The sequence below is a fragment of the Chamaea fasciata genome, unplaced genomic scaffold (genome assembly GCF_029207755.1).
Source record: "Chamaea fasciata isolate MVZ Bird 193981 ecotype frontalis unplaced genomic scaffold, bChaFas1.0.hap1 SCAF_33, whole genome shotgun sequence".
Taxonomy (NCBI): Eukaryota; Metazoa; Chordata; class Aves; order Passeriformes; family Sylviidae; genus Chamaea; species Chamaea fasciata.
Window position 1 is genome coordinate 2,592,913 of NW_027094118.1, and position 69,675 is coordinate 2,662,587.

Here is a 69,675-nt window from a genome sequence, read left to right on the forward strand (position 1 = left end):
CTGTTCAGACTAAACTGTTGGCAGCTACAGCCACAGAGGCACATTTACAGAGAAAATGACACCATCTCAGAGAAATCAGGTGCCTGGAAGCAAATCCTCAAACCAAGTGGGCACTCTCCATCCCACACAAGGGACGCATCAGCACGTGCAGCAGGAGCCCCTGTGCTGGCATTCTCACTGTTTCTCAGGTCTACCTGTTCCCTGCCTCAAACAGGGGCACAAATGAGGAGCCAGTCTGCAAAGCCTTGGGCTTTCATCTCACACTGCTACACTGAAGCAAATGGACAGGAAAATAGAAGAAGCCTGAATACACCTCTGCTGATAAAGATCTCTATGTTAATACCATTAACATTGACTACATCGAATTTAAAGCTGATATCTGCCTGCATATCACATCCAAGTCTCTTTTCAGGTGTACAAAAAGTGTGTCTATTTCACAGCATTTCTTCCTTTACTTCTCCACCTGGATCATACAGAAAATACATTTCTTGGACACCAGCAAATCATTACCCCTTATGGGGACTGTTCCCTAAAGAGTTTCAGTACCAGAACAATGGACTACTGCACAGCACCAAATTTCAATTGTGACTTAACTATTCCACAAAGGGGATTTACTGTAGTGACACCTCTCAGGAATACACAATTATTTGAAATTTCACTGACATTTTCCACTAACAAAACAGCACTTCTACTTTAGCAGTGATTCTAAGATGGAAACTTTCCATTAAGCCTTTTCTTTCCTCTGGGTGTCAGAGTTGTCCTCAAAGTCCTTCTGTGTTAAAAATTAATTGTCTGGTTTGGTCTAACACACCCAATGTATTCGTTAGGGAGTACACGCACAGTAATACCTCAGAAAGGTTACAACCCTCCTCCCCAAGATCTTGGATGGCAATTTTGGGTTACTCTGAACCTCTCTCCAGCTTTGGCTTCTGAACTTTTCCTTTAATCTACTTTTTCATTCACTTCGTGTATACCGATACAGTAGTTTTCCTCTTTTTGTAACCTGGTGTCCAAATACCAGAACGACCGCTTGATCATTTCCATAAGCAAACCATCCTCTGCAAAACTCTTCAGTCAGAATCTTATTATTAAAGCAAGCTTTTCCAAACAGTTTCTGCCGCAGAGCCAAAGGGCCCTCTGCTCAGAATCCTTTTCCTTAAAAGCACGGGGATATGGATGATTTCTGTGCCCCGTAAAGGTCCAGCGCCATTCACCTCTGGATACCAACCTGTTCTTCCATCTGACTGGGGATGGAGTCGCGGAAGATGAGAGGATTTCTCTCCAGCAATGATATCCTGCCCCTTGGCAGATATCAGGCAGTTCAAATCAAATTTCAGGTTTAGCTCACAACACTCAGGATGCTGACAGATGATGGAAGCACTGTCACAGCAGCTCTAGCTTGACTTTCTGCCTACACTACTGTACATTTTAAACCACTTCTGAACAGGATCACTAGAAATGGGCAGCCATCCCTAAATCATCCCTGAAAACACAATGGCATCCAACAGGTGTTTGCTTGAGTTATCCCCCTAAGGGAAGGCAGTACTTAAACAGGCATAGAGAGGATAAAAGGAATAATTCTGTTCCTAAGAGCTGCCTCCTTCCCCTGTCTCCTCATTTCACATCAACATCTAAGAGGTCAACATTCAAGAGCTTTTCCTACAGTCTCTTCTTGAACCCCTCGGACTTGTTCTCATCTCAGGATATCCAGGTAACTCCATTTAGAATTATTGGGGATTTGTTCATCACCTTTATTATCTTCCAAGCTACTAGGCAAACCAAGTGGGCTATCCTGTCTTATAAATTCCAGGTCTGCCTGACCAATACATGACAGACATTCACTCCAGGAAATACTGCCAAAAAGAAGACATTTCCCTGATCTTCTGGCTATAGTGGACACCACATAAAGGTACTAGAGCAGAGCCATGAAAACCAGAGCAAGGCAAACAATGCCTGGCCCAGAACTGTCTCTCTCACACAGAAAAAAAAGTCAGAACGAATTGGAGGAAGTCCAAGATTATTTAGATGATAACCATGCATCCACCAAAACACTGCACGGGGGAAATGGATGGAGTCTAGAGAATTAGAGCAGCTGCCAACATGAGACTGAAGTTTGTAAACACACTTTTCATTGCAACTCTCCACAAAAAACCTTGGGGCCTTTCACTACTCTCCCCAGAGGTTTTGGCCTTGTTATTAGTTTGCTTGGTGCCAGTTTGAGTGCCACTGAACCCACCTTCTAATTTATCCTAAGAATATTTAATTAGATCAATTTTGTGCTATATTATCATGCTTGGGTTTAACTTTTTGCCTTATTTAACATTATTAAGTAGAGAAAGGATAGGGCCTATAATTGTTGACTTCACATTAGGCACAATTTCTGCATTCTGTGAATGCTTCCTCATGAGTTTTTCTCTGCTTGCTTAATTTATCCACTCCAAAAGACTGACTTCATAAACTACAATTACCATGGTGATTATCATTGGAATATTTTCATATAATTAATGTATTTTAAACACACAGTCAAAGGTTATACATTTGAAATCATGTGTAACCTTCTGTATTGATATCAAGATTGAGTTCAAGAATATGATTGATAATTTAAATATTTTCCTTTCTCAAGTCATGGAGCATAATTAAATAATTATCAAAAAAAGATACACTGCCATATCATCCTATCGTCATGCCTATTCTATTATTCCTGTGGATTATTGGAGTAATCCATAATAATAAAGATCTAAAGAACAACAGTTAAGCGAAAAGATACAGGATAGTTCCTCCCAGTTTTGATACCATGAGACCTGTAAGGTTTACTCTGAAGGCCTCCGACGGGGGTTCAGAATAATTCATTCTGTGTGTGATATTCCTTACTTATAGCCAAAGCAGGGAATACGCTTCAGCTTCTAAACATTTACAATCTCTAATCCATTTTTTTCCAACATGAGTAATTTTCGTATCCAAGTCCAAACTGAATGAAAACTACGTTTTGATTTACTAAAATCTCATTATTCTTCTAATAGCAATAGGCACGAGAATGAACAGTAGTAAATCCTCCAATTCCCACCAACTTCACTGAATACCACACCTTAACTTTATAGGGGATAAAGATATTGAAGGAATTCTATACTGTTTGACAGTTCTAAGACCACAGTTCTGCCTTTGCAAACTGTATTCCAACTGCTGTTTTCAACATCACCTCATGCTACACAGAAATCACAATGCAACCTGCACAATGCCGATCGGCTCTGCTCCGACGGGCGGGAATTCCTCTCCTTCCAGCCGGGATCCGGGGGATTCGTGGTGGCCGACGGCGCTGCCCAGGTCACCAAGAGGCACTGGGAACATGATGAGATCCAGACTGAGGAATTAACAAATCCCCTGGGACACACCTGCCTGGAATGTCTCCAGAAATGTGCCAGATATGGGCGGGAGGCACTGGAGTAAAGGCGGAGAGGGCACATTTTCCGTGGGAATATGAGATTTGGAAATGCGGGATTTGCGAGGGCTAAATCTGGGAACATGGGAACTCCCATGGAAATTCCATCCATGGATCTCAGTCATCCCATTCCCATGGGACTTCCACGGATGGATCCTGCTGCTCTACCATGCTGATGGGAATTCTGTAGGTGGACCTCACTGCCATCCCATTGCCGTGGAATTCCATAGATGCATCTCACTGTTATCCCATTCCAGAACCCCCTGATGTCCATGTGTCCGGAAAAGTGGAACACAGAATCCCGATGTTGTCCTGCCACATGTACAGATGTTACCCCAGCACCACGGGGATCAGCTGGATGAAGGGGGATGAAATCCGGGATCATTCCCAACAGTGACGGCGCCTTCCTCCCCCGGGCCAGGATCGAGGCGCTGCCGGAGGAGCGGGAGCAGCACCAGTGCCGGGTGGAGCATCCCGGAATGCCGGAGCCCGGCATCTTCTCCTGGGCTGAGGCGGGGAATGTGGAATGTGGTAACTGGGAGTTTGGGAATGTGGCGCAGTGGGATGGAGGTTCCCCTGCCCCTCCTCACCATCCCGTGCTTCCCAGAGCTGGAATCCAGCAGGAATCTCACCCTGGTGGTCGCTGTGTCCGTCATCACTGCCATCGTGGTCATTCTCCTCATCGGATTCAGCGTCTGGAAGCTCCAATCCGGTTCTGCCCAAACCCATCCTGGGGGCTCACCCTGTTCTTCCCCCCCTCCCAAGACTCCTGGAAATCCCCCCATGACCCCACCAGTCCGCCCCCAAATCCTCCTGGGTCCCCCCTAAGCCCCTCACGGGGATTCCTGGGATTGTCCCCATGTCCCCTCCTCCAGGACTCTGGGGTTCCACCCTGACCTGTCTGTGCCCCCCTGGTTTCTTCCACAGCCCCCCCATGATAGTGGGGGCAGGGGCCGAGTGCTGGTGTCCCCCTGCCTGCAGCAGATCCAGGGGTGAGGGAGTTCAGGGGAGCCCTTCGTATTTTGGGTCCCCTGGGAATTGGGGTGACCCTCGGGGTCCCCCAGGATCTCCCTGAACACGCTGACGCTGCCCAGTGAGAAGGTTCGGACCCGGCACGGGGTCCCAGCTCTGTCACCTGCCCTGCCCAGGTACCCCCCAGCCCCTCCCTGGGAACCTCCAATCTCCCCGTGACACCCCAACCTCCCCTGGAACCCCAAAAACATCCCTGGGACCCTCCAAAAACTCCCCAAGATTGCAAACGCCCCGTACGAACCCCCTAAACCCTCTCAGGACATCAAAATTCCCATGGGACCTCCCAACATGCCACCAAGCCCCCTTGAGAAGGTTTATACCTGGCACGGGGTCCTCATCACCACCATCGGCATCACCCAGGTAGCCCCAGACCCCCCCGGGACCCCCAAACCCTCCCGGGACCCCCAAGCCCCCCATGGGGGCTCCACTACCGGAATCAACGGGAGTGGTGTCGCCCTGTCAAGGGGAGTTAAAGCGGCGCCTGACTGTCGGGGGTTCTTAAAGCCGTGATGGTGGGGAGACCCCCAAAACTCCACCCTGGGGGGCACTCTCCCATTTGCTGCACTCGAGGGAGCCCCAGACAATGACGGGTCCTGGGCTGAGCCCCCCACTCAGCCGGGGCTGTGGAGGGAACTGTGGGCGCTGGGACAGGGCTTGGGAGTCCTGGGGTTTACTGGGGGACCCCGACTGGGAACTCCCTTCCCGCTGTCCCACCTCCCCCTATCCCCCCCTCTCACCCCTTTCCCATTGTTCCCCCAAACCTCCGCTGCCCCCAGCTCGGTTTGGGGGTGACCCCCCCCTTTCCCATCGTGTCCCGGCCCGGCCCCGCTCACCCGAGAGCTCCCGGCCCGCGGCCGCACGGACGGAGGAGGAGGAGGAGGAGGAGGAGGGACAGAGGAGGAGGAAGAGGAGGGATGGAGGAGCTGGAGCCGGCAGAGGAGGCACTGCGTGACTTCACTGCTCTCTGGATCTGCAGCTCCTTCGCCCCGGGACCATCGCCCCCGTATCCTGCGGGTGACCGGGGAGGGGGAGCGCGCCCCAAATATCCTGGGCGGTTTTTTTGAAGCGGGGAGGGATGTTTGGAGCTCACAGAAAATATATTTATGGCTCCCGGGGCTTTTTTCTGTCGGGGCCGGGCAGCTTGATGTTTGGATCTCGCAGGGCTCCAGAGCTGAGGCGCAGATGCCCCTCAAGGGGACATGGGGGGTCCCCGGGAGGTGTTTTTGGGGGGTCCCGGTGGCGGTGCCGGCAGAGCCCCGGCGGGAGGCGGGTCCCCCCGCGGTGGGCTTGGGCTTCCTTAAGTTGGTGCGTGTCTCTTTGGTGCTGACCCTGCCCGCCAGCTAAACCCTGCGGGCCCCATAGAACCAAAGGTGCCCTGGGAGCCTGCAGGGCCTTGTGGAGCCAGGGGACCGCAGTGACACTGTGGATCTCCTCTCTTCACAACTGTTTTTCAAACTGCAATATCAGTAATTGCTGCCACGCCATAGGCTTAAATAATCCACTCTGTTCACTATTGTTTCAAAGGATGACTTTGATTTCTCCTTGACAATCTGCATCAATTCCTTCTCCCATGACATCAACGCTTTTCAAGGCCAAGCTCCAGTGAGCAGTTCTCAAACCTCCAGTGTCCCGGAGAAATCTGAGTTCCTATTCCGGTATTGATAACTCTCATTTGCTTCTGATTTGTCCTAATTAATTCTAATGCATGAAGGTCCAGCCCTGCAGCCTCTGGGGTGGCCCTGTCAGGGGCCATCACACCCAGAACAATTTCCCCAGAAGTCAAAGTCTCACTGTGCACGGTTGTATTCGCAAACTGGGCGCAGCTGTGCACATCCAGGGGTTTCCATTTCCCCACTGGGTCCATTGTTAAGGGTATGGAGAACATCTGTGGGATGGGTTCTCCATCAGGACAGGTTCCCATCTCCTCATTTTTTCACCTGCTCCTTCAACTGCCCCTTTGTCTGTTTGATGATCCTGCAGCTTGTGAATAGTCTGGTACATGAAAACACCAGCAGTCCAAATCACTGTATTTTCACAGTAACAGACAAAGCATTCCACACCACAGTATCAGCAAACCCCATAAAAATCGCCAATTTCATCCCTTCCTCCTTTATTCCTTGCAAGCAGTCTCACAAAGTTTAGCACTGACATTTGAGTCGTGGCCAATGCTTTTCTGTAGGGTATTTAGTGTCACATCCCTGAGCAGCCAAAGGTGGCAAATCAGTATTGTCAGCATTACTGCACATTATCATTACTGTTTCACATATAAAGACAGAGATATAGATAGAAACACAGATTTAGACATAGTGGAACACGAGGCTGGTGGGTTGGAGACAGACACACCACACAGTATCTTCTTGAGTTCTGACCAACAGCCACAATTTATTGTTCCAAGCTCCCTTTTATGGTGAGTTTGAATTTCCCGGGCTTGGAAAGCCAACTGGTTGGGAATCTCTGCACTGCCCACATCTCTGGCCAGGGGTGTGTCTGCAGCCAGGGCTTGGCTGGGCTTGGCTGAGCTCTTTGTTCCCCCGGGGACTTCTAGAACAAGCCAGGTCAGCCCAGTTGGGTCTGTTATGATCAGACTCATTATGCCCAGCTGTGAACCAGCTGGACCCTGCTACATCTCCTGCCTTTGCTTTTATTAAAATGCAGATTGTTTTCCGTTATCCCATTTGCAAGGGCCCTTTTGCAGACAGGGTAACACAAGACAGCATGGGTTTAATTGGAAGGAGGTTTTGACAAACTTAATTCTGCTCAGCCAGTGATGTGTCCCATGTACCACTGGAGCTGCAGCACTCACTCCCAGGAGCTGTCAGGCGAGATCACAATCTTCCGGGCTGGCATGTTACAGGTTAACTGCTTATGGTTCCAAACTACAACTTAACACTAAAACAAGAAAACGTTCAGCTTTTAAAACCCTGAGAAAAACCAATTAACAGAATTAACAAGATTAACAATTAACAGAAAAACAATTTGTAAACAGAAAAAACCACTCTGTAAACAGAAAACCATTTTGTAAACAAACAGAATCCTTAAATGCACCGTCACTCTAAGAGTCCCAGCTCTCCCCGAGGTCGGTGAACAAGCTGTTTCCAGCACTGTTCCACACACGGCTCCACACCGTCTGTGGAGGGGCCACCAGGAGAATGCTGCTGGTGGTCTTGGACAGGACGTAAGGTAGGACAGACACGTCGGGCAGGTGCCCAAAGCGTTCCAGTGTCCTTGCAAAGCACTTTGCAAGGCTGTACTGTTAGCAAAACACCATTAGAATTGCTCTTGTGTCACGGAGACAAGACAACTTTTGAAGCATCCGTAGCATTCAACTGAAAACACCTGCGACAACATTTGATAATTAACTGTGCAGTTAGTTCAAAGACGGTGGGTGCCGTCTTTTTTGCTTGATGAGGTGGAAGCATTCATTCTGGAATGTGCAAAGGATCAGGCCAGCGTGGATTCCACTGCCCAAGAACACCAGTAGGATGAAAACTAACAATGAGAATAAACACAGTGATCCACACCTCTGGGCATATCCGGTGGACTTGTCTGTTGGTGATAGCTTGCTCTGCTGTTTCAACAGCAGCTTTTGCCTCTAGGATTAATTTTCTGGGGGAAGTTAATTCAGTCACCCTTTAGGAGGTCAAATAAAGGTGCTAGTTGAGAGTCAGTCAGTCCTAGGTAAGGTCTGACCCAGTTGATGGTACCCAAGAGTTTTTGTGCATCGTTTAGAGTCAGAATTTTGGTTGGAAACGGAATTGTTTGTGGCTGTATGGTCTGGTTCATTATTTTGAGTCCCCAATATTTCCAGGGTGGTTGCTGCTGCACTTTCTCTGGTGCTACTTGCAGCCCAAGTGGTTTGAACGCTTGCAACAGGCTTGGCTGAATCAGTGAGAGTTCTTTTCTGGTTTGGGGTGCAATCAAAATGTCATCCAGGCCATGGTAACAGTATGCCCCTGGAAACTGTTCTCTCACTGATCAGAGTACCTGAGCAACACCCCACTGACACATCGTGGGGCTGTTTCCCACGCCCTGGGAAAGTTCTTTCCATCGGTAACGTTGCACTGGTGCAGTGTTATTAATAGAAGGCACGGTCAAGGCAAACTTTGGGGTATCATCTGGGGGTAATGGAAGAGTGAAAAAACAGCCCTTTAAGTCCACAGTCAGGATGTCCCAGGAGGCAGGCAGCATTGTGGGACATGGATGGCACACCAGGCTGCAATGTGCCCATTCTCTCCATCGTGGAATTGGTTTTTCTCAGGTCATGGAGTAACCTCCACTTAGCAGATTTCTTTTTTATAACAAATACTGGGGTGTTCCAAGGGCTCATAGATGGCTCTATGTGTCCTTGAGCCAGTTGTTCCTGTACCAGGGTTTTTAGGGCATCTAAGTCTCTCCTTTCCAAGAGACCACTGTGGTACCCACTCAGGCTGAGTAGTGAGCCATTTCAGAGCCAGTGTGGGGTACTTTACACCCTCTAATACAGTGGCCCCTGTCAAAAATCTGTTCCCACCTCAGCCCACTCCAGAGCCAGAGAACTCTAGGGAAGGGCTTCCCATCCGGGAATTTCGGATAGGACTGATTCCTCACCTTTAGATTTAAAAAGTGTCATTTTGTGCTGATCCGGCCAAGCTATGCCAATTTTGTTTTCGCAGTGGGCAGGCTCAGCACCAAGGACACAGACACCACCTGAAGGAATCAGTGAAATTTACTACAGTTCAAAGCAGCAAAGGAGCACAGAAGGAGCAGCTCAGCAATGCAGCCAGCCGTCACTACCACGGATTGCCCGCAGTGATTGAGAAAGATCCATCACCAGTTACCCTCAGCCTTTCCCATCACCCACACCCACACAGCAGCTGGGGAAGCTGTCACAGCCAAGGACTGCAGAGCCTCTCCCGGACACTGGGAATTCCTGCAGCTGCCTCCAGCCACAGCTGAGGCTCCAGCCTGGCTGGGAGAGGGCCCAGCTTTGATAGTGCTGAATAAACACACTGCCAGCAGCACTCCTAGTGCAGGAACATCTGGTTGCATCCTCCTCTTGGGTTTCTCCCAAAGCCTGGCCAGGGCCCAAGGAGGAACCAGGGGAGTTGCCTTTGACCCTACAGCCCCGAACAAGGCCAGATGTCAGACTTCATGGCCTTGTCTGGCTTCTAAATACAGAAAGGTCAATACATGTTTCACGGAGGAGAGGATGCATCTATTACAACGCTAATGACGGTGCCTATTTTGTTAACGAGCAGATACAAAGATAACCTTTGGCTGGAAGGTTCATCGAGAGGTCACCTTTGGCTCAGGGCCGCTTGTTCAGGCCTCAGTCAGGCCTCTTGTCCAGGCCTTGGCACTTCAGGCTTTAGTGCTGGGCTTGACACTGCTGGCTTAACACTGGGACTTGATGAGCTCCCAGGTCTTTCCCAACAGAAAGGATTCTGTATTTCCATGATTTTATCTGCTGGATTCAGTCAGGTCCATGTTAGCAGCATTACTTTGGTCAAAAAGTTCCCTCTTGGTCAGCTCTTGTGGCCTAAGGCTTCAGCTCCTTCAGCTCCTGGTGCTAAGCTGCTCACGCTGAACGAGACGACTCAGAGAGAAGAATACAGTTCATCCAATTCCTTCTGGGACACTGAGAGGGGAGGGTGTGCAAACAGGAGCATTGTCTGGTGTCCCCTCCTCTCTGCCCTTCACGCCTTTCAGCGCTTAGAAACAGCCGAGAGCTTTCTCCAAGAGTGCGATGAAGCAGCTGCTCCTGCTCCCAGGTCTGGCTCTCTCCAGTCTCTGACCTTGCCTGCTTTTGTCCCTCTTGCTGTGCCCTCTGTTCCCCCGGGGCTCGGTGGCTGCTGCCCAGGACTGTGGAAGTGGCACAGATCCAGGGGTCGAGACCCTCCTTTCTCTGCCCTTGCAGCTGCCTGCTCACAGCAGCCTTTTCCATCTGGAAGCTCCACGTGGAGAGGGAGTCCTCACCTCTGTTCCTTGCACAACCCCCAGGAGCCCAGGGCTGCCATCTCAAGTCCCTGCGGGCCCTGAGGGCTCCCGGGTGCCTCAGGCTGCTGTGACACCACTGCCCACGGGAGGGAACAGTGGCGGGGGCTGTGCTCAAAGTCAGCTCCATGTGCTGCTGCTGCTGCTGCTGCTGCTGCGGGGGTCGTTTGTCCAGCCCTGCCCCAGACTGAGGGATCGGATCCAGGCCCTGCTGCTGCTCCCTGGGGATCAGGCACAGTTTGGTTGTCGCCGTCAGGGCCAGCAGAAGCCGTGGCCGGAGCAGCGGGTGCTGACAGTGCCCCGAGGCGCGGGGCCGGAGGTGTTCCTGTGCTGGGGGCTGGCCGGAGCTGCCCCTTGTTCTCCCTCTGCCTCCCGCAGAGCTGGGCCGGGCACAAGTGGGGCAGCACAGCAAACAGGGAGCCTGCCAGTCTCTTCCAGCCCTGTCTGCTCAGAGTTTGGGCCTTGGAGCTGCAGCTGGACACAGGCAGCTGCTCCTGCTCCCTCTGCGTGTCCCCGTGTTCAGCAGTGCTGCTCCATCAGTCTGTGCCCAGCAACGGGGAAAAGCCTCAGCCCTGCAGGGCCAGGAGCTGCCGGGCTCTGCCTGGGGAGCTGCTCCACACGGGAACCAGCAGCAAAGGACATTCCTTCCCTAGGACAAGTTTTCTATTAGGAAAAAAAAAAAAAAAGAAAATTAAAAACAACACAGAAAAAAAGTGGAAGATAAAAACAAAACCCAAGTGCAGCGTAGTAAAAATACTTTATAGCTTTGGATAAAGAGATAACTGAACTTTTTCAAATGAGATCTCCGTTATTTACTCCATAGATGTGCTGATGGCATGGATCCATCCTGCTGACCTCAGCAGCCTTTTAAAAAAGATTTTGTGGTTTGTTTCCAGTATTATTTTAAATTGTGATTGAAGCAATAGGAAATTGCTTTGTGCCCCGCCAGCTCCAAGCAGGACTGGGAATCTAAACTTTGCCAAACCCCAAATCCTTTACAAGACGACCTTCCTTCTCACCCTGTGAATGAGCTGCACATTCCCTTTGAAATTGTCAGGGGTTTCTTAAAGACGCAAAGTCCCACTTACAGCTTTTTGCTCTGCTTGGGAAGTGCAGAAGGGCAATTCTTCATCCATCCGCTCCAGACTGCACTGCCTTAGGAACGCCGTCCACTCGCCAGGTTTTGCTCACTTGTGGCACTTCTGGAGGAGGAAGAAAGGGCAGTTGCACGATTCCAGCCAAAAAAGGCAGGAAGAGCGGGGCAGACAAAACATCCTGTGGAGATCCAGGCGTTCAGCTGGAACTGTGGAGTGCTTGGGTTCTTGCCAATTGGATGTGGATCCCTCACTGCAATCTCTTGGCCTGCAGGAGAGTCTCACTCACCTGCAAAAGCAGAAAGCTCACTCGGTGGGCTCAGAATGGGCTCGTCTGATGCAAAGCTGTCAGAGCAATGTGAGGGCAGAGCCGGCCCAGCCGTGCCTGGGGCTGAGCCCAGCAGAGCCCAGAGCAGCCTCAGCACCCGCAGAGCCCGGCTGGAAGGAGAGAAACCAGAAAGTGCCCGTCAGCCGAAGGCTCCTGTCCCCTCGTCCCGAGCGCCCGCAGTGCCCAGGCCACGCTGGCCGTGCTCAGAGCTGGGCCCAAAGCTGCCCATCACTGCTGCCTTTGGGGGCAGAGCAGGAGGGCAGGACACGTGCCCAGCCTGCAGCCGGCCACGGCACATCCAGCCCTCAGCAGCTGCGCAGAGCCAAAAGGCAGCTTGACGGCCGAGTGAAGAATCTGTGGCGTCTGCCCCAGCAAAGGGAGGAACCTTTGGTGCCCGGCCAGGCCGTGCCATGCCCACATCTGGGAGCATCCCCCCAGCTGTGGACTCACCTGCAAATTGGGCCCCAGGGAGCGTGTCTGAAGAAGGTGCCAGAATCCAAGTCGATCATCTTCAGCTGCCGGTGGCCAGGTCGAGGAAGAGCTTGGCATCCTTGGGGTTGTCCTTGGTGTCTCCAGCAGCAGCCCCACCTGATACAGCTTCTCCAGGGGCTCCTCCTTCCCTGGGGGCCAGACCAGGCTGTCAGTGCTCTGCCCAGGGCCCCAGCCACCAACGAACCAGGACAAGCATAACTAGGGTGGATGGTGGCCACCAGTGCTTGCTACACCAGGTCTCCAGCTCCGCCCCAGCACAGATGTTCCCATCTGGTCATCCCTGCTCAGAGCTACAGGCAGGACAAAAACACTCTGGTTTTCTTTAGCACTGATTGCCATGAGATGTGTGGAGCTCTTACCTGTCAGGTCTTTGGATCAAACTGTGCACATGGACCTCTCCCATCTTCTGGGGCAGATGAACACCCTGCAGCCAAGGATCACTGAAGAGGTCTTCTAAGGATGGCCTGTCCAAGGGTTGCATGGACAAACACCTCCTGATAACATTTTGGCACTCTGAAGAGAGAAACCAGAAACCAGCAGTCAGTTGGAGAAGGATCCCGTCTGCTTTGCCCCTCCATTCCCGTGCCCAGGCCATGCTGGGTGTGCCCAGAGCTGTGCCTAAACTTCCCCATGGATTCTCTGTTTGGAGGAGAGCAGGACATGTGCCACCTCCTCAGCAGCTGCCAGAGCAGGGTGCTCATCAGCCTGCTGCTGTCTCCCAGCACCGGGATTCCCCTGTGCCCAGAGATGAGGACCCACCTTGAGAGAGCCATCGTGGGAACAAGATGCGCCCCCAGATGAACTGCTGGCCCCTCCTGAACGGGTGCTTCCCCATGACCAGGTGGTACAGCAGGAGGCCCAGGGACCAGATGGTCGCTGCCTCGCCGTGGTAGCGTTGGTGGTGGATCCACTCTGGTGGGCTGTAGGGCAGGGTTCCTATGGAACACAGACGGAGTTCATCAGGGGATGCTGCAACTCCTAAAGCCTCGCCCCGGCATCCCTGGGCGTGTGGGGGCTGGCCCCCTCCCGCCCCCACCCAAAAGCAACTTGGCTCAAGAAATAACGCCGCTCCTAGCAGCGAGAGGGGGAAGCCACGGTGCTACAGCCAGGCTGGGCCGTGAGATGCCCAGGAACATCCCCTGAGAGGGCTCACCTGCAAATTGCCTGTAGGCTGTGTCTTGGAGGAAGGCGCCACAGCCAAAGTCGATCAGTTTGAGCTGCCCGGTGGCCAGGTCGAGCAGGATGTTCTCGGGCTTGATGTCGCGGTGCAGGACCCCGCAGCTGGTGCAGTGCCGCACGGCCTCCAGCACCTGGCGGAACAGCCCCCGCGCCTCCTCCTCCGGCAGGAACCTCCGCTCCGCCAGGAAACCCGAGAGGTCCTGGCACCGCTCCGGACGCTCCAGCACCAACAGGAAGCCGTTGGGGAGCTCAACCCACTCCAGCAGCTGAATGATGCCACCACATCCAGAGGACAGCCTGTCCAGCAGCACGATTTCCAGGGGCGCACGGGCGCCGTTGGGCTGCCGAAGGACCACGATGCCGTCAGTGGGGCTGAGGCTGTGCCAGGGCTCGGGAACCCCTCACCCAGCCCCGGGTGCTCTGGGCCCCCCGCTCAGCCCACGCCCGCTCTCCCTGCAGGGCTCCCGCCGGCTCTTCCCCTGCCGGGCCCCAGCTTCTCCCGCCGGCCCCGCTCACTCACCAGCTCGCCCCAGTGCTGGACGCGGGCCCGGGGCACGCATTTGATGGCCACCTGCGAGCAAAGGCCAGCAGCGGGCTCAGCTCGCCGCCTGCCCCGCCGCGCCCCGATCTTCTCCTCCTCCTCCTCCGCCCTCCTCCTCCTCCCCCGCCCGCCGCCAGCCCCGCCGCTCACCGGGGTGCCGTCCGAGAGCCGCGTCCCCGAGTAGACGCTGCCGAAGCCTCCGCGCCCCAGCAGCGAACCCAGCCGGTACCGGTCCTGCAGGGCCTCCCGCGCCTCCCCTGCGGGCGACACGCGGCCCTCAGCGCTCGGCCCGGGGCCAGACACGGCCCCCGAGCGCCCCCCGAGCGCCCCGGGCCGGGCATCCCCACCCGCCCCGGGCCCCGGCGGCTCGAGGCCGGCGGCTGCGCTGCCGAGCGGCGGAGCTCGGGCCGGGGAAGCCGCGGCGGAGGCGGCGGGAGCGGCCGCGCCGCGTGTGTCCTTAGCGGGGCCCGGGAGGAGCCGGGGCCGGGGCCGGGGCCGGGGCCGGGGCCGGGGCCGGGGTCGGGGTCGGGGTCGGGTTCGGGGCCGGGGCCGGGGCCGGGGTCGGGGCCGGGGCCGGGGCCGGGGCCGGGCTCGGGACAGGCGCAGCCAAAGCGCAGCGATGCCGCCCCGGCCCCAGGCACTGATGCCCGCCCAGCACCGCCACAGCCAGCACCGCCAGAGCCGGGCGGAGCCCAGACCGCGGCGGGACGCCCGGGGCCGGGGGCGGGCCCGGGGCATGGCCCAGCCCTGCGGGGGGAGAGGGAGAGGCCGGGACGGGGACGCCGAGAGGGGCCGGGGGGGTCGGGAAAGGGACACCGGGAGAGGCTGCGGGACACCGAGGCTGAGTGCGGGACAGCGGGAGAGGGAGAGGAGGAACAAGAGAGGGACGGGGACGGGTCGTAGACGCCGTAGACTCGCTGCTGCCGCTGCTGCTGCCGCTGCCGCCGCTGCAACTGGAGCCCTGGGGCCGTTTGTCCGCGTGTCCGTTCCACGCTCCAGCCCCGCGCTCCCCGGGGGCAGCCCCCGAGCCGCTCCAAACACGGCAACTTGGCCGTGCTGAGCCCACATCCAGAGGCCTGACTCCTGCGCCGTGGCAGAGGAATTCCCTCGGTCGCTGCTGTGCATTGTCCCTGCTGAGGCTCAGACACTGTCAGGACACATTCCCTGCTTGTAGGATTCGTGCCCGACCCAAGCACGACGTTTATGTCTCCAGCGTTACTTTGCAGCAAAAACAGGGGAAGGCAAACTCTGTGTACGGCTCATGGTATTTTCGAGGGTCTAAAACTCACTAAGTCATCTATCTGAGAGGTGAGATCCATTTGGAATTAATGGCACGGAGAAGTAGTGCAACACGGAAAAGGGAAGCATAGAAATAAATAGCGGAAAACCTCTTGGTTTATTTCTTGCGTTTTCATTTCACTTCTGGAAAGCTGTTGCAGTTTTCCAGCAACCTTCACCACAGTCCCAGCTGCTCTTTTCAAGAACCTTTGGTGGAGAACGAGGTCGAGCTTCTGGCACAAGATGTGCCACCAACTGCAGCTTCTCCTGGATTTCCATACTGAGTGCAGCACGACTTTTGCAGCAAAGCAGCACAAATGTTTGGAAAACTTTACGATTTGTCCTTTCTTTTTTCCTTGTGGGCTGGGGAGTTGTGCCATTGGTAAGGTTTTCCTTGTTACTGTTTTAATCCAAGAAAACAGGAGGTGGCACCAGCACTTGTTGGGGAATGCAACCCTGACTGAATCCAGAGACAGAATCTCCCTGACACTGTGTGAGCTCCCCGGGCTGGGCTCAGGTTCCTGCTGGGACTCTGCAGAGAGCTCCAGCTGGGATCAGCAGCAGCTGGAAATACCTCTGGGCATCTCCCTTTTCTGCTGCTCGCAGGAAGCAATGAAGTGAGTCAAGAAGTTCTGGTTTTTCTTTCTCCGGGTGCATTTTTGCATTGTGTTTGACACCCCAGCGGCAATTTTTGTGATGGCCTCTCTAAGTTGATTCTATTTCAGCAGCACCAGCAGCAGGGCTGTGTTGGAGCGCTGCAAATGTGGCCTGTGTGGCTTTAATTCCCCTCGACTTAGTGCCCGGGGACTTGGGAGCATTTCAATCTCTTCTTTGCACGGTGCCAGCAACAGAAAGACTGAGTTCACTGTCACAAAAGCACAGCGGGTAGCAAGGATGGAAAAAGGCAATTGCAGTTGTCCTGATAAAATCCAGTCGGCAGCCAGAGGGGTGCAGCAGCCGCCGCGATCTCCAATTGCCAAGGCAAAGGCAGCAGCAGCCTCCTGCCGTCACCTCGGGCTGAGTGAAACAGTGCTGAAAACAGCGCTGGAAGCCGACCCTTCCTTTCTCTGGAGGCTGGGTCGGGGCAGCACAGGCGGGCCCTGAGCAGTCTGGGCTGTTGGCGGGTGAGCGTTGCTCCAGGCCGCAGTGGAGCCGGACAAAGGCCTTGGAAGGCGAGGCAGGAGCAGGTGGGAAGGGGCCGGCGCTGCTGCTGCTCCTGCCCGGGAGCCCCGGCCGGGCCGGGCCGGCGCCCGCTGCGCTGCGGCTCCTGCTGCTGCCAGAGCCGGGCGGGCCTCGGGGACAGGGAATGGACACGGGGGGACAGCAAAGGCCGGCGGGGCTGCGGGGATGCTGGTGCTGGGGCCAGCGCCGGCACGGAGCTTCGGCCGCAATTGACCCGGAGGGAACCGCGGGGCAAAGGCTCCATTTCAGCCTTTCTTTCCTCACGGCTGCGAAACGACCGAAATAAAAGGAGAACCAGCAGGGCCCGGCCCCTTCTCCTTCGGGAGGAGCTCCACGCCTGGGGCCGGGAGGGGCCCTGAGGGGCCGGGAGGGGCAATGAAGGGCCATGAAGGGCTGTCGGGGGCCAGGAGAGGTTCTGTGTAGCCAGGAGGGGTTTGAGGGGCCGTGAGGAGCCTCAGCCCCGGCAGCAGCGGGGTCCCACCGTGTCCCCAGGGCAGGGCAGCCGTGAGGGGCCGCGAGTGCAGACGTGGCAGCAGAGCGGGCTTGGGGCACCTCCGGGAGGGGATGAGAGCCTTCCCCAGCTCCAAACCACACCAAACCCACCACTAACAGGATTTCCCATCTTTAGAATCCACTGGCAACTTGGAGTCGACTGAACCGTTTAATCCCAGTGGAAAGTGCAAGGGAATTTTCCTAATGACTTACATCCAGCCTTGGTTAATCGTGTCTAAGGTTTAAAAATCTGACCAGTGAAAAGTAACACTAATAAATAATAAGAACAATAGCAAGAAATAAACTCCCAAATCCCAACATTCAGCACCACACCAAAATGACCAACCTCATTTTTCTTTACTAGCACAAGGTTCATGAAAACAAATGCTGTTAACTTTCTCCACCTCACATCTTCCCCACCAGACAAATGAGGCCGTTTGCAGTGTTTAATACAAGTCACAATGGAGGGCTGGAGGGAAGAACGGGGAGACACTACCAATTTACATGTCAAACCCAGCGGTCCAGCTTCAAAGTGGAGAGAATAAAATGGAATGGGGGCAGGGGCTGGTCAGATGTTCCTCTAAAGGATGGCAAAATCACCTCCAAGTGAACAGGAGGGGAAAATCAATCCCTATAAACCACCCAGGGTGTTCAGGGACTCAGCTGTGAGGAGCTGGACATGGACAGAGGCATCTGGAACAGTTCTTTCCTCAGGCTGAGCTCTCCAGCCTGGCCCTGAAGTCAATCAAGTGCTTTCCCAGAGCATTCCATGGTTGCCAACCACCCTTCAAGATGTGGCTCACAGGAGCAGAGAACCTTTCTCAAGGTTCTGAGCAGAAAAAGTGGCAAGAGATGCCCAATTCAGAGCTCTGTTTAAAAACCTGGAAAATAAAAATCAGTTGAACTCTGAAGCCCAGCGGTTGCTTCCAGAATCTCAGAGCCAAGGGAAAACGGGAAAGGCTTTTTACAAGAACCAACGCTGAAGAGCTCCCAGATGAATGTGTGTGACATTTTGAGAGGCTTCCAATTTTCCACAGTTTCCCTTGAATTGTTGAAATTGATTTTGCCTTTGCCTCCTCTTGCACTAAAGGAGCCTCATTTCAGCAGCCAGGAAGGCAAAGCTCATTCCTGGCCCTGGCTGCTGCTGTCCGTGCAGCATTTCCATCCCTCCCGTGGCCTCTTCCCTCAGGGTCCCCAGCAGCAGCAGCAGCTGCCGGAGCAGCACATGGAAGCTGCAGATGGAAGTGCTGCCCACCCCAGCCTGAAGCTGCACAAGGATCCTGCTGCCAGGAACCCCAATATTCCCTCCCAGGGGCCCTGCAAACAGTCACCAATTTTCAGAAGAGCAGTGTGGACAGCAGCTGCACCTGGCCGTTATCCTCTATGAAAGGAAGAAAAAAAGACCTCAGCATCGGCTGCTCGGGGCTCCGCTGGGCGTGAGCCTGCAAACCCACAGGGCACCAAGTGTTTGGTGGGCACACAGTGGCCGTGGCTGGGGGCACAGAGCCTTGCATGGTCAGAGAGTGGCAGGAGCACCGCAACCAGCTGCAGGGCGACAGGGCTGGGTCTCAGCATGTCCTTGTCCAAAACTGCAAAGCTGAGCATCACGGCCGTCATCCTGACTGACTGTTCATCTGTGTCCCGCAGGAGCTCCACAAAATGTTCAGTCAGGGGCCACACGTTTTTGGCCTGTGAGGAACACAAGTCGTGAAACGCCGCCCTGGTGCCAACAGGGCCCAGAGGCCAAAGGCCTGTCCCGAGGTACTCGGGCAGCCGAACCAGGAGGCAGGAGAGCTGGGAGCAGCTGCCTGAGCTCTCGAAGCCCAGCCAAGCCCAAGCGACTGCATTCCCCAGCTCAGCTCCAGCCACTGCCCCCTTGTCACCATTGAGGGAGGGATCCTCAGTGAGCTCGAGAAGGGCCCTGAGCGCAAGGTTACACCTTTCCCTGCACTCACTCCGCAGGTACTTTGGGGGAGCGCCAGAGCAGCCGGCTGGCAGGAACATGGCAGCTCCCCGGGGGCTGCTTGTGGCCTCTGACACCCAATTCCTCAGGGCTTCCCACCAGCCCAGCCCCTCAGAGTCTCCCCCAGCCCGGCCAGCCTGCCCGGCAGCAGAGGCGCAGCCCCACAGCAGCTCCAGAGGAGCCCGATCAAGAGGCACCGCGGAGCCCTCAGCAATCCGGCCAGCAGCACACGGGCAGGAGGACACAGACGGCGGTTCCTGGCTGGCACAGGGCTTGTGGCCATCTCCAGGCTCCGGCCTCGCAGGGATGCCCACAGCTCCGGCCCCCGCCCACGCGCTCTCTCGGCAGTGCAAAGGCTTCCGCAGGACAACCGAGGGCCGAGGGGCTTCTGGCCATTTTCCCTGCAAGGCTGCACGCCTGGGCAGCTTGCTGAGCACAAAGCACCCTTTTCCCCCTCTTCTCCTGTGCACCCAGGGCAGCAAAAGAAAAATCCTGGGAGTCCGTGTATTGTAACACATATCCTATATTTATATACTGAAGAAAAAAAGAAGAAAAGAAGAATCCTGTAGAAGAAGAAAATCCCCGCTGGCTCAGTTGGCCCCAGCAGGCAGAGTGTCCCAGATCAGCTCTCCGCAGAGCTCCAGCAGCGCAGCCAGCCCAGGCCCGACAGTCGAGGCCGTGTCTTCCGTGCCCTGCGGAGCTGATCTCGCAGCTTCCGCAGGATGGAGTACGGAGCTCTCTGGACTGCCCGGAGGACCAAGGCTGTTTCAATGGCCAGGTTTCTGATGGCAGGGCTGCTGTCATCTGCCGTGTCTTCAAGGGCTGCAAGACAGAGGAACACGGGGCCATAGCCCTGATCAGCAGGGACACGAGGAGAGCCCCCTGCCAGGGCCACCCCAGCCCGCTCTTGCCATGGCCACGAGGGAGCAGGGACCAAGGGCATTGAAACATTAATTTTGAAGAATTACAGACTTTAACTGGATATTGCTGAAGTAAGACAGATAGACTTCCCTTTTGATAAGCAGAAGCCGGATTTAAGGAACTGATAAATCATGGGGCCTGTCAACTTATGTTTGTGTGTTCTGACTAATCAATAGGCTTCAAGAAGCACAGTAAATTCATAAATGAAATACTCCTGGGAAAACAGGATTCAGTCGTCACGCAATGCTAAAAGGTTAAAAAGTCAAAGCGAAGAAGACTCACTTACTTCATCATTTTGAGACCCCGCCCCATAAAAAAGACCACCGACCCATTTCAAAGAACAAACCACGCATGCTTAATAGCTTTTGGCTAATTACCATAGGAAGCGGGGAATGGGAGGTACTAAAGTCATGAATATACATTTGTGTTTTGGGTATTCAATCCTTCCGTACATAAAAAGACCCTGTGATCTTCTGTGAGCGCGCGTGTGTTCGGGAGCTATCCCGCACGCTGCCCGGCGTCGTAATTAAACATACACTTTTTAACTCTAAACTGCTGGAGAGTCTTTTGTCCGTCATTGTTGGATATCGGCATTAGGGCGATATTCCTATTTTTTTTAGTAATTCAATAGAACACCCCAAATTGCCCAATTTGGACCCCAAATTTCCAAGAATTAGCTGTATAGAGCCAAAATTCACAAAAATTTCCTTTATGGGCCCCAAAACTCCACTATAGAGATGCCAAGACTCCCCCAGACCCCCTTACATCCCATGTAGAGAACCCCAGATCCCCTATAGGGTCCCCCAGGCGCCCCCGGACCCTCTATCGAGCCCCTATATATCCCCTCAGACCCCCCCTGGGGACCTCCAGACCCCCCCAGACCCCCCAAATCCCCCACAGACACCCAGACCCCATTTAGGGACGCCCGGACCCCCTTTACGGACCCCTACGGACCCTCTACAGAGCCCCAGACCCCGATAGAGCCCCGAGACCCGCCCAGCCCCCTTTAGGGATCCCCAGACCGCCCTAAAGCCCCTACAGACCGCCCCAAATCTCCTGCAGATCCCCCATAAAATCCTCTAAGGAGACTTCCAGGTCCCCCCAGACCCCTATAGATCCCCTATAGATCCCCTATAGATCCCCTATAGATCCCCCATTGCCCCACCGTAGGTCTCGGACACGCCGGAGCCGGCTCGGGGGACCCGGAATAAAGATGGCGGCGCCCGGGAGAGCCACCTCTGGGTAATGTACGCATGCGCTCCAGGGAACGCGCCAGCAGATGGGCGGGGCCCAAGGGAAAAGAGGCGTAGCCAATGAAAGGGCGGGGAACGAACGGAACGAGGCGGGGTCAGAGAAGGGCGGGAACTGGGAGGGGAAAGGGGCGGGGTCCAGGAAACGGCGGGAATTATGAGGGGAAATGGGCGGGGTCAGGGGAACGCGCGGTCCTAAAAGGGCCCGGTTTGGCTTAAAATCACCCAAAAGACCCTAAAATCTCCGGCACCGAGACCGAGACCGACACCAGAAACGGCACCGAGACCGAGACCGACACCGGAACCGAGACCGGCACCGCTCCGGGACCCGCACTGTGGGACCGACACCGAAACCGGCACCAGAATTGGTACCGGAACCAAGACTGAGACCGACACCGGCACTGGGACCGGCGCCGGGAGCGCTTCGGAACCGGCACCGGCACCAGGAGTGCTCCAGGACTGCGGCCAGAACCCAGACCGGGAGCGCTCCGGGATCGAGACCGAGACCGGCACCGGAACCAGCACCGAGACTGGCACCGCTCCGGGACCAAGACTGGGATTGGCACTGGGAGCATTCCGGGACCAAAAACGGCACCGGCACCGCTCCGACACCGAGACTGAGACCAGGACTGAAAGTGGAACCGGCACTGGCACCGAGACTGGCACCGCTCCGGGATCGAGATCGGCACCGCGACCGGAATCAGCACCGGGAGCGCTCCGGGACCGAGACTGAGACCGAGGCCGAAACAGGGACCGGGATCGGACCCGGAATCGCTCCGGGATCGGCTCCAGGATCGCTCCGGGACCGCCGCGTTCGCTCCGGGGAGTTTTGGCCGCGTCCCCGGGCGGGACTGGGAGGGACGGGGAGGTTGCCCTGGGCCGGGCGGGACCGCCTCGGTTCGCATCGTTCCGAGGCGGCCACCCCGGTCCAGATGATCCCAGTCTCTATGGTTCTGATCCAGATGGTCCAGCCTGTGAAATCCCAGTCCATGTGATCCCAGTCTGTAAAATCCCAGTCCATGTGACCAAGAACTCTCCAAGTGTGATTTACTCTCAAACCACATCCCACCCATCCAGCCCCACACAATCCCGATCCCAACATCCGCCCACAAAAATATCCCCAAACCCAGGGACCCCCCGGGATATCTGGGGCGAGCTCCCCCTCCCCGGGCACCTGCGGGATGGGGGGCGATGATCCCGGCGGTGCCGCCAGTTCAGGGAGCGCTGGAGCCGCCGCTCCCTCCGCTCGTCTTCTCCTCCCGCTCCTGCCGCCGCTGCGCCTCTTCCTCCCTCCCTCCTCCTCCTCCCCCGGGCCCGGGCCCGGCCTGGGAGGGCGGGGCCAAGGAAAGGGCGGGAACTGGGAGGGGAAAGGGGCGGGGCCAAGGGGACGCGCGGTCCTAAAACCGCCCGGGTTCGCTTAAAATCGCCAGTTGTGCCGAAAATCCACCGTAAATCCACCAGGTTTAGCTTCAAATCATCCAAATGGGCCAAAAATCTCCGGGAACGGGACAAGATCAGCACCGGAACCCGCACCAACACCAAGGCTGAGACCGTCACCGCAACTGAGACCGGCCCCGCACATGCACCGGCACTGGGACCGAGACCGAAACCGGCACCAGAACTGGTACCGGAACCAAGACTGAGACCACGACCGACAATGCGACCGGCGCCGGGAGCGCTCCGGAACCGGCCCCGGGAAGGCTCCAGGACCGCGGCCAGAACCGAGACCGGCAGCACTCCGGGACAGACCGAGACCGGCACCGGAACCAGCTCCGAGACTGGCGCTGATCCGAGACCGAGACTGAGACCGAGCCCGAAACCGGGACGGGGATCGGACCCGGAATCGCTCCGGGATCGCTCCGGGACCGCCGCGCTCGCTCCGGGGAGTTTTGGCCGCGTCCCCGAGCGGGACTGGGAGGGACTGGGCGGTTCCCCGGGGCCGGGCGGGACCGCCTCGCTTCGCATCGTTCCGATGCAGCCATCCCAGTCCATGTGATCCCAGTTCGTATGATCCCAGCCTCCATGGTTCTGATCCAGATGGTCCAGCCTGTGAAATCCCAGTCCATGTGATCCCAGTCTGCACAATCCCAGTCTGCACAGTGCCAGTCTCTAAAATCGATGCTGTTTTACACCACAACAACACAGATTCTGATCTTCAGAAGGCTGAAAATGACTCCTTTAGTTTTTCAAATGTGTCTCCCTTAGTATTTTACACAGACCAATCTGATCGGTGACAAAAAGACAAACCTCGTCAATCACACTGGTCAGACCAGAGGGACATCAAGAAGTCCCTCCTAGGAAAAGGAATGAAAAACAATGCTACAGTTTTTAGAAAAACACTCCTCTTGTTTACAGAAAATTCCCTGAGAAAAGAATTTCACAAAACCAAAAGATCTCAGGCACGAAAGCAGGGCTGCAGTCTCTCTTGGCTTTTGCAGTACAAAGAGAGGGAGAAGAGAAAATAATTAAGGTCTAATCAAAAGGATAATCGGCAAGGTGACTTCCCAACACGGAACACAGGGAATGTGGGTCACCGGGGCTCTGCCCAGTGTGGCTCCTCCAGTGGGGGCTGGAGCTGGAGCCGAGCTAGAAGCTCTTTCTGCACTGGGGGCACTGGCAGGACTTTCCTGATGGTGCCTTTGTTGGTGTTGGGTCAAGGCTGAGCTCTGTGAGAAGCTCTTCCCACACTGGGGACACTCTTGGGGCCCTCCCTGGTGTGGATGCGCCGGTGGATGATGAGGTTGGAGTTGTGCCTGAAGCCCTTCCCGCAGTCGGGGCAGCGGAAGGGCCTCTCCTCTGTGTGTGTCTGCTGGTGTTCAAGGAGCAGGGTGCTGGTCACAAACCCCTTCCCACACTGGGAACACTTGTAGGGCCTCTCCCCAGTGTGGATCCTCTGGTGGATAATCAGGTTGGGTGTGTGCCTAAAGCTCTTCCCACATTCCCCACATTCGTAGGGCCGTTCTCCTGTGTGGATCCTCTGGTGGCTGATCAGGCGGCACCGCCAGCTAAAGCTCTTCCCACATTCCCCACACTCAAAGGTTCGTTCCCCAGCGTGGGTCATCCAGTGATGGATCCGGTTGGACCCCATGCTGAAGCTCTTCCCACATTTCTCACTCTCATTGAGTCGTTCCCTGGTGTGGATCTTCTGGTGCTGGATGAGGTGTGAGCTCCGCTTGAAGCCCTTCCTGCAGTCGGGGCAGTGGAAGGGCCTCTCCTCTGCATGTGTCTGCTGATGTTCAAGCAGCAGGGTGCTGGTCACAAACCCCTTCCCGCACTGGCAACACTTGTAGGGCCTCTCCCCAGTGTGGATCCTCTGGTGGAACCTCAGGCTGCCGCTCTGCCTGAAGCCCTTCCCACACTCCCCACACTTGTACGGCCTTTCCCCAGTGTGGATGTTCTGGTGGTGGATCAGGTGGATTCTCTGGCTGAAGCTCTTCCCACATTCCCCACATTCATAGGGCCGTTCTCCTGTGTGGATCCTCTGGTGGCTGATCAGACGGCACCGCCAGCTAAAGGTCTTCCTGCACTCCCCACACTCATAGGGTCGTTCCCCGGGGTGGGTCCTCTGGTGATGGATCCGGTTGGACCTCACGCTGAAGCTCTTCGCACATTCCTCGCTCTCATCGAGTCGTTCCCTGGTGTGGATCTTCTGGTGCTGGATGAGGTGTGAGCTCCGCTTGAAGCCCTTCCTGCAGTCAGGACAATGGAAGGGCCTCTCCTCCGTGTGCGTGCTCTGGTGCACGAGGAGATAAGTGCTGGTCTGAAACCTCTTCCTGCATTGATCACACTCGTAGGGCCTCTCCCCACTGTGGGTCATCTGGTGACGGATCAGGTGGGATTTATGGCTGAAGCTCTTCCCACATTCCCCACACTCATACGGCTTTTCTCCGGTGTGGATCCTCTGGTGGCAGATCAGGTGGCACCGTCGGCTGAAGCTCTTCCCACACTCCCCACACTCGTAGGGTCTCTCCCCAGTGTGGGTCCTCTGGTGGCGGAGCAGGTCGCTCTGCCAGCGGAAGCTCTTCCCACACTCGGAGCACTTGTGGGGCTTCTCCCCATCACGAAGCTGCTCATGGACCACCAGCTCTGAGCTTTGGCTCCATCTCTGGCCGCCTTCCCGGCCCGGCCTGGCTCTTTCCTCCTCACATCCTCGCCAGCTGCGTTTGCAGCCCCTCCTCCTCAGGGATCTCCGGCCCTTTTCCTCCCCGTTGCATTCCTGCGCCGTGGAGCCGCTCAAAACGGTCTCTGCCACGAGCTTCTGCCGCGGGGATTTGTCCTCCCTGCTCTCCATGCTCGGCTCCCTGTCTGGGGGAGGAAGGACAAGGACAGGATGGGATTTGCCTCCGTGTCACAGGGAAGGGGAAGGAGATCCCCCGTCTGCTCGGTGCCCGCCCTCCCCGGGCTGCGGCGAGTCCCAGGAACCCAAAAAGCTCCCCCCTCTTCTGTCTCCCCACCTACGGATACTGGGACTGACCGGGCTCATACTGGGACTGACTGGGCTCATACTGGGACTGACCAGTGTTATAAATGCATATTATAAACTTGGCTTTTTGCAAGATGTGTTCTATATGGTTAAGAATATTGTGTAATGATATAAGGTTTTTTAGTTCTGCTATTAGTAAAGAAAATTAGGCATAGAGGTACTAGATGATATAGTATGCATAAACTGTCTGTTTGGTCGGGATAACATCTAGTGAACATGTAAAGGAGACTCTGCTATTGAGATACCAACTATCAGCATCTACCATCTGAAGAAAGTACGGACCAAGGCTCAACCTGGAGGTGATAAGGAAGACACAGCCAAGAAACACGCATGCCCTAAAACAGCGGACCCAAGGAGGGACCATGCAAAACAGTTCCCGGAATATGGAAAATAGTTTATGGAAAAATATGAACATTCAACAGGTTGATACAATGGCAATGGCATTTAAAGAATGACTCTGATACAGCAGAGTGTGGACTTGGCTAAATGCCAAGTCAACCGGCCAAACGTACTTAGCTTTTTTTTTTATCTCCTAACTGACTCATTTTCTATTAAACCTATTTCTGAAAATTTACATAGAAAGTGAACCTTGTTTTTCACAGACTGGGCTCATACTGGGACTGACCGGGCTCATACTGGGAGCAGTCACTGCCGGCACCGGGACACCCCAAAAACACCTCCCGGGGAGCCCCCGATGTCCCCCCGAGGGGCATCTGCTGCTCGGCTTTGGATCCCCGCGAGCTTCAAACATCCCCCCAACAAACCCCAAACCCAGGGACCCCCCGGGATATCTGGGGCGAGCTCCCCCTCCCCGGCCACCTGCGGGATGGGGGGCGATGATCCCGGCGGTGCCGCCAGTTCAGGGAGCGCTGGAGCCGCCGCTCCCTCCGCTCGTCTTCTCCTCCCGCTCCTGCTGCCGCTGCGCCTCTTCCTCCCTCCCTCCTCCTCCTCCCCCGGGCCCGGGCCCGGCCTGGGAGGGCGGGGCCAAGGAAAGGGCGGGAACTGGGATGGGAAAGGGGCGGGGTCAAGGGGACGCGCGGTCCTAAAACCGCCCGGGTTCGCTTAAAATCGCCAGTTGTGCCGAAAATCCACCGTAAATCCACCAGGTTTAGCTTCAAATCATCCAAATGGGCCAAAAATCTCCGGGAACGGGACCGGGAACGGGACCGAGACAAGATCAGCACCGGAACCTGCAGCAACACCAACACTGAGACCGTCACCGCAACTGAGACCGGCCCCGCACAGGCACCGGCACTGGGATCGACACCGAGACCAAAACCGGCACCAGAACTGGTACCGGGACCAAGACTGAGACCACGACCGACACTGCGACCGGCGCCGGGAGCGCTCCGGAACCGGCCCCGGGAAGGCTCCAGGACCGCGGCCAGAACCGAGACCGGCAGCGCTCCGGGACAGACCGAGACCGGCACCGGAACCAGCTCCGAGACTGGCGCTGATCCGAAACCGAGACTGAGACCGAGCCCGAAACCGGGACGGGGATCGGACCCGGAATCGCTCCGGGATCGCTCCGGGACCGCCGCGCTCGCTCCGGGGAGTTTTGGCCGCGCCTCCGGGCGGGACTGGGCGGGACCGAGCTGGGAGACTCGGAGCTTCCCAAGGCTGAAAATGACTCCTTTAGTTTTTCGGAATGTGTCTCCCTTAGTATTTTACACAGACCAATCTGATTGGTGACAAAAAGACAAACCTCGTCAATCACATTGGTCAGACCAGAGGGACATCAAGAAGAAGTCCCTCCTAGGAAAAGGAATGAAAAACAATGCTACAGTTTTTAGAAAAACACTCCTCTTGTTTACAGAAAATTCCCTGAGAAAAGAATTTCACAAAACCAAAAGATCTCAGGCACGAAAGCAGGCCTACAGTCTCTCTTGGCTTTTGCAGTACAAAGAGAGGGAGAAGAGAAAATAATTAAGGTCTAATCAAAAGGATAATCGGCAAGGTGACTTCCCAACACGGAACACAGGGAATGTGGGTCACCGGGGCTCTGCCCAATGGGGCTCGTCCAGTAGGGGCTGGAGCTGGAGCCGAGCTCGAAGCTCTTTCTGCACTGGGGGCACTGGCAGGGCTTTCCTGATGGTGCCTTTGTTGGTGTTGGGTCAAGGCTGAGCTCTGTGAGAAGCTCTTCCCACACTGGGGACACTCTTGGGGCCTCTCCCCGGTGTGGATGCGCCGGTGGATGATGAGGTTGGAGTTGTGCCTGAAGCCCTTCCCGCAGTCGGGGCAGCGGAAGGGCCTCTCCTCTGTGTGTGTCTGCTGGTGTTCAAGGAGCTTGCTGCTGACCCGAAACCCCTTCCCACACTGGCAACACTTGTAGGGCCTCTCCCCAGTGTGGATTTTTAGGTGCAAGCTCAGGCTGGCTCTGTGGCTGAAGCCCTTCCCACATTCCCCACACTTGTACGGCCTTTCCCCAGTGTGGATGTTCTGGTGCTGGATCAGGTTGATTTTCTGGCTGAAGCTCTTCCCACATTCCCCACACTCGTAGGGCCGTTCCCCGGTGTGGGTCCTTTGGTGGAGGATCAGGTGGGAGCTCCGGCTGAAGCTCATCCCACATTCCCCACACTTGTAGGGCCTTTCCCCAGTGTGGATTCTATAGTGAAAGATCAGCCTGGACCTCAGACTGAAGCTCTTCCCACATTCCCCACACTCATAGGGTCTCTCTCCGGTGTGGATGCTTTGGTGGCTGATCAGACTTGAACTCTGGATGAAACACTTCCCACATTCCCTACACTCATAGGGCCTCTCCCCAGTGTGGATCTTTTGGTGTAGCCTCAGGTTGGCTCTCTGCCTGAAGCCCTTCCCACATTCCCCACACGTGTACGGCCTTTCCCCAGTGTGGATGTTCTGATGCTCAATCAGGGTGGCTCTCTCTGTGAAGCTCTTCCCACATTCCCCACACTCGTAGGGTCGTTCCCCTGTGTGGAACATCTGGTGGCGGAGTAGGCTGGACCTCTGGCTGAAGCTCATCCCACATTCCCCACACTCGTAGGGCTTCTCCCCAGTGTGGATCCTTTGGTGGAAGTTCAGGTTGGCTCTGTACCTGAAGCCCTTCCCACACTCCCCACACTTGTACGGCCTTTCCCCAGTGTGGATGTTCTGGTGCTGGATCAGGTGGATTCTCTGGCTGAAGCTCTTCCCACATTCCCCACACTCATAGGGTCGTTCACCTGTGTGAATCCTTTGGTGGCGGAGCAGGCTGTTGGCCTGGCTGAAGCTCTTCCCACACTCGGAGCACTTGTGGGGCTTCTCCCCATCACGAAGCTGCTCGTGGACCACCAGCTCTGAGCTCTGGCTCCATCTCCGGCCGCCTTCCCGGCCCGGCCTGGCTCTTTCCTCCTCACATCCTCGCCAGCTGCGTTTGCAGCCCCTCCTCCTCAGGGATCTCCGGCCCTTTTCCTCCCCGTTGCATTCCTGCGCCGTGGAGCCGCTCAAAACGGCCTCTGCCACGAGCTTCTGCCGCGGGGATTTGTCCTCCCTGCTCTCCATGCTCGGCTCCCTGTCTGGGGGAGGAAGGACAAGGACAGGATGGGATTTGCCTCCGCGTCACAGGGAAGGGGAAGGAGATCCCCCGTCTGCTCGGTGCCTGCCCTCCCCGGGCTGCGGCGAGTCCCAGGAACCCGAAAAGCTCCCCCCTCTTCTGTCTCCCACCTACGGATACTGGGAGTGACCGGGCTTACACTGGGAGCAGCCACTTCCAGCACCGCGACTCCCGAACCCTCTTCCCGGCCATCCCGCCCCTCCAGCCCCTAACGGGGTCCCGGCAATCCCAGGCGTTCCCCCGCCTCTCGGGGTCCCCGCTTTGCGGTTCGGGGCTCTCCTCTCTCTGGGCTCCCGCTCAGCGAGGCGGCGGCTCTCCCGGGCTCCCCAAACCCGGTGTTCCCCCGCCCCCCGCCCCGGCTCTGCCGCCACCGGGACCCCCCAAAAACACCTCCCGGGGAGCCCCCGATGTCCCCCCGAGGGGCATCTGCTGCTCGGCTTTGGATCCCCGCGAGCTCCAAACATCCCCCCAACAAACCCCAAACCCAGGGACCCCCCGGGATATTTGGGGCGAGCTCCCCCTCCCCGGCCACCTGCGGGATGGGGGGCGATGATCCCGGCGGTGCCGCCCGTTCAGGGAGCGCTGGAGCCGCCGCTCCCTCCGCTCGTCTTCTCCTCCCGCTCCTGCCGCCGCTGCGCCTCTTCCTCCCTCCCTCCTCCTCCTCCCCCGGGCCCGGGCCCGGCCTGGGAGGGCGGGGCCAAGGAAAGGGCGGGAACTGGGAGGGGAAAGGGGCGGGGTCAGGGACAGGGCGGGAATCGTGAGGGCAATGGGCGTGGCCGAGGGGACGCGCGGTCCTAAAAGGGCCCGGTTCGAACGAAAAGCATTCAAACGGGCCTGAAATTGTCTAAAGAAGCCTAAAATCCACCCTTACACCGATCAGGTTTGGCCTCAAATCACCCTAAGAGGCCTGCAATCCCCACAAAGTGGCCTAAAATCACCCAAAGGGCACTAAAAGCCACCCTATAGCCACAGGGTTTGGCCTGAAATCAGCCACTTGGGGATAAAATCATCCAAAGGGGTCTAAAACCAGCCAATGCGGCCTAAAATTGCCAAACGTGGTTTCAAGCCCACACAAAATGGCCAAGAATCCCCTCAAATCTCCTAAAACGCTGTGAAATCCTCCCTGAAAATACCGGGTGTGGCCTAAAATCAAGAAAATGTACCTAAAGTCCACCCTAAAACCGAACAGATTTGAACTAAATTCACCCAAATGGGACTAAGCCCCACCGAAATGGGCCTAAAAACCATTCAAAGGGATCAGAAATCCACCCTAAAACTGCCCAGTTTATCTTAAAATCACTCAAATGGGACTAAACCCCACCAGATTTTGCCTAAAATCAGACAAAGGGGCCAAAAATCCACACTAAAAGGCTCAAAACCCCACCCTAAACCTGCCCAGTTTGGCCTAAAATTACCCAAACCCGCCTAAAATCTCCGGGACCTGGACCCAGACCAAAATCAGCAGCAGAAGCGGCACCAGCACCAGGAGTGAGACCGACACCGGATCCGAGACTGGCTCCGAGAGCGGCACCGCTGCAGGACCGGGACCGGAACCGACAGCAGCACCCGCAGCGGCGCTGCACAGGCACCGGGACTGCGGCCGAGACCGGGACGGAAACCGGCACCAGAGCTGCCACCGGGACAAGACTGAGACCGGGACCGCAACCGGCAAAAAACGGCCCAAAAGTCACCAAACACGCCCCTAAAGAGACCGACAGTGCCTGAAAGGTGCCAGAAAATGGCCACAAAATGGCCCCCAAATGACCAAAACCTGACTAGAAATGCCCCTGAAATTACAAAACATGTCTCAAAATGATTCAAAGCGTGACCAAAAATGACCCAAGAGTGACAGAAAATTGCCCAAAATGCCGCAGGATGGGGGAGAGCCCGGAGAGACACAGAATTCCAAAAAAATTTTTTAAAAAATCCCCCCAAAATTGCATGAAAAAGGAAAATTATTTTTAAAAAATAATAGCTCAGAAAAGAAAAAATAGCTCAGAAAAGAAAAAAACCCAGAAAATGCCTGCAAAACTTCCAGTAATATTCCCAAATTTTCCCAGACTCCCCAGAATTTCCCAAATTCCCCAAAATTCCCCAGAAATTCAACCAAACTCCATCAAAAATCACCCAGAAAATGAAAAAAACCAAGCCAAACAAACCCTTCAAATGCTCAGAAATATTTTTTAAAATCCCTCAAAACTCCACAAAAATTCCCTGAAAACTCCCCAACTCCTCAGATTTCTCAAAATTCCCAACATATACCCCAAAGAAGCCCCCAAATAACAACAGAAAACAGTCTGAAAATGCAAAAACACCACCCCAAAGTTCCTAAAAATATTTTAAAAATCCCCGAAAGCACCCAGAAAGTCCCCCAAAACCCAAAGAAAATTTCCCGAAACTTCCACAAACTCACAGAATTCCTGAAATCCTTGACAATTGCCAAAATTTCCTACACGTGCTCTCGATGAAGTGGTGCAGCAGGCAGGACTTGCTCGTGCCGGTGCTGCAGATCACCAAGAACTGCCGGAACTTCCCACATTTGGTATCAAAATTCCCCAAAATCCCCTCTTGAGAGCCCAAAATTCCAAAGTTTGGACTCAGAATCTCCTCTGGGGATCCCAAAACTCCTGAAAATCCCCTCTAGAGATCCCAAAATTCCCACACTTGGACCCAAAGTCCCTGCTTTTGGATCCAAAATTCCCCCCAAATTCCCCTCAAAATTCCCAATAGAGGCCCCAAAATTCAAAAAAGTTCCCAATAGAAAACCCCAAATTGCCCCATTTGGACCTCTACATTTCCAAGAATTCCCTGTACAGAGCCCAAAATTCCCTCCAAGGATCCCAAATTTTCCCTACAGAGATCCCAAGACCCTCCCCACACCCTCTATATGCTCCCCCAGGCTCCTATAGAAGCCCTATAGACCCACCCCAAACCCCTTTTAGGGACCCCCGCAGATCCCCTATAGACCCCCCAGACCCCCCCTAAATCCCCTATAGAGACCCCCAGACCCCTTCCCAATCCCCTGTGGGACCCTCCCCCCCAGCCCCTTTTAGGAAGCCCCAAGCCCTCCCCAAATCCCCTGCAGAGACCCTGAGATCCCCTAAATGGACCCTCAGACCCCTTCCAGGGACCCCCAGGCCCTCCCAAAATCCCCTAGGGAGACCCCCAGATCCCCCAGGGAGACCCCCAGGCCACGCTGAACCCTCTCGAGATCCCCTATATATCCCCTGGAGCCCCCTCAGAGCCCCTTTGGGGACCCTCAGACCGCCCCAAAACCCCACACAGGGACCCACGGACACCCCCACACCTCCCCGGAGCCGCTACAGGCTCCCCCAGATCCCCGACAGACCCCCCAAGCCCCGGAAAGGCCACCCAGACCCCAATAATCCCCAAAAGAGACCCCCAGAGCCCCGGACTTAGGGACGCCCCGAGCCCCTTTACGGACCCCTACGGACCCTCTATAGACCCCTCAGACCCCTATGGAGCCCCTATAGCCCCCCAAACCCCCTTTAGGGACGCCCAGACCGCCCTAAATCCCCTATGGACCCCCTTAAACCCCTTACAGACCACCCACTAAACCCCCTAAAGACACCCCCAGGTCCCCCCAGACCCCTATAGATCCCCTATAGATCCCCTATAGATCCCCCATTGCCCCACCGTAGGTCTCGGACACGCCGGAGCCGGCTCGGGGGACCAGGAACAAAGATGGCGGCGCCCGAGGGAGCCACTTCTGGGTCATCTGCGCATGCGCTGGACGGAACGCGCCAGTAGATGGGCGGAGCCCAAGGGAAAAGAGGCGTGGCCAATGACAGGGCGGGGAACGAACGGAACGAGGCGGGGTCAGAGAAAGGGCGGGAACTGGGAGGGGAAAGGGGCGGGGCCAAGGGGACGCGCGGCCCTAAAACCGCCCGGTTTGCCCTGAAATCACCCAAAATGCGCCTAAAACTCTCCAAAGGGGCCTCAAATCCACCCTAAACCCGATCAGGTTTGGCCTCAAATTATCCAAATGGGATTAAAATCCCCACAAAGTGGCCTAAAATTACCCAAAGGGCACTAAAATACACCCTAAATCTCCATGGTTTGGCCTCAAATCAGCCCAATGGGGTTAAAAGAATCCAAAGGGCTCTAAAATCCGACCAAGGGGCCTAAAATTGAACAAACTGGTTTAAAAAAAACCCACACAAAATAGCCTGAAATCACTCCTAAATCTCCCAAATGGGTGTAAAATCCAAACTGAACGTACCCGGTTTGGCCTAAAATCAACCAAAAATATCTAAAATCACCCAACATGGCCTGAACGCCACACAAAAGGACCTAAAATCACCAGAGAAGGACTTTGTTTGACATGAAATTATCCAAAGAGGCTGAAAATCCACTCATAAGGGCCAAAAATAACCAAAAAGAAGGGGCCTAAAATCTCCCACGCACACCTAAGATCCACCCATGTGGGGCGAAAATCATTCAAAGGGACTTAAAATCCACCAAAAATATCCCAGTTTATCATAAAATCACCCAAATGAGCCGAAACCAGATCCGAATGGGCCTAAAATCATCCAAAGGGATAAAAAATCCACCCTAAAGCCCACCAGATTTGGCCCCAAACCACCCAAAGTTATCTAAAATCCACCCAACACGGAACACAGGGAATGTGAGTCACCGGGGCTCTGCCCAGTGTGGCTCCTCCAGTGGGGGCTGGAGCTGGAGCCGAGCTCGAAGCTCTTTCTGCACTGGGGGCACTGGCAGGGCTTTCCTGATGGTGCCTTTGTTGGTGTTGGGTCAAGGCTGAGCTCTGTGAGAAGCTCTTCCCACACTGGGGACACTCTTGGGGCCTCTCCCCGGTGTGGATGCGCCGGTGGATGATGAGGTTGGAGTTGTGCCTGAAGCCCTTCCCGCAGTCAGGGCAGCGGAAGGGCCTCTCCTCTGTGTGTGTCTGCTGGTGTTCAAGGAGCTTGCTGCTGACCCGAAACCCCTTCCCACACTGGCAACACTTGTAGGGCCTCTCCCCAGTGTGGATCTTTTGGTGCAAGCTCAGGCTGGCTCTGTGGCTGAAGCCCTTCCCACATTCCCCACACTTGTACGGCCTTTCCCCAGTGTGGATGTTCTGGTGCTGGATCAGGTTGATTCTGTGGCCGAAGCTCTGCCCACATTCACCACTCCTGCTCTGGCCATCTGTGAGGTGATGATGTAACTGGAGAAGCTCCAGTCCAGAGGAGGAGCTATGAAACCTGGTTCTGGGGTGGAGTGGCGACATGGACTAAATTCACGCTCTTTTGATGCAGGGCATGCCCTGAAGTTGGATGGGCTGCCTGCATCTCCCAGCTGAGCATCACCTTCCGTCTTCTGCTGCCGCTCAGCAGCTTTTCACCAATCCAGGGGTTGGGATGTATTTGTTGCATCAGCAACTCATCAAAGAAAACTTGTTTTGCAGTCACAAGTACGTTTCAGATTGTTTTATTCCCGAGCATCCCTGACAACTAAACACTGAGCTTTTGTTGTGCCTGAAGGCAAGTGAAGCAGCAGCATGGTGGCCGAGGCTGGAACGCGTGACCACCGTGCCAATTGCCCGGAGCGCCGTCAGGCAGTGCCGGGATCCTGGCTGCGGTTCTGGTCCCCAGAACGGAGGAATCGCAGCCCCTGCCTCAGAGCCTGTCAGAAAGGCACCCAAGTGAGAGCAGAGGGAGGGCACCCTTCCAGTCTCTCTTGGGCATGGCCACAAAGCAGCCCCTGCTTCTCCTTCCTCCGCCTGTGTTTGGGGTGTGCTGACGGCAGCGCCAGCCAGGTTGTGCTCTGTGTTCCAAAGGCTGTGGAGAGCGGGCATGAAAAGTGCTGCGTGCACAGCGGAGAGTCCTGGAAGGTGCTGGCAAGAGCGTCCTGCGGGAACAGGGCTCTGGTCTCTGGCCGGGAACAGCCTGGTTTTGCTGCTGTGAGCGCAGGCAGGAGTGGAGGCAGGTGAAGAGGCAGCGGGCGGCTTGTGTTTGTAGAGGGCCTGGGGCTGCATGTGCGAACCTCCACCTGGAATCACACTGGGGGGAATACGAGCTAGAGCTGGAGCGCCTGGCCACAAAGGACCAGAAGGAATTCAGCCTTGCCAGGGTTTCTTAAGAGTGTGTTGGTGCTCCCCAGGAAAGTTCCCAATGCGGGGAAACGCCTCTGGGGAAAAGAGACTTGCTTCTCAAGGAAAGCGCTTTCCATGGAGCTCCCAGTGAGGAAGGTGCAAGTGTCCCCCTTTAGCTGTCTGTGGTCCTTTCAGTCCTTGAGGCCCGTGGCACTTGGCAGATGGAGAAGGGAAGGGAGAAGGCTGTGAAGAGCAGGTTTGGAATCCACCTGAACCTGCAGAGACCAAGGCAAGCACCTGCAGCAGGGTGTGTTACCCCCACTGTGGACAGAGGTGTGAGCAGGAGCATCTCTGAACAGCTGCGAGCCCCAAAGCTGTCTTGGAGAGCTGTGAATTCAAAGGCCTTCATGCACACACGTCTCACATCTTACCTGTCTGCTGTGTTTCAACTCTTGGCAATATGCATTTCTGTCTTGCTCGCTGGAAGCGGCTCCGGCCCAGAGGGCCAGCACCGAGCTGGGCTGTGTGGGCCAGGCAGCACGGAGAGTCTTGGCTGATCTTGCTGTGTCCCTGGCCTCAGAAAAGGCTTGGAAGGTTTGCCTCCCAAGGCACCCTCTCATCGGCTCTTCCTGTGCATCTTGGAGAGAACAAGGCAGGCGTTTCTGGCAGCTGGGCATTAGCAGGCCTTCAAATGGGGGCGTGTTGTGGAGCAGGCCCAGCTGAGACACCCTGAGAGGAGCTCAGCGCTCCTTGCCCCTCTCCGCAGACACATGAGCCTTGTCTGCTTTCGGGATGACCCCGGTTGTGTCAGGGGGTGCTGCTACGTGGACACGAGACAGCCGGTCCTGTCCTGCCGGGTCCCAGCAGTGCATCGCAGCAGTCCTGCATCCCCGTCAGGATGCCGGCCAAGAGAGGTCCTGCAAGCTGAGGCAGCTGATTTGAAGCTTGTGCGGGTGCCTACGGGTCAAGGCCAAGGGTGTTCCCTCAGGATAGAGCAGTGCTGAGGGGTCTCTAGAATTCAAAGAAATGAGCAGACAAATGCATCGTCCGCCAGAAGCTCTTTTATTGGCAGGAGGCAAGGGGTCTGCACTCCACCACAAGGCTTCTTTGCCTGGTCTAAATTTCAGTGGTTTTATGCAGGAATTCTATTAAAAATACCATCCATCTTTACACTGCTGAGGTGATTGGATAGGCAGGGGGTTTACAAAGAAATCCATTGTGTCAGATTCCTAGACTTGAAGCTAATGTCCACCTGCTGGCCAGGATCGGTCTCAGCGCACCAAAGCAGCTCGTCTTCCTCATCCCTTGCCTGCACAGGGCTGATTCTGTGGCCGCCCTTAGGTCTTCTGGAAGGTTATGTCTAAAGCTTTTTGTCAAGTCACTCTCCTGTCATGCTAGGCTTCCAGGTTTTTCTTATTTTAACTGGTGCTAAGTACTTAAGGATATCTGTTGCTAAGTACTCTTTGCTTCTCTAAATTGCCTGTGCTTCCTTCCATCAAACAAAGGCCTTGTTTCATTCCTAAATGTGCCTGATGCCGCCCAGGTCTTTTGGCACCGCTTGCTTTCCTGTGGCAGGTTCTACCTCCCCCGAGAGTAAAGAGGGAGCTGGAGAAGGAGCTTGCCAGGCTGCTCTCCATCCTTTAGCAGCAGTCCTGGTGAAGTGGACAAGTCCCAGCTGAGTGCAAACGTGCAAATGGAAGAGCCGTGCGCAGGAAGGGTCGGCGGGAAGAATGATCCAGGAACCGATGGCCTGGCAGCCTGAGCTCGCTACCGGGGAAGGCCTTGGAGCACATCGTCCTGAGTGCCATCCCACGGCACGTGCAGGGAACCAGGGGGTCTGCTGGAAGACGGGAAAGCTCTGCTGAGGGATGGGGACACCTGGGGGCTTGGCAGGGTGCTGGCGAAGGAGTTGTCTGGAAGGTGAGAGGTTGAGGCTGGAATTGGAGTCAGTTTGAAGGCAGCATCTGTGGTTTAGCACAGCTTTGGTTATGGAGGACAGAAGGAATAGCTGGGACTTTTTCTGTTCGTGGTCCTGCTTTTCGTGCAGAGAAGAGGGGAGAGCTGTACTTTCTCGGCCACTTAGGTATCTGTAGCAGGATAGGGAGGATTAGCCCTCCTGCAGTCTACTCATTTGTTTGGGCTACTTTTGTAACACTGAGTGGACTTTCACTTGCTGGAGAGCCTTTATTCCTTAAGAGAATTAGGTTCTTATCATCATCCTTTCAGAGAAAAATGTTCGAAACCAAAGCAAGGCCTTTCTTTTGCCCCTGTGTAGTCTTATGTTTTGTACAGTGACATTCAATGGATGACCTTAAGGCAAATGTGTTGCTGCTTTGAGATGGCAAGGAAACTTCCAAACCTATCACCTTCTCGGGCCATTCCCATGAATTTAGGAAGTTTGCAACTTTTTGGAACTACTTGAGTTGAGCAATGGGACGTAAAGCTTTCCTGAACTGAGCATTCTTAAATGCCGGATCCTTCTATGCCTTCACTGCCAGGGTGATTTAGTGCTGCAGGAAATTACTCCAATGAGAAAACAATTTCAGCATGGAGTAACAGCTTCTGACAAGAGACCAAGTGTTGCCAGCAGCTGCTCCAGGTGCTCCTGCTAACATCCCCTGGAGGAAGGAGCACAGCCCCCAATGCACCTGGGCTTTGGCTGCCCTGTGGCAGAGAAGCCCCCCAGGGCACAGGTCTCTGGGGCAGGAGATGACACCAGCACTGCCAGGGCTCAGGGGGTGGCAGCTCTGCTTGTGCGGGGACTCTGCCACACCTGCCGGTTTCAGCGCTCCCCTGGCCCCAGGGGTCAGAGCAGCACTGGTGCCCTGGCCCACACGTTCCTCGTCTGTGTCACACCTGCGGGTTTAGGACGGCCACCGGCCGAGACATGTCCCAAGGAGGCCGTGCCACCTTCTGTGCAAGGCCCCGTGCCCTTCCCGCTGCGGCTGCGTCGGCAGCCCTGGGGGCTCCTTCTGCTGCCCTGAGCCCGCAGAGCAGGGCAGCGTTTGCCCGTGGTTTGAGGCGCTCCGAAAGATCCTGTCTTAGGGCTGTCTTAGACGCTTGGGGCGAGGGATTCCTTCCAACCCGGGCCACTTTGGCTGGGCTGGGGGCGGCCCCAGGGCAGGTGGCAGTGTGTGCATTGGCCCTTTGTGACACGGTGCAGCAGCGTGGTCACTCACCGTGGCATGGAACAGCACAGGGTGTCCAAGGAGCCTTTGGGACACGTGGTGACACAGGTGCTGGTGGTGATGCAGCTGTGCCACTGTGCTCGGAGCACGTGACGGGACAGGACAGGATAGAGCGGTGTCGTGAGGAGCCCCCTCACAGCACACTCATTCGTGTCTGACCCGGAGCTTTTCCGAGGCGTTATTCCTGCCGCCGGTTGACCTCAAGGCCAAAGCACAATCCTTGACCAAGAGTCACCCGTCCTTGTGGCAGGAGCCCTCGAGAGCAGAGTGCAGGACTTGCTGTCCTGAACTCTTCCCGGCACTTCAGTTGTGCCGGTGCCTTCCAGGTGCCGCTGCAGGACTTGCTGACTCGGAGCTTTCCCGAGGCATCTCTCCTGCAAGTCCCCATCAGTCCAGTCGCTGACATGGAGCAGAGATCCCCAAGAGTGCCCAAATTGGCCAGCGTGGAAGAGGAAGGTCCTGGAGCTGCCCCAGTAGAGGAGACTGGGCTCAGAGGATACTCTGAGGACCTCTTCAAAACCAAGTCCAGTGCTGCCCTGCTGGATATGCTTGTAGAGGAGGGATTTTCCAAGCCAAAGCAAGTAAGAAGCCTGTGACCAGGGTCTGATCCTCCCAGGAACTGCTTGGCCTCCCAAGCCACCCCTGCTGGTCCCTGTAACCCTCCCAGGCCACCCAGTGTGCGGGAAGGGAAGCACTTCTCTGGGGAAGCTGGGGACATTTCTCCCTCTGGCAGCTTTCCAAGTCTTCCCGTGCCTTCTCCAGGCGCCTGCCATGGTCAGGTACATCCACCAGTGGCTCCTGGCCAATGAGTACTCTGGGCACAAGCTGTTCAGGACCCTGCTGGATCTCACCGAGGCACAGCCTGCTGACGTGGTGATGACTCTCCTGCGTGTGGCCCCATCGTGTGACAGGTATGGGGCCCACCTGCCCAGAGGGCTCAGGGCTCCCCAGCCCATCATCCTGTACAGCCTGTCCCAGGTGTCTGAGCAAAGGAGAAATCCAGGGCCCTCCGGCTGCTCCCTTCTCCAGCTCTGGCATGGCAGGCCCCGAGCCTGCTGCCGTGCTCCCTCCCTCCCCCTCGGGGGTCTGTCCCCACAGGGCTGGGCTGCCTGCATGCTGCTGGCAAGGGCCAGTGGGCAGAGGCAGAGCTGGCAGCCAGCTCAGCTCCCCCCTGCAGCCCAGGCCACGGTGCTGTGTCCGAGGCCCCCCTGAGACAGAGTTCTGACCCTGCAGAGCTGCTTTGTCCATGTGGAAGGCCATCCTGTGCTCCCCCAGCACTGCGAAGCCGGCGCAGATGATGCTCCTCCGTGTGCTGGAGGACTGGCCAGAGCACAGCACGTGCACCTCGGATGGGGACAAAACTGGTGTCTTTGCCCTGGCTGTGAGTTTCTGGAACTGGCCCCAGCTCACCCCACGGCTGCCTTTCCAGCAGCTCTCCACCCTCCTTCCCCCACCGCATCTCCCTGCCTCAGGCGCTGGGATGAAGCCTGGCCTAGGGGCAGCTTCAGGGGCACCGGGCCCGGTGCTCCCCCTGCGTCTCCCCTGGCCTCTCCGTGCCACGCTGGGGCCCTGCCACACCAACACCTCGGCACTGTGTCGGGGGGATTCGTCCTTTGCAGGCAACTGCGGTGATGTGGAAGATCCTCCAGGAGCACTATGTCCCACTCGAAGTGAGGCTGTGTTTCCCCCGCCTACTTGTGCATCTGCTCTTCCAAGTGTTCTCCAGCACTTTGAATCCACCAGAGGAGATCGATACCTTCTGGAAGGCATGCCAGGAGCGAGACGGCCTTGCCACCAGCCCCAACAGGTGCTCCATCCCAGTCCTCCTGTCCCTGCCAAATCTCCAGGGCAGGAGCCAGTGCTCCCAGCGTGACCTGGACTTTGCTCTGCACACAGGTTTGCAGCATGGACCCTCAAGTCCCTGCTCTGCCAAATGCGCTGTGAGAATGTGGTGGTGGCAATGGAACGCCAGCGTGGCTGGGACAAGCTGCTCCATGCTGACACCCACCACTATGCTTTGGGTCTGCTGGCCAGGTGAGACCCCCTTGACGCCGCCGCCTCCAGAATCTGTGCTCTGTGCTCGGGGTCCCCCACAGAGTCTCTGTGGCGATGAGCCAGAGGGCCTTGTCACCCCGGAACACCAAGCAGACTGGCAAAGGCTGGGAGAGGCGGGTGCCCACAAGGAGCCACCTCCCAAATGCCTGAGGTCCCCGTGCAGAATGGTGCTGAAAGAGCCGACCTCTGGGAGTCACTCCTGGGAAAGGTCTGTCCCCCTGGTTCACAGTGTTGGTTACTTTTTCTCCTGCCAGGCAGATGTCTTCTGTCTCCAAACCCTTGTGTTCCTGGATCATTCACCACCTGCTCCAGCTGCTCAGCACACGGCAGCCACGCTGGGATCTGCCCGCCCTGGTGTTCCTTGTGGAGGTGAGCCTGAAGGCCAGCGCTGCCTGGCTGAGCTGCCTCCCAGCTCTGTGCCCTCTCGTAGCCGCAGCTGCCTGGGACGGTGCCCGCGCCCTGTGCTGGTGCTGCTGCTGCTGCCTGGGCCCGGCCCTGTGCGGGTCTGGGCTGCTGTCGGCCGGGACCCCTGTCACTGCCCTGTGCCTTTCAGGTCCTCCAGTGCCTCAACTTGAGTAAGTGCAGCGGCATCGCTCTGGAGATCCTGTCCAAGAACCTGCGGAGCGAGTGCAGGGAGAGGCGTCTCTTGGCACTCAGAGGCCTCGTGGTGCTGGGCAAGAATCGCCTGATGGTGAGAAGGGGGCAGTGGCTGAGGCTGTGCGGGCAGCGTGGGGCTGGGGAAGGCAGTTGCTTGAGCTTGCCTTAGTTTTGGGTGCTGAGACAGCTGCTCCCAGCTCTCCTGCCTCCCACTTCAGCTGCCCGAGTGCTTCCACACAGGCCTTTGGCCTCTGAGCCCTGTGGCAGCAGGCTGGGCTTACACAGACTTGTGTTCCACACAGGCTAAAGAAATGTGGAACCTGACTGAAAGCCTCATCGAGCTCCTGCAGGAAAGTGATGGCGACATCATCAGGATGACCATTGTTCTACTGAAATATTTGTTTCTGTACAATGGCGTCCTGATACCCAGCCCCATCGCCCTGAGACTGGCTGAGGCGCTCCTGCCGCTCTTTGACAACGTAAGGCTCTGTGCCCCCAGCCACGGCCACCGAGTGCCGCATGGACACTTTGTGCCATGTGGATTTGCAGGCTGGTGCCCAGGTCAGCCAGAAGCAGCCCGTGATGAGGTCTTTTTTCCTTCCTTTCATACAGGATGATAGCCAGGTGCAGCTGTGCGCTATGTTTGCCTTTCAAGACATGATGGTTTCGTTAACGGAAGAGGGAAGAAAGGTGCTGAAGTCACACGTGCGCCAGAGCCTGCTCCCACTCTCCTTCCACTGCCATGACCAGAACAAGTGTGTGCTTGAGGTGAGCACTTGTGAGCTGCTGCTTCCCCCTGGGCAGGGGCTCGGCTGCCTCCTGCCCTGGAGCCTTGCAGGCTGGAGCCTCTTGCAGGCCTTGGCACAGGGACACTCCTGTGCCCTGAACTGTGGGGCCATCTGCGGCTCTCTGCTGCTCTCCAGGCCGCACGGGAAACGCTGCATTCTTCAGCCAGATTCCTGAGGAGGAGGGATCTTGAACAGATGCTGCAGGTGGATCAGACGTGGAGGTTCGGCGAAGGACTGGTAAGGGACTGAAAGCCGCGGCCTCAGCCCGGAGAAGGCCCCCGAGTGCGGTGCCCACGGAGCCCCGGCCCAGCGGGGCCGCGGGGCGGGGCGGCACCGCGCCTCCCCGGGCAGCAGCCGGCCCTCCGTCCCCTGCAGAGCCCGGCGCCGGCGCCCGCTGGCCGGGCCTCGGGGCTGTGCGGGCAGGGGAGGCCGGGGCTGGGCGCGGCCAGAGCCTGGCCCGGGGCTGAGCCCGCGCCAACCCTTCCCTCCCTGCTGCCGCTCTCTCCAGCTGGCAGACGACAGGAGCCGAGCGGCCGAGCACCTGCGCCGGGCCCTGCCCTACCTGGAGCACCCACAGGAGCCCCTGCGAGAGGCGGCCATCAGGTTCATGGGTGAGCCACGAGCCCGAGCCCCCATCCCCGGCCCGCCGCAGCTCGGCCCCGGCCCCGGCTGCTGGCCCGGCTGCGGCGGCATCCGCGCCCGGCGCCGTGGAGCCGCGCCTGCCCTCGGGGCCGCTGCCGCCCTCTGGCAGCCGTGCCCTGGGGCGGCAGAGTGCGGCAAGGGCCCGGGCCGAGCCCCGCCGGGGCAGGAGGCCGTGTGGCCACAGGGCTGGCAGCGCCGCCGGCAGGGCGCCGTGCCGCTGGGGCCCTGACAGGCTCTGTGTTCCCAGGGATGGCCGGGCGGCACCTGAGGGGAAGGAAGGAAGAGCTCGAGCTCATCTGTGCGGGTGAGTGGGGGCAGCGGGCTGTCAGCGGGGGCTGCCGGGGGAAGCCGCACGCTCTGGCCCGGCTGCGGAGGGCTGTGCTCCCTGTGCGGACGAGGGGTGGTGAGGGCGGAGCACACGGAGAATTCGGGGACACGTCGGGGATTCATGGCCAGCATCTTTGGGCTGATCCTGAATTATTAAAAAAAATAGGAATATCGCCCTAATGCCGATATCCAACAATGACGGACAAAAGACTCTCCAGCAGTTTAGAGTTAGAAAGTGTATGTTTAATTACGACGCCGGGCAGCGTGCGGGATAGCTCCCGAACACACGCGCGCTCACAGAAGATCACAGGGTCTTTTTATGTACAGAAGGATTGAATACCCAAAACACAAATGTATATTCATGACTTTAGTACCTCCCATTCCCCGCTTCCTATGGTAATTAGCCAAAAGCTATTAAGCATGCATGGTTTGTTCTTTGAAATGGGTCGGTGGTCTTTTTTATGGGGCGGGGTCTCAAAATGATGAAGTAAGTGAATCTTCTTCGCTTTGACTTTTTAACCTTTTAGTGTTGCGTGACAACTGAATCCCGTTTTCCCAGGAGTATTTGATTTCTGAATTCATTGTCCTTCTTGAAGCCTATTGATTATTCAGAACACACAAACATAAGTTGACAGGCCCCGTGATTTATCAGTTCCTTAAATCCGGCTTCTGCTTATCAAAGGGGAAGTCTATCTGTCTTACTTCAGCAATATCCAGTTAAAGTCTGTAATTCTTCAAAATTAATGTTTCAATCCCCTTGGTCCCTGCTCCCTCGTGGCCATGGCAAGAGCGGGCTGGGGTGGCCCTGGCAGGGGGCTCTCCTCGGGTTCCTGCTGATCAGGGCTATGACCCCGTGTTCCTCTGTCTTGCAGCCCTTGAAGACACGGCAGATGACAGCAGCCCTGCCATCAGAAACCTGGCCATTGAAACAGCCTTGGTCCTCCGGGCAGTCCAGAGAGCTCCGTACTCCATCCTGCAGAAGCTGCGAGATCAGCTCCGCAGGGCACGGAAGACACGGCCTCGACTGTCGGGCCTGGGCTGGCTGCGCTGCTGGAGCTCTGCGGAGAGCTGATCTGGGACACTCTGTCTGCTGGGGCCAACTGAGCCAGCGGGGATTTTCTTCTTCTACAGGATTCTTCTTTTCTTCTTTTTTTTCTTCAGTATATAAATATAGGGTATGTGTTACAATACACGGACTCCCAGGATTTTTCTTTTGCTGCCCTGGGTGCACAGGGGAAGAGGGGGAAAAGGGTGCTTTGTGCTCAGCAAGCTGCCCAGGCGTGCAGCCTTGCAGGGAAAATGGCCAGAAGCCCCTCGGCCCTCGGTGGTCCTGCGGAAGCCTTTGCACTGCCGAGAGAGCGCGTGGGCGGGGGCCGGAGCTGTGGGCATCCCTGCGAGGCCGGAGCCTGGAGATGGCCACAAGCCCTGTGCCAGCCAGGAACCGCCGTCTGTGTCCTCCTGCCCGTGTGCTGCTGGCCGGATTGCTGAGGGCTCCGCGGTGCCTCTTGATCGGGCTCCTCGGGAGCTGCTGTGGGGCTGCGCCTCTGCTGCCGGGCAGGCTGGCCGGGCTGGGGGAGACTCTGAGGGGCTGGGCTGGTGGGAAGCCCTGAGGAATTGGGTGTCAGAGGCCACAAGCAGCCCCTGGGGAGCTGCCATGTTCCTGCCAGCCGGCTGCTCTGGCGCTCCCCCAAAGTACCTGCGGAGTGAGTGCAGGGAAAGGTGTAACCTTGCGCTCAGGGCCCTTCTCGAACTCACTGAGGATCCCTCCCTCAATGGTGACAAGGGGGCAGTGGCTGGAGCTGAGCTGGGGAATGCAGTCGCTTGGGCTTGGCTGGGCTTCGAGAGCTCAGGCAGCTGCTCCCAGCTCTCCTGCCTCCTGGTTCGGCTGCCCGAGGACCTCGGGACAGGCCTTTGGCCTCTGGGCCCTGTTGGCACCAGGGTGGCGTTTCACGACTTGTGTTCCTCACAGGCCAAAAACGTGTGGCCCCTGACTGAACATTTTGTGGAGCTCCTGCGGGACACAGATGAACAGTCAGTCAGGATGACAGCCGTGATACTCAGCTTTGCAGTTTTGGACAAGGACATGCTGAGACCCAGCCCTGTCGCCCTGCAGCTGGTTGCGGTGCTCCTGCCACTCTCTGACCATGCAAGGCTCTGTGCCCCCAGCCACGGCCACTGTGTGCCCACCAAACACTTGGTGCCCTGTGGGTTTGCAGGCTCACGCCCAGCTGAGCCCCGAGCAGCCGATGCTGAGGTCTTTTTTTCTTCCTTTCATAGAGGATAACGGCCAGGTGCAGCTGCTGTCCACACTGCTCTTCTGAAAATTGGTGACTGTTTGCAGGGCCCCTGGGAGGGAATATTGGGGTTCCTGGCAGCAGGATCCTTGTGCAGCTTCAGGCTGGGGTGGGCAGCACTTCCATCTGCAGCTTCCATGTGCTGCTCCGGCAGCTGCTGCTGCTGCTGGGGACCCTGAGGGAAGAGGCCACGGGAGGGATAGAAATGCTGCACGGACAGCAGCAGCCAGGGCCAGGAATGAGCTTTGCCTTCCTGGCTGCTGAAATGAGGCTCCTTTAGTGCAAGAGGAGGCAAAGGCAAAATCAATTTCAACAATTCAAGGAAAACTGGAAAATTGGAAGCCTCTCAAAATGTCACACATTCATCTGGGAGCTCTTCAGCGTTGGTTCTTGTAAAAAGCCTTTCCCGTTTTCCCTTGGCTCTGAGATTCTGGGAGCCACCGCTGGGCTTCAGAGTTCAACTGATTTTTATTTTCCAGGTTTTTAAACAGAGCTCTGAATTGGGCATCTCTTGCCACTTTTTCTGCTCAGAACCTTGAGAAAGGTTCTCTGCTCCTGTGAGCCACATCTTGAAGGGTGGTTGGCAACCATGGAATGCTCTGGGAAAGCACTTGATTGACTTCAGGGCCAGGCTGGAGAGCTCAGCCTGAGGAAAGAACTGTTCCAGATGCCTCTGTCCATGTCCAGCTCCTCACAGCTGAGTCCCTGAACACACTGGGTGGTTTATAGGGATTGATTTTCCCCTCCTGTTCACTTGGAGGTGATTTTGCCATCCTTTAGAGGAACATCTGACCAGCCCCTGCCCCCATTCCATTTTATTCTCTCCACTTTGAAGCTGGACCGCTGGGTTTGACATGTAAATTGGTAGTGTCTCCCCGTTCTTCCCTCCAGCCCTCCATTGTGACTTGTATTAAACACTGCAAACGGCCTCATTTGTCTGGTGGGGAAGATGTGAGGTGGAGAAAGTTAACAGCATTTGTTTTCATGAACCTTGTGCTAATAAAGAAAAATGAGGTTGGTCATTTTGGTGTGGTGCTGACTGTTGGGATTTGGGAGTTTATTTCTTGCTATTGTTCTTATTATTTATTAGTGTTACTTTTCACTGGTCAGATTTTTACATCTTAGACACGATTAACCAAGGCTGGATGTAAGTCATTAGGAAAATTCCCTTGCACTTTCCACTGGGATTAAGCGGTTCAGTCGACTCCAAGTTGCCAGTGGATTCTAAAGATGGGAAACCCTGTTAGTGGTGGGTTTGGTGTGGTTTGGAGCTGGGGAAGGCTCTCATCCCCTCCCGGAGGTGCCCCAAGCCCGCTCTGCTGCCACGTCTGCACTCGCGGCCCCTCACGGCTGCCCTGCCCTGGGGACACGGTGGGACCCCGCTGCTGCCGGGGCTGAGGCTCCTCACGGCCCCTCAAACCCCTCCTGGCTACACAGAACCTCTCCTGGCCCCCGACAGCCCTTCATGGCCCTTCATTGCCCCTCCCGGCCCCTCAGGGCCCCTCCCGGCCCCAGGCGTGGAGCTCCTCCCGAAGGAGAAGGGGCCGGGCCCTGCTGGTTCTCCTTTTATTTCGGTCGTTTCGCAGCCGTGAGGAAAGAAAGGCTGAAATGGAGCCTTTGCCCAGCGGTTCCCTCCGGGTCAATTGCGGCCGAAGCTCCGTGCCGGCGCTGGCCCCAGCACCAGCATCCCCGCAGCCCCGCCGGCCTTTGCTGTCCCCCCGTGTCCATTCCCTGTCCCCGAGGCCCGCCCGGCTCTGGCAGCAGCAGGAGCCGCAGCGCAGCGGGCGCCGGCCTGGCCCGGCCGGGGCTCCCGGGCAGGAGCAGCAGCAGCGCCGGCCCCTTCCCACCTGCTCCTGCCTCGCCTTCCAAGGCCTTTGTCCGGCTCCACTGCGGCCTGGAGCAACGCTCACCCGCCAACAGCCCAGACTGCTCAGGGCCCGCCTGTGCTGCCCCGACCCAGCCTCCAGAGAAAGGAAGGGTCGGCTTCCAGCGCTGTTTTCAGCACTGTTTCACTCAGCCCGAGGTGACGGCAGGAGGCTGCTGCTGCCTTTGCCTTGGCAATTGGAGATCGCGGCTGCTGCTGCACCCCTCTGGCTGCCGACTGGATTTTATCAGGACAACTGCAATTGCCTTTTTCCATCCTTGCTGCCCGCTGTGCTTTTGTGACAGTGAACTCAGTCTTTCTGTTGCAGGCACCGTGCAAAGAAGAGATTGAAATGCTCCCAAGTCCCCGGGCACTAAGTCGAGGGGAATTAAAGCCACACAGGCCACATTTACAGCGCTCCAACACAGCCCTGCTGCTGGTGCTGCTGAAATAGAATCAACTTAGAGAGGCCATCACAAAATTGCCGCTGGGGTGTCAAACACAATGAAAAAATGCACCCGGAGAAAGAAAAACCAGAACTTCTTGACTCACTTCATTGCTTCCTGCGAGCAGCAGAAAAGGGAGATGCCCAGAGGTATTTCCAGCTGCTGCTGATCCCAGCTGGAGCTCTCTGCAGAGTCCCAGCAGGAACCTGAGCCCAGCCCGGGGAGCTCACACAGTGTCAGGGAGATTCTGTCTCTGGATTCAGTCAGGGTTGCATTCCCCAACAAGTGCTGGTGCCACCTCCTGTTTTCTTGGATTAAAACAGTAACAAGGAAAACCTTACCAATGGCACAACTCCCCAGTCCACAAGGAAAAAAGAAAGGACAAATCGTAAAGTTTTCCAAACATTTGTCCTGCTTTGCTGCAAAAGTCGTGCTGCACTCAGTATGGAAATCCAGGAGAAGCTGCAGTTGGTGGCACATCTTGTGCCAGAAGCTCGACCTCGTTCTCCACCAAAGGTTCTTGAAAAGAGCAGCTGGGACTGTGGTGAAGGTTGTTGGAAAACTGCAACAGCTTTCCAGAAGTGAAATGAAAACGCAAGAAATAAAGCAAGAGCTTTTCCTCTATTTATTTCTATGCTCCCCTTTTCCGTGTTGCACTACTTCTCCGTGCCATTAATTCCAAATGGATCTCACCTCTCAGATCGATGACTTAGTGAGTTTTAGACCCTCGAAAATACCATGGGCTGTACACAGAGTTTGCCTTCCCCTGTTTTTGCTGCAAAGTAACGCTGGAGACATAAGCGTCGTGCTTGGGTCGGGCACGAATCCTACAAGCAGGGAATGTGTCCTGACAGTGTCTGAGCCTCAGCAGGGACAATGCACAGCAGCGACCGAGGGAATTCCTCTGCCGCGGCGCAGGAGTCAGGCCTCTGGATGTGGGCTCAGCACGGCCAAGTTGCCGTGTTTGGAGCGGCTCGGGGGCTGCCCCCGGGGAGCGCGGGGCTGGAGCGTGGAACGGACACGCGGACAAACGGCCCCAGGGCTCCAGTTGCAGCGGCGGCAGCGGCAGCAGCAGCGGCAGCAGCGAGTCTACGGCGTCTACGGCGTCTACGACCCGTCCCCGTCCCTCTCTTGTTCCTCCTCTCCCTCTCCCGCTGTCCCGCACTCTGTCTCGCTGTCCCGCAGCCTCTCCCGGTGTCCCTTTCCCGACCCCCCCGGCCCCTCTCGGCGTCCCCGTCCCGGCCTCTCCCTCTCCCCCCGCAGGGCTGGGCCATGCCCCGGGCCCGCCCCCGGCCCCGGGCGTCCCGCCGCGGTCTGGGCTCCGCCCGGCTCTGGCGGTGCTGGCTGTGGCGGTGCTGGGCGGGCATCAGTGCCTGGGGCCGGGGCGGCATCGCTGCGCTTTGGCTGCGCCTGTCCCGAGCCCGGCCCCGGCCCCGGCCCCGGCCCCGACCCCGGCCCCGGCCCCGGCCCCGAACCCGACCCCGACCCCGACCCCGGCCCCGGCCCCGGCCCCGGCCCCGGCCCCGGCCCCGGCTCCTCCCGGGCCCCGCTAAGGACACACGCGGCGCGGCCGCTCCCGCCGCCTCCGCCGCGGCTTCCCCGGCCCGAGCTCCGCCGCTCGGCAGCGCAGCCGCCGGCCTCGAGCCGCCGGGGCCCGGGGCGGGTGGGGATGCCCGGCCCGGGGCGCTCGGGGGGCGCTCGGGGGCCGTGTCTGGCCCCGGGCCGAGCGCTGAGGGCCGCGTGTCGCCCGCAGGGGAGGCGCGGGAGGCCCTGCAGGACCGGTACCGGCTGGGTTCGCTGCTGGGGCGCGGAGGCTTCGGCAGCGTCTACTCGGGGACGCGGCTCTCGGACGGCACCCCGGTGAGCGGCGGGGCTGGCGGCGGGCGGGGGAGGAGGAGGAGGGCGGAGGAGGAGGAGGAGAAGATCGGGGCGCGGCGGGGCAGGCGGCGAGCTGAGCCCGCTGCTGGCCTTTGCTCGCAGGTGGCCATCAAATGCGTGCCCCGGGCCCGCGTCCAGCACTGGGGCGAGCTGGTGAGTGAGCGGGGCCGGCGGGAGAAGCTGGGGCCCGGCAGGGGAAGAGCCGGCGGGAGCCCTGCAGGGAGAGCGGGCGTGGGCTGAGCGGGGGGCCCAGAGCATCCGGGGCTGGGTGAGGGGTTCCCGAGCCCTGGCACAGCCTCAGCCCCACTGACGGCATCGTGGTCCTTCGGCAGCCCAACGGCGCCCGTGCGCCCCTGGAAATCGTGCTGCTGGACAGGCTGTCCTCTGGATGTGGTGGCATCATTCAGCTGCTGGAGTGGCTTGAGCTCCCCAACAGCTTCCTGTTGGTGCTGGAGCGTCCGGAGCGGTGCCAGGACCTCTCGGGTTTCCTGGCGGAGCGGAGGTTCCTGCCGGAGGAGGAGGCGCGGGGGCTGTTCCGCCAGGTGCTGGAGGCCGTGCGGCACTGCACCAGCTGCGGGGTCCTGCACCGCGACATCAAGCCCGAGAACATCCTGCTCGACCTGGCCACCGGGCAGCTCAAACTGATCGACTTTGGCTGTGGCGCCTTCCTCCAAGACACAGCCTACAGGCAATTTGCAGGTGAGCCCTCTCAGGGGATGTTCCTGGGCATCTCACGGCCCAGCCTGGCTGTAGCACCGCGGCTTCCCCCTCTCGCTGCTAGGAGCAGCGTTATTCCTTGAGCCAAGTTGCTTTTGGGTGGAGGCGGGAGGGGGCCAGCCCCCACACGCCCAGGGATGCCGGGGCGAGGCTTTAGGAGTTGCAGCATCCCCTGATGAACTCCGTCTGTGTTCCATAGGAACCCTGCCCTACAGCCCACCAGAGTGGATCCACCACCAACGCTACTACGGCGAGGCAGCGACGATCTGGTCCCTAGGCCTCCTGCTGTACCACCTGGTCATGGGGAAGCACCCGTTCAGGAGGGGCCAGCAGTTCATCTGGGGGCGCATCTTGTTCCCACGATGGCTCTCTCAAGGTGGGTCCTCATCTCTGGGCACAGGGGAATCCCGGTGCTGGGAGACAGCAGCAGGCTGATGAGCACCCTGCTCTGGCAGCTGCTGAGGAGGTGGCACATGTCCTGCTCTCCTCCAAACAGAGAATCCATGGGGAAGTTTAGGCACAGCTCTGGGCACACCCAGCATGGCCTGGGCACGGGAATGGAGGGGCAAAGCAGACGGGATCCTTCTCCAACTGACTGCTGGTTTCTGGTTTCTCTCTTCAGAGTGCCAAAATGTTATCAGGAGGTGTTTGTCCATGCAACCCTTGGACAGGCCATCCTTAGAAGACCTCTTCAGTGATCCTTGGCTGCAGGGTGTTCATCTGCCCCAGAAGATGGGAGAGGTCCATGTACACAGTTTGATCCAAAGACCTGACAGGTAAGAGCTCCACACATCTCATGGCAATCAGTGCTAAAGAAAACCAGAGTGTTTTTGTCCTGCCTGTAGCTCTGAGCAGGGATGACGAGATGGGAACATCTGTGCTGGGGCGGAGCTGGAGACCTGGTGTAGCAAGCACTGGTGGCCACCATCCACCCTAGTTATGCTTGTCCTGGTTCGTTGGTGCCTGGGGCCCTGGGCAGAGCACTGACAGCCTGGTCTGGCCCCCAGGGAAGGAGGAGCCCCTGGAGAAGCTGTATCAGGTGGGGCTGCTGCTGGAGACACCAAGGACAACCCCAAGGATGCCAAGCTCTTCCTCGACCTGGCCACCGGCAGCTGAAGATGATCGACTTGGATTCTGGCACCTTCTTCAGACACGCTCCCTGGGGCCCAATTTGCAGGTGAGTCCACAGCTGGGGGGATGCTCCCAGATGTGGGCATGGCACGGCCTGGCCGGGCACCAAAGGTTCCTCCCTTTGCTGGGGCAGACGCCACAGATTCTTCACTCGGCCGTCAAGCTGCCTTTTGGCTCTGCGCAGCTGCTGAGGGCTGGATGTGCCGTGGCCGGCTGCAGGCTGGGCACGTGTCCTGCCCTCCTGCTCTGCCCCCAAAGGCAGCAGTGATGGGCAGCTTTGGGCCCAGCTCTGAGCACGGCCAGCGTGGCCTGGGCACTGCGGGCGGCCGGGACGAGGGGACAGGAGCCTTCGGCTGACGGGCACTTTCTGGTTTCTCTCCTTCCAGCCGGGCTCTGCGGGTGCTGAGGCTGCTCTGGGCTCTGCCAGGGCTCTGCTGGGCTCAGCCCCAGGCACGGCTGGGCTGGCTCTGCCCTCACATTGCTCTGACAGCTTTGCATCAGACGAGCCCATTCTGAGCCCACCGAGTGAGCTTTGTGCTTTTGCAGGTGAGTGAGACTCTCCTGCAGGCCAAGAGATTGCAGTGAGGGATCCACATCCAATTGGCAAGAACCCAAGCACTCCACAGTTCCAGCTGAACGCCTGGATCTCCACAGGATGTTTTGTCTGCCCCGCTCTTCATTCCTTTTTTGGCTGGAATCGTGCAACTGCCCTTTCTTCCTCCTCCAGAAGTGCCACAAGTGAGCAAAACCTGGCGAGTGGACGGCGTTCCTAAGGCAGTGCAGTCTGGAGCGGATGGATGAAGAATTGCCCTTCTGCACTTCCCAAGCAGAGCAAAAAGCTGTAAGTGGGACTTTGCGTCTTTACGAAACCCCTGACAATTTCAAAGGGAATGTGCAGCTCATTCACAGGGTGAGAAGGAAGGTCGTCTTGTAAAGGATTTGGGGTTTAGCAAAGTTTAGATTCCCAGTCCTGCTTGGAGCTGGCGGGGCACAAAGCAATTTCCTATTGCTTCAATCACAATTTAAAATAATACTGGAAACAAACCACAAAATCTTTTTTAAAAGGCTGCTGAGGTCAGCAGGATGGATCCATGCCATCAGCACATTTATGGAGTAAATAACGGAGATCTCATTTGAAAAAGTTCAGTTATCTCTTTATGCAAAGCTATAAAGTATTTTTACTACGCTGCACTTGGGTTTTGTTTTTATCTTCCACTTTTTTTCTGTGTTGTTTTTAATTTTCTTTTTTTTTTTCTTTCCTTAATAGAAAACTTGTCCTAGGGAAGGAATGTCCTTTGCTGCTGGTTCCCGTGTGGAGCAGCTCCCCAGGCAGAGCCCGGCAGCTCCTGGCCCTGCAGGGCTGAGGCTTTTCCCCGTTGCTGGGCACAGACTGATGGAGCAGCACTGCTGAACACGGGGACACACAGAGGGAGCAGGAGCAGCTGCCTGTGTCCACCTGCAGCTCCAAGGCCCAAACTCTGAGCAGACAGGGCTGGAAGAGACTGGCAGGCTCCCTGTTTGCTGTGCTGCCCCACTTGTGCCCGGCCCAGCTCTGCGGGAGGCAGAGGGAGAACAAGGGGCAGCTCCGGCCAGCCCCCAGCACAGGAACACCGCCGGCCCCGGGCCTCGGGGCACTGTCAGCACCCGCTGCTCCGGCCACGGCTTCTGCTGGCCCTGACGGCGACAACCAAACTGTGCCTGATCCCCAGGGAGCAGCAGCAGGGCCTGGATCCGATCCCTCAGTCTGGGGCAGGGCTGGACAAACGACCCCCACAGCAGCAGCAGCAGCAGCAGCACATGGAGCTGACTTTGAGCACAGCCCCCGCCACTGTTCCCTCCCGTGGGCAGCGGTGTCACAGCAGCCTGAGGCACCCGGGAGCCCTCAGGGCCCGCAGGGACTTGAGATGGCAGCCCTGGGCTCCTGGGGGTTGTGCAAGGAACAGAGGTGAGGACTCCCTCTCCACGTGGAGCTTCCCGATGGAAAAGGCTGCTGTGAGCAGGCAGCTGCAAGGGCAGAGAAAGGAGGGTCTCGACCCCTGGATCTGTGCCACTTCCACAGTCCTGGGCAGCAGCCACCGAGCCCCGGGGGAACAGAGGGCACAGCAAGAGGGACAAAAGCAGGCAAGGTCAGAGACTGGAGAGAGCCAGACCTGGGAGCAGGAGCAGCTGCTTCATCGCACTCTTGGAGAAAGCTCTCGGCTGTTTCTAAGCGCTGAAAGGCGTGAAGGGCAGAGAGGAGGGGACACCAAACAATGCTCCTGTTTGCACACCCTCCCCTCTCAGTGTCCCAGAAGGAATTGGATGAACTGTATTCTTCTCTCTGAGTCGTCTCGTTCAGCGTGAGCAGCTTAGCACCAGGAGCTGAAGGAGCTGAAGCCTTAGGCCACAAGAGCTGACCAAGAGGGAACTTTTTGACCAAAGTAATGCTGCTAACATGGACCTGACTGAACCCAGCAGATAAAATCATGGAAATACAGAATCCTTTCTGTTGGGAAAGACCTGGGAGCTCATCAAGTCCCAGTGTTAAGCCAGCAGTGTCAAGCCCAGCACTAAAGCCTGAAGTGCCAAGGCCTGGACAAGAGGCCTGACTGAGGCCTGAACAAGCGGCCCTGAGCCAAAGGTGACCTCTCGATGAACCTTCCAGCCAAAGGTTATCTTTGTATCTGCTCGTTAACAAAATAGGCACCGTCATTAGCGTTGTAATAGATGCATCCTCTCCTCAGTGAAACATGTATTGACCTTTCTGTATTTAGAAGCCAGACAAGGCCATGAAGTCTGACATCTGGCCTTGTTCGGGGCTGTAGGGTCAAAGGCAACTCCCCTGGTTCCTCCTTGGGCCCTGGCCAGGCTTTGGGAGAAACCCAAGAGGAGGATGCAACCAGATGTTTCTGCACTAGGAGTGCTGCTGGCAGTTTGTTTATTCAGCACTATCAAAGCTGGGCCCTCTCCCAGCCAGGCTGGAGCCTCAGCTGTGGCTGGAGGCAGCTGCAGGAATTCCCAGTGTCCGGGAGAGGCTCTACAGTCCTTGGCTGTGACAGCTTCCCCAGCTGCTGTGTGGGTGTGGGTGATGGGAAAGGCTGAGGGTAACTGGTGATGGATCTTTCTCAATCACTGCGGGCAATCCGTGGTAGTGACGGCTGGCTGCATTGCTGAGCTGCTCCTTCTGTGCTCCTTTGCTGCTTTGAACTGTAGTAAATTTCACTGATTCCTTCAGGTGGTGTCTGTGTCCTTGGTGCTGAGCCTGCCCACTGCAAAAACAAAATTGGCATAGCTTGGCCGGATCAGCACAAAATGACACTTTTTAAATCTAAAGGTGAGGAATCAGTCCTATCCGAAATTCCCGGATGGGAAGCCCTTCCCTAGAGTTCTCTGGCTCTGGAGTGGGCTGAGGTGGGAACAGATTTTTGACAGGGGCCACTGTATTAGAGGGTGTAAAGTACCCCACACTGGCTCTGAAATGGCTCACTACTCAGCCTGAGTGGGTACCACAGTGGTCTCTTGAAAAGGAGAGACTTAGATGCCCTAAAAACCCTGGTACAGGAACAACTGGCTCAAGGACACATAGAGCCATCTATGAGCCCTTGGAACACCCCAGTATTTGTTATAAAAAAGAAATCTGCTAAGTGGAGGTTACTCCATGACCTGAGAAAAACCAATTCCACGATGGAGAGAATGGGCACATTGCAGCCTGGTGTGCCATCGATGTCCCACAATGCTGCCTGCCTCCTGGGACATCCTGATTGTGGACTTAAAGGGCTGTTTTTTCACTCTTCCATTACCCCCAGATGATACCCCAAAGTTTGCCTTGACCGTGCCTTCTATTAATAACGCTGCACCAGTGCAACGTTACCAGTGGAAAGAACTTTCCCAAGGCGTGGGAAACAGCCCCACGATGTGTCAGTGGGGTGTTGCTCAGGTACTCTGATCAGTGAGAGAACAGTTGCCAGGGGCATACTGTTACCATGGCCTGGATGACATTTTGATTGCACCCCAAACCAGAAAAGAACTCTCACTGATTCAGCCAAGCCTGTTGCAAGCGTTCAAACCACTTGGGCTGCAAGTAGCACCAGAGAAAGTGCAGCAGCAACCACCCTGGAAATATTGGGGACTCAAAATAATGAACCAGACCATACAGCCACAAACAATTCCGTTTCCAACCAAAATTCTGACTCTAAACGATGCACAAAAACTCTTGGGTACCATCAACTGGGTCAGACCTTACCTAGGACTGACTGACTCTCAACTAGCACCTTTATTTGACCTCCTAAAGGGTGACTCTGAATTAACTTCCCCCAGAAAATTAATCCTAGAGGCAAAAGCTGCTGTTGAAACAGCAGAGCAAGCTATCACCAACAGACAAGTCCACCGGATATGCCCAGAGGTGTGGATCACTGTGTTTATTCTCATTGTTAGTTTTCATCCTACTGGTGTTATTGGGCAGTGGAATCCACGCTGGCCTGATCCTTTGCACATTCCAGAATGAATGCTTCCACCTCATCAAGCAAAAAAGACGGCACCCACCGTCTTTGAACTAACTGCACAGTTAATTATCAAATGTTGTCGCAGGTGTTTACAGTTGAATGCTACGGATGCTTCAAAAGTTGTCTTGTCTCCGTGACACAAGAGCAATTCTAATGGTGTTTTGCTAACAGTACAGCCTTGCAAAGTGCTTTGCAAGGACACTGGAACGCTTTGGGCACCTGCCCGACGTGTCTGTCCTACCTTACGTCCTGTCCAAGACCACCAGCAGCATTCTCCTGGTGGCCCCTCCACAGACGGTGTGGAGCCGTGTGTGGAACAGTGCTGGAAACAGCTTGTTCACCGACCTCGGGGAGAGCTGGGACTCTTAGAGTGACGGTGCATTTAAGGATTCTGTTTGTTTACAAACTGGTTTTCTGTTTACAGAGTGGTTTTTTCTGTTTACAAATTGTTTTTCTGTTAATTGTTAATCTTGTTAATTCTGTTAATTGGTTTTTCTCAGGGTTTTAAAAGTTGAACGTTTTCTTGTTTTAGTGTTAAGTTGTAGTTTGGAACCATAAGCAGTTAACCTGTAACATGCCAGCCCGGAAGATTGTGATCTCGCCTGACAGCTCCTGGGAGTGAGTGCTGCAGCTCCAGTGGTACATGGGGCACATCACTGGCTGAGCAGAATTAAGTTTGTCAAAACCTCCTTCAAATTAAACCCATGCTGTCTTGTGTTACCCTGTCTGCAAAAGGGCCCTTGCAAATGGGATAACGGAAAACAATCTGCATTTTAATAAAAGCAAAGGCAGGAGATGTAGCAGGGTCCAGCTGGTTCACAGCTGGGCACAATGAGTCTGATCATAACAGACCCAACTGGGCTGACCTGGCTTGTTCTAGAAGTCCCCGGGGGAACAAAGAGCTCAGCCAAGCCCATCCAAGCCCTGGCTGCAGACACACCCCTGGCCAGAGATGTGGGCAGTGCAGAGATTCTCAACCAGTTGGCTTTCCAAGCCCGGGAAATTCAAACTCACCATAAAAGGGAGCTTGGAACAATAAATTGTGGCTGTTGGTCAGAACTCAAGAAGATACTGTGTGGTGTGTCTGTCTCCAACCCACCAGCCTCGTGTTACACTATGTCTAAATCTATGTTTCTATCTATATCTCTATCTTTATATGTGAAACAATAATAATAATGTGCAGTAATGCTGACAATACTGATTTGCCACCTTTGGCTGCTCAGGGATGTGACACTAAATACCCTACAGAAAAGCATTGGCCACGACTCAAATGTCAGTGCTAAACTTTGTGAGACTGCTTGCAAGGAATAAAGGAGGAAGGGATGAAATTGGCGATTTTTATGGGGTTTGCTGATACTGTGGTGTGGAATGCTTTGTCTGTTACTGTGAAAATACAGTGCTTTGGACTGCTGGTGTTTTCATGTACCAGACTATTCACAAGCTGCAGGATCATCAAACAGACAAAGGGGCAGTTGAAGGAGCAGGTGAAAAAATGAGGAGATGGGAACCTGTCCTGATGGAGAACCCATCCCACAGATGTTCTCCATACCCTTAACAATGGACCCAGTGGGGAAATGGAAACCCCTGGATGTGCACAGCTGCGCCCAGTTTGCGAATACAACCGTGCACAGTGAGACTTTGACTTCTGGGGAAATTGTTCTGGGTGTGATGGCCCCTGACAGGGCCACCCCAGAGGCTGCAGGGCTGGACCTTCATGCATTAGAATTAATTAGGACAAATCAGAAGCAAATGAGAGTTATCAATACAGGAATAGGAACTCAGATTTCTCCAGGACACTGGAGGTTTGAGAACTGCTCCCTGGAGCTTGGCCTTGAAAAGCGTTGATGTCATGGGAGAAGGAATTGATGCAGATTGTCAAGGAGAAATCAAAGTCATCCTTTGAAACAATAGTGAACAGAGTGGATTATTTAAGCCTATGGCGTGGCAGCAATTACTGATATTGCAGTTTGAAAAACAGTTGTGCAGAGAGGAGATCCACAGTGTCACTGCGGTCCCCTGGCTCCACAAGGCCCTGCAGGCTCCCAGGGCACCTTTGGTTCTATGGGGCCCGCAGGGTTTAGCTGGCGGGCAGGGTCAGCACCAAAGAGACACGCACCAACTTAAGGAAGCCCAAGCCCACCGCGGGGGGACCCGCCTCCCGCCGGGGCTCTGCCGGCACCGCCACCGGGACCCCCAAAAACACCTCCCGGGGACCCCCCATGTCCCCTTGAGGGGCATCTGCGCCTCAGCTCTGGAGCCCTGCGAGATCCAAACATCAAGCTGCCCGGCCCCGACAGAAAAAAGCCCCGGGAGCCATAAATATATTTTCTGTGAGCTCCAAACATCCCTCCCCGCTTCAAAAAAACCGCCCAGGATATTTGGGGCGCGCTCCCCCTCCCCGGTCACCCGCAGGATACGGGGGCGATGGTCCCGGGGCGAAGGAGCTGCAGATCCAGAGAGCAGTGAAGTCACGCAGTGCCTCCTCTGCCGGCTCCAGCTCCTCCATCCCTCCTCTTCCTCCTCCTCTGTCCCTCCTCCTCCTCCTCCTCCTCCTCCGTCCGTGCGGCCGCGGGCCGGGAGCTCTCGGGTGAGCGGGCCGGGCCGGGACACGGTGGGAAAGGGGTGGGTCACCCCCAAACCGAGCTGGGGGCAGCGGAGGTTTGGGGGAACAATGGGAAAGGGGTGAGAGGGGGGGATAGGGGGAGGTGGGACAGCGGGAAGGGAGTTCCCAGTAGGGGTCCCCCAGTAAACCCCAGGACTCCCAAGCCCTGTCCCAGCGCCCACAGTTCCCTCCACAGCCCCGGCTGAGTGGGGGGCTCAGCCCAGGACCCGTCATTGTCTGGGGCTCCCTCGAGTGCAGCAAATGGGAGAGTGCCCCCCAGGGTGGATTTTTGGGGGTCTCCCCACCATCACGGCTTTAGGAACCCCCGACAGTCAGGCGCCGCTTTAACTCCCCTTGGCAGGGCGACACCACTCCCGTTGATTCCGGTAGTGGAGCCCCCATGGGGGGCTTGGGGGTCCCGGGAGGGTTTGGGGGTCCCGGGGGGGTCTGGGGCTACCTGGGTGATGCCGATGGTGGTGATGAGGACCCCGTGCCAGGTATAAACCTTCTCAAGGGGGCTTGGGGGCATGTTGGGAGGTCCCATGGGAATTCTGATGTCCTGAGAGGGTTTAGGGGGTTCGTACGGGGCGTTTGCAATCTTGGGGAGTTTTTGGAGGGCCCCAGGGATGTTTTTGGGGTTCCAGGGCAGGTTGGGGTGTCACGGGGAGATTGGAGGTTCCCAGGGAGGGGCTGGGGGGTACCTGGGCAGGGCAGGTGACAGAGCTGGGACCCCGTGCCGGGTCTGAACCTTCTCACTGGGCAGCGTCAGCGTGTTAAGGGAGATCCTGGGGGACCCCGAGGGTCACCCCAATTCCCAGGGGACCCAAAATACTAAGGGCTCCCCTGAACTCCCTCACCCCTGGATCTGCTGCAGGCAGGGGGACACCAGCACTCGGCCCCTGCCCCCACTATCATGGGGGGGCTGTGGAAGAAACCAGGGGGGCACAGACAGGTCAGGGTGGAACCCCAGAGTCCTGGAGGAGGGGACATGGGGACAATCCCAGGAATCCCCGTGAGGGGCTTAGGGGGGACCCAGGAGGATTTGGGGGCGGACTGGTGGGGTCATGGGGGGATTTCCAGGAGTCTTGGGAGGGGGGGAAGAACAGGGTGAGCCCCCAGGATGGGTTTGGGCAGAACCGGATTGGAGCTTCCAGACGCTGAATCCGATGAGGAGAATGACCACGATGGCAGCGATGACGGACACAACGACCACCAGGGTGAGATTCCTGCTGGATTCCGGCTCTGGGAAGCACGGGATGGTGAGGAGGGGCAGGGGAACCTCCATCCCACTGCGCCACATTCCCAAACTCCCAGGTACCACATTCCACATTCCCCGCCTCAGCCCAGGAGAAGATGCCGGGCTCCGGCATTCCGGGATGCTCCACCCGGCACCGGTGCTGCTCCCGCTCCTCCGGCAGCGCCTCGATCCTGGCCCGGGGGGAAGGCGCCGTCACTGTTGGGAATTATCCCGGATTTCATCCCCCTTCATCCAGCTGATCCCCGTGGTGCTGGGGTAACATCTGTACATGTGGCAGGATAACATCGGGAAACAAAGGTTTACTTAACCGAAACAAAGAAGTGGACAAAGGTGGAAGGGGGAGATAACGCCGGTAAAAGACAAAGCTTGAGGCAGCTGCGTGCTTTTCTTTCTCCGGCGTTCGGGGAGACGCGTGTCTGCCGCTCCTCGAGGATCTCAGCCGCCGCAGAGCATGCCGAGCAGAGAACGGCTGTTGCTGGCTGGAGGAGTTTCACTGTGGCCAAAGGGATCCAGTCCTGGGAAATCTACTATCACCAGTTCAGCCTGAATCCTGAGTTTTCCCGGCCACCTGCGGGAGCTGGTCCAGGCCCTGCCTCGCCTTCGGCTCCTTCGGCGCTGCTCCTCTTGCTGCAGCGTGACCCTGCACCCCCTGCGCTGCCGGGACATCCTGCCCCTGCCTGCCGGGACACCCTGCCATCCCAGCGACCAGCCCGGGACTTTTCCACTGTTTCAGCTTGGTGCTCTGAGGATCCTGCAGGGACAGCGAAACCAAACTGCCCTGGGTTTTGTGAAACAAAGCCCTCAAGGTTCTTGGTACTGTTGTCGTTTGTCATTAATGCTGTAGTTGTTTGGTGGGGGGGGAGTTTTTTGTGTTTGTTTGCTTTGTATTACATACTAGTAGAGAACTGCTATTCCTATTTCCCAAATCTTTGCCAAAGAGCCTCTGATTGTAATTTTACCTGGCAGATACCTGTCTTCCCAAACCAAGACAAGGAGGAAGGACAAATCTCACTCCCTCCGCTTCCAAGGAGTGTATATTGTGCGTTGTATAGTCCCTTGGGGTGTTTGCCACCTTTCCTGAGGGTGAACTTGTAGGATTTGTTGCAAACTTATTCACAAGAAATGTTGTGTGTACCTATTAGAGTTTTAGAGTGAGTTAGGGATTTGGCAAAGGTGAATTGTTTAAGTTGAAAATAATTTTTGGGTGTAACAGATCAACCCCTGCATACTACAGATAAAAATACTTGCAAGAACCTTTCCCTTTTTCATTTATCATTATGCACACTGCTTCACTGGAAAAGGCCTCACAGGATGTGTTTGGAGAGGAGCCAGCTTTTCCATTAAACAACAAGGAATATTTTACTTTTGAAAGAAAGAGACAAAAACATGCCATTTTTTTAAATGGCACGTTCTTAGTTATCAGATTAACAACATTTTTGGAGGGGTATTCAAGCAAGTATTAAGCGTAAAACATACAAATAAACGTACTCTTACTTTCAGCAATCCTTTAAGAACTAGAGACTTCTCTTAAAGCAGGATCCCTTTCCTTCTGGGTGGATCACCTTTAGGTATTCCTCCAAACAAGCTGCAGCTGTCCCATGTGACACTGGCAGGGGCAGCTCTGGGCCGTGGTGCTTCCCCAGGAGTTTTTGGCGGCTGACTCTTGCTTAGGTAATTTAGTAATTGTGCTGCCACCTTCGGGATCCCCAAAAGGTCTGTCTCCCACATGCCTCCATGTTGCAAGACTCTATTTCATTTCCATATGTTCCTCTTTTCTGTGCACGATTGGTCTTTGGACAGATAAAGGAGGGGTTTTAGCACCTGTTAATGAATTAATTAAATGGTGGATGTACTGATGTAATCTCTACAAAATGATTCTGTTAGATACTTTGGAGACTTCTGTTTTGCTTGTGTGATCTTTACTATTTGAGGGAAACTTTGAAACTCCTGATGGGCCTTGAGTGATTTTTACTTCTTGGACAGACCGTGCTTCTCTTGTCTTTCTACTTGTTGTCCCCTTAATTTTAGCCCCTAGAGGGCTAAACTTTACAGTTTCATTAAATAAATCATAAATGCTTCAGTTTATAAATAATAGAGACGTTCATTGTATATTTTTATATAATTTAATTTTGTCCCCTACAGGGCTAAAATTTGGAGGGTGAGTGCTGCTCTTCAGGAAAACCTGGTGATGGAACAAATGAGGCGCAGCTGGCATCAGTCAAGGTTTCAGTTAAACAGAGTGGAAACTCTGCAGTTGGACCAAGTGCCTTCATCAGAGCAGCAAGTTCCAGAGCTCCTTCACTGTGGCACCTTCGGGCTTGGTGGTAGGAGAACCTGACACAGTGAGTGTAAAGCAACGACACCTGGGCTTGCAGAGTCTGTGGGTGAGTAAAATCTGGTCTAAGTTCTGTTGTTTTACAGAAGAAAAATGTTGTAGCTGATCTGTCAAACACAGTAGACTCCAAGTGAGGGCCTGGCAGTGACTCTGTAAGAAGAAATGGTTTCTAAAACAGGGTAAAAAAGTGGGAGCTGGCTGCTGAAGATTGATAGCAGAGATTGTTTTTGGCTTGGTTGTTGCACTAGTGATTCCACGTGGTATATTTTGATGCTTTTAGTTTAGATTGCTGTACAAGTATGAAGTTAAGGCATTAAAAAAAACCCCTCAAATTTGTCTCTTCAACGGGCTCTAGTACAATTACGTGGTAGTAAATGCATCAACAAATATTGGTTTTAGTTATTTTTTGAAATAGCTCTTAAAAAGCATCCCAAATCTTGAGAATTCATTGGAGCCTTCCTTAATTGTTTGGCATTTCAGTGTGTGTAGGCAGTAGAGCATGTGAGCAGCTGTAACCACGTTCGTGCGGTCAGTTTTGCAAATACATGAAAAAACTTGCTCATGGGAGAGTCACAGCCCACTTGTGTTTACAACCTGAGACTGGTACAGTGAGTAAAAACAAGCTGGGATACTTGTAGGAACAGCAAAAACCCAGGAAACCTTGAGAAATCTTTGGAATCAAAATTCTTGTGTGTTTATGGCCAATGCAGTGCTAAGAGAGCCAGGACATGTGGCACGTTAATGTTTGGGTTTGGTTTTTTAGTGTCCACTTAAAATTAGTAACATGGCTCAGATTTTTCCATACAGATCTCTTAGGCACTGGAGGTAGTTAAGTGTGTCATACTAAACACTCTTGGAGTTGAAAATGTTGCTTTGTGTGAGTATTTATATTTTCTGAAACTCAGCTGTGCATGCTTTTTGTTGGCCGTTGAAATGCTGTAACCACAGCTGAATTGAAATTGGTCGGTTCAAAGGAGCTGATACAATTTTATCTGTTTGCTCATCTAACTTAGAGCAAGAAATAGGCACAGACTATGGACTGAGGGATGTTCACCGGTATGTTTGAAAATTTGTGTTTGATAATTGAAGTTAAACATCATGAGAAAACCTCATAAACAGGGGTGAAATTCAACATGTAAAGTGCTTGTTTTCCTTTGTGGCCTTGTGTGAACTGTCTTGCAGATCAAACTTCTAACTCCTTCTATGTGAGTTAGCATTAGCAATAAGTGGCAAAGTCCATCCTGTTGTTAAGAATTTGGATGCTGTGTAGGGTAAATCCACCTTTTCCCCCTATTGTTTGGCCTCTCTTCTTACCATTTCTGTAATCATCAATGATTGAGTAAATCCCCAAGAGCATTTTGTGGTAGTGATGCAACCACACTTGCCATTTTGTGAGTGTGTGATAAATACGTATTAAATGGTACCAAATGAGCTCAGCAGAGATAATAGGTTGTGTGCTTTTCTCTGGAGGCAAGAACACCAGGTGTGGCCTGGTGTTGGGATCGTGGATCACAGGAATCAGTCGATGACCTCAGTTTTAAAACACCAGTCTGGCTGCATTTGGTCTCCTCTTCTCTCATCTGGAATCTCTGCCGTATGTGCAACTACAAACCCTTGGTTTATAAATTTGCTTAAAACATTACAAATCTCATACTGATGTAAGACTGCTCCTGCGAGGAAAGGTTTATTAAAGAAACAAATCTTACGTGAGAAGAGTGCAGAGAAGAGATGCATTTTGCCATAGCTGTATGGCTGAACCTATGGGGGTGGACAGAAATTCTGAATCTTTTCTTCCGGCCCCTGTGTTGGAGGAAGGGTTAGGTTGGAATCCTGCAGTTTTCTAAAGTAGTGTCTTGGAAGAGAGAGGAATGAGTCCCAGGCTGAGCCTTCCTTTAGGAGAGGAACTGCAGGTATCCCGTCATGCCGCGCGCCGCTTTGCGCCTCGGTGTATCCCGTCATGCCGCGCGCCGCTTTGCGCCTCGGTGTATCCCGTCATGCCCCGTGGCGCTTTGCGCCTCGGTGTATCCCATCATGCCCCGCGCCGCTTTGCGCCTCAGTGTATCCCGTCATGCCGCGCGCCGCTTTGCGCCTCGGTGTATCCCGTCATGCCCCGCGCTGCTTTGCGCCTCGGTGTATCCCGTCATGCCCTGCGGCCACGCTTTGCGCCTCGGTGTATCCCGTCATGCCCCGTGGCGCTTTGCGCCTCGGTGTATCCCGTCATGCCCCGCGCCGCTTTGCGCCTCAGTGTATCCCGTCATGCCCCGCGCCGCTTTGCGCCTCGGTGTATCCCGTCATGCCCTGTGGAGCTTTGCGCCTCGGTGTATCCCATCATGCCCGGCGGCGCTTTGCGCCTCGGTGTATCCCGTCATTCCCTGCGGTGCCACTCTGCGCCCCGGTGTATCCCGTCATGCCCCGCGCTGCCGCTTTGCTCCTCTGCGTACAAATGACGTCACCGGCGTTTATTTTGCCTCTCATTTGCATAAGTTTACATAAGGCTGGCGCCTCGGTGAGGTGGGCGGGGTCTGAGTCACGCCCAGGCCCCTCCCAGTACAAACCAGTAACTCCCAGTCCCCGTGGTCAGTAACGTCATTCGCGTTTATTTGTGCTCTCATTTACATAAGTTTGCATATCGGTGTGGTGGGCGGGGTCAGAGCCGTCTTGGCCCCTCCCACTCCCTCCCAGTAGAACCCAGTAACCCCCAGGCCCCGCCCAGTTTGCCCCGCCCTTGTTGTCGATCTATATAAGGGAAGGGGGCGTGGCTTGATGAGGGGCGTGATCGGTTCACATGTGGGGGAGGGGCAAAGGTTAAACCACGCCCAGAAACCCCGAAACCAGTTTAAACCAGTATAAACCAGTAACCCCCAAACCCACTCCCAGTCCATCCCAGTATCAAACCAGTAACCCCCAAACCCACTCCCAGTCCATCCCAGTATCAAACCAGTAACCCCCAAACCCACTCCCAGTCCATCCCAGTATAAACCAGTGACCCCCAAACCCACTCCCAGTCCATCCCAGTACAAACCAGTGACCCCCAAACCCACTCCCAGTCCATCCCAGTATAAACCAGTGACCTCAAACTCACTCCCAGTCCATCCCAGTACAAACCAGTGACCCCCAAACCCACTCCCAGTCCATCCCAGTAGAAACCAGTGACACCAAACCCACTCCCAGTCCATCCCAGTACAAACCAGTGACCCCAAACCCACTCCCAATCCATCCCAGTACAAACCAGTGACCCCAAACCCACTCCCAGTCCATCCCAGTACAAACCAGTGACCCCAAACCTACTCCCAGTCCATCCCAGTATAAACCAGTGACCCCAAACTCACTCCCAGTCCATCCCAGTATAAACCAGTGCCCTCCAGTCCCCATTCCAGTGCCCTCACCTGTCCGTACTGGTTTGAACTGGGATCTCTCGATGCTCGGCAACCTCCAGGGAGCAACTCTGGGCCAGGGCCCGGCGCTGGGGGATACTGGGAGTTACTGGTTTATACTGGTTTGTACTGGTTTGTACTGGGTTATACTGGTTTGTACTGGTTTGGGGGTTTTCCTTACTGGTTTGTACTGGGAGGGGCTTTAGGGGTCACTGGGACGAACTGGGATGAACTGGGAAGGGATTTGGGGTGACTGGTTTGTACTGGTTTATACTGGTTTATACTGGTTTGGGGTTTTTCTTTACTGGTTTGTACTGGTTTGTACTGGGAGGGGGTTTGGGGGGTTTTTTGGGATTTTTGGGGAGAATTTGGGGGATTTTGGGGATCTAAAAATTCCAATTTTTCGTGGGAATTTTGGGGTCATTTTCTGGGATTTTGGGGCTCTGAAATCCTGATTTTTAATGGGAATTTTTGGGGTGAATTTTTGGCGTTTTGGGTGGGAATTTTGGGGAGAATTTGAGGGATTTTGGGGCTTCAAAAAACCCCATTTTTCAGTCGGAATTTTGGGGTCATTTTTTTGGATTTTGGGGCTCTGAAATCCTGATTTTTAGTGGGAATTTTTGGGTCATTTTTAGGGCATTTTCGGTGAATTTTGGGGGATTTCGGAGCTCTAAAAGTTCCAATTTTTAGTGGGAATTTTGGGGTGAATTTTGGGGGATTTTGGGTCTTTAAAAATCTCAATTTTGGGAGGGAATTTTGGAGTAAATTTTTGGGGATTTTGGGTGGAAATTTTGGGGTGAATTTTTGGGGATTTTGGGGCTCTGAAAATCCCAATTTTTAGTGGGAATTTTGGGGTTTTTTGAGGGATTTTAAGTGGGAATTTTGGGGTGAATTTTTGGGATTTTGGGTGGAAATTTTGGGGGTTTTGGAACTTAAAAAAATCCAATTTTGGGGTGAATTTTGGGGATTTTTGAGGCTCTAAAAATCCCAGTTTTCAGCGGGAATTTTGGGGTAAAATTCAGGGATTTTGAGGCTTAAAAATTTTCAGTTTTCAGTGGAAATTTTCGGGTCATTTTTTGGGATTTTGGGTGGAAATTTTGGGGTGAATTTTTGGGATTTTTTGGGATCGAAAAATTTTAGTTAAAATAATTAAATAATTATTTAATTATTTTAATTAAAATTAAATAAAATTAAATTTCAATAAATTTTCAGCTCGCCGGTTTTTGTTGTTGTTGTTTTGCTGTCGCCGCGCTTTTCTTTTTTTTTTTTTTTTTTTTTTTTTTTGTTTGTTTGTTTGTTTGTTTGTTTGTTTGTGGGAGTTTGAGGCGGTTTTTGGGAAAATTTTTCCCCTCAGGTTTTGCCGATTTGGGGATTTTTTTTCTTTTTAAAGCGATTTTTTTCCCAAAAAATTTCGTTTTTCCCCCTAAAATCTCCCTTTTTTCCCCAAAATCTCCATTTTCCCCCCAAATTTCCGTCTTATCCGGCAAAACCCCCCGCGCGCCGCCATCTTGTACGGCAACCCCGAGCGGCCAAACCACCCCAAACCCGACAAATTTTCCCGTTTCCCAACCAAAATCTCCATTATTCTCTCTAAAATTTCTTTTTTTTCCCCTTAAATCCCATTTTTTTCCCCCAAATCTCCATTTTCTTCGTTTTTGTACGGCCAAAAAAAACCCCGCGCGCCGCCATCTTGTACGGCAAGATCCTCAGGGCGCCGCCATTTTGCCGCCCGCTCCTCACCCCTCACACCGCGCCGCCATTTTGTACGGCAACCCCCAGCGGTCAAACCACCCCAAAACTCCCTAAATTTTGCCCTTTCCCCCCCAAATTTAGAGTCGGAGATTTCCATTTTTATCTCTAAAATCCACTTTTTCCCCCAAATCCCCCTTTTTCCACCCAAATCTCCATTTTCTCCATTTTGTACGGCACGATCCTCAAGACGCCGCCATTCTGTCGCCCTCACGTCTCCCTCAAACAGCGCCGCCATTTTGTACGGCAACCCCCAGCGGCCAAACCGCCCCAAAACCTCCCGATTTTATCCGTTTTTTCTCCAAATTTAGAATCGGAAAATCCAATTTTTATCTCTAAAATCCCCTTTTCCCCCGAAATCCCCTTTTTTCCTCCCAAATACCTGTTTTCTCTATTCTGTACGGCGAAATCTCCGAGCCGCCATTTTGTCGCCCTCACACCGCGCCGCCTTTTTGTACGGCAAGCCCCGGAGGCCAAACCGCCCCAAAACCTCCCGATTTTATCCGTTTTTTGCCCCAAAAAACGAGTCGGATATTTCCGGTTTTTAATTCTTTTGAATTTTTCAGGATCCCCCCTCAGCCCAACGTGTCTTTCCAGGGTCTTTTCGGGGTGTCTGAGGGCGCGGCCGGAGCGGCCCCGGGGGAGCTCAGCGGGTTTGGAGCGAAGGTTTGCCGGAGAGGGCCTGATTAAACAAACAAAAAAACCCCGAAATAAATAAAAATGTAAAAATATCATTCTGGGGAGGGATTCCCCCTCCCCCCAAATTTTTTGGGGGTTTTTTTGGGGGGGGTTTTTTTGGTCACCTTTGGCCGCCAGCTGCAGGTGGTTCCGGAGGTGCCGGCGGCGCTGATCGGCCTCGTGCGTGGCCTTGGCAAATGAGGAGAAGGGGGAAGGAGGCAGCTCTTAGGAACAGAATTATTCCTTTTATCCTCTAAATGCCTGTTTAAGTACTGCCTTCCCTTAGGGGGATAACTCAAGCAAACACCTGTTGGATGCTGTTGTGTTTTCAGGGATGATTTAGGGATGGCTGCCCATTTCTAGTGATCCTGTTCAGAAGTGGTTTAAAATGTACAGTAGTGTAGGCAGAAAGTCAAGCTAGAGCTGCTGTGACAGTGCTTCCATCATCTGTCAGCATCCTGAGTGTTGTGAGCTAAACCTGAAATTTGATTTGAACTGCCTGATATCTGCCAAGGGGCAGGATATCATTGCTGGAGAGAAATCCTCTCATCTTCCGCGACTCCATCCCCAGTCAGATGGAAGAACAGGTTGGTATCCAGAGGTGAATGGCACTGGACCTTTACGGGGCACAGAAATCATCCATATCCCCGTGCTTTTAAGGAAAAGGATTCTGAGCAGAGGGCCCTTTGACTCTGCGGCAGAAACTGCTTGGAAAAAGTTGCTTTAATAATAAGATTCTGACTGAAGACTTTTGCAGAGGATGGTTTGCTTATGGAAATGGTCAAGCGGTCGTTCTGGTATTTGGACACCAGGTTACAAAAAGAGGAAAACTACTGTATCGGTGTACACGAAGTGAATGAAAAAGTAGATTAAAGGAAAAGTTCAGAAGCCAAAGCTGGAGAGAGGTTCAGAGTAACCCAAAATTGCCATCCAAGATCTTGGGGAGGAGGGTTGTAACCTTTCTGAGGTATTACTGTGCGTGTACTCCCTAACGAATACATTGGGTGTGTTAGACCAAAGCAGACAATTAATTTTTAACACAGAAGGACTTTGAGGACAACTCTGACACCCAGAGGAAAGAAAAGGCTTAATGGAAAGCTTCCATCTTCGAATCACTGCTAAAGTAGAAGTGCTGTTTTGTTAGTGGAAAATGTCAGTGAAATTTCAAATAATTGTGTATTCCTGAGAGGTGATTTACTACAGTAAATCCCCTTTGTGGAATAGTTAAGTCACAACTGAAATTTGGTGCTGTGCAGTAGTCCATTGTTCTGGTACTTAAACTCTTTAGGGAACAGTCCCCATAAGGGGTAATGATTTGCTGGTGGCCAAGAAATGTATTTTCTGTATGATCCAGGTGGAGAAGTAAAGGAAGAAATGCTGTGAAATGGACACATTTTTTGTACACCTGAAAAGAGACTTGGATGTGATATGCAGGCAGATATCAGCTTTAAATTCGATGTAGTCAATGTTAATGGTATTAACATAGAGATCTTTATCAGCAGAGGTGTATTCAGGCTTCTTCTATTTTCCTGTCCATTTGCTTCAGTGTAGCAGTGTGAGATGAAAGCCCAAGGCTTTGCAGACTGGCTCCTCATTTGTGCCCGTTTGAGGCAGGGAACAGGTAGACCTGAGAAACAGTGAGAATGCCAGCACAGGGGCTCCTGCTGCACGTGCTGATGCGTCCCTTGTGTGGGATGGAGACTGCCCACTTGATTTGAGGATTTGCTTCCAGGCACCTGATTTCTCTGAGATGGTGTCATTTTCTCTGTAAATGTGCCTCTGTGGCTGTAGCTGCCAACAGTTTAGTCTGAACAGTATTCATCGGTTTGATTGTTTCCTGCTCCCTCTGACTTTGTGGTGCACAAGTCGACCTAAATGTCTCAATAATGAATTATTGCTGGGTAATTAATCAGCTTCCCCTGCTTTAGACAGTTGCCTCCTAGAACTTACCATTATTCACCTCCATCAGCCAAGACATACTGACACTAATTGCCTCATAATATTGTCAGGAAGATGTCA

At 55.1% G+C, this 69,675-nt stretch overlaps 3 protein-coding genes and 2 pseudogenes across 3 annotated transcripts; 3 read left to right on the plus strand and 2 right to left on the minus strand.

The window, feature by feature from the left end:
• Positions 1 to 2,794: 2,794 nt before the first annotated feature.
• On the plus strand, positions 2,795 to 4,832 carry LOC136303414 (class I histocompatibility antigen, F10 alpha chain-like; annotated as a pseudogene).
• Positions 4,833 to 11,597: 6,765 nt separating this feature from the next.
• Positions 11,598 to 14,324, minus strand: LOC136303415 (serine/threonine-protein kinase pim-1-like; the record flags this gene model as incomplete). Its single annotated transcript, XM_066207088.1, has 6 exons — positions 11,598 to 11,643; positions 12,715 to 12,868; positions 13,115 to 13,291; positions 13,509 to 13,875; positions 14,055 to 14,105; positions 14,226 to 14,324. Coding segments are annotated over 6 exons (894 nt in total), but the record flags the coding sequence as incomplete, so codon positions are not given.
• Positions 14,325 to 23,814: 9,490 nt separating this feature from the next.
• LOC136303416 (zinc finger protein 850-like) lies at positions 23,815 to 29,136 on the minus strand (the record flags this gene model as incomplete). The annotated part of the gene is made up of 2 exons (XM_066207089.1): positions 23,815 to 25,274; positions 27,792 to 29,136. Coding segments are annotated over 2 exons (2,805 nt in total), but the record flags the coding sequence as incomplete, so codon positions are not given.
• Positions 29,137 to 38,844: 9,708 nt separating this feature from the next.
• Positions 38,845 to 43,921, plus strand: LOC136303417 (maestro heat-like repeat-containing protein family member 7; annotated as a pseudogene).
• Positions 43,922 to 49,196: 5,275 nt separating this feature from the next.
• Positions 49,197 to 51,729, plus strand: LOC136303419 (serine/threonine-protein kinase pim-1-like; the record flags this gene model as incomplete). The annotated part of the gene is made up of 6 exons (XM_066207090.1): positions 49,197 to 49,313; positions 49,434 to 49,484; positions 49,664 to 50,030; positions 50,248 to 50,424; positions 50,671 to 50,824; positions 51,726 to 51,729. Coding segments are annotated over 6 exons (870 nt in total), but the record flags the coding sequence as incomplete, so codon positions are not given.
• Positions 51,730 to 69,675: the final 17,946 nt, after the last annotated feature.